This window comes from Hypanus sabinus, chromosome X1 (genome assembly GCF_030144855.1).
Source record: "Hypanus sabinus isolate sHypSab1 chromosome X1, sHypSab1.hap1, whole genome shotgun sequence".
NCBI classification, from domain to species: Eukaryota; Metazoa; Chordata; class Chondrichthyes; order Myliobatiformes; family Dasyatidae; genus Hypanus; species Hypanus sabinus.
The window spans coordinates 44,632,541-44,704,629 of record NC_082738.1 but is presented as its reverse complement, the minus strand read 5'-3'; the positions used below and the strand labels follow the sequence as shown (position 1 = coordinate 44,704,629).

The 72,089-nt window shown below is 40.6% G+C and overlaps 1 protein-coding gene and 1 long non-coding RNA gene across 3 annotated transcripts in view; both read left to right on the top strand.

Moving 5' to 3' along the window:
• The window catches only part of LOC132385006 (breast cancer type 1 susceptibility protein homolog), a 92,333-nt gene extending 66,720 nt beyond the window's left edge, over positions 1–25,613 (top strand). Inside the window, exons 16-20 of the mRNA XM_059956732.1 lie at positions 722–805; positions 2,003–2,060; positions 15,308–15,381; positions 17,983–18,043; positions 22,725–25,613. Of these exons, the coding sequence (XP_059812715.1) occupies positions 722–805; positions 2,003–2,060; positions 15,308–15,381; positions 17,983–18,043; positions 22,725–22,837 (390 nt within the window). The 3' untranslated portion in view covers positions 22,838–25,613. The remainder of the gene's footprint in view (positions 1–721; positions 806–2,002; positions 2,061–15,307; positions 15,382–17,982; positions 18,044–22,724) is intronic.
• A 5,216-nt stretch (positions 25,614–30,829) lies between these two features.
• On the top strand, positions 30,830–69,015 carry LOC132384491 (uncharacterized). 2 transcript variants are annotated; one of them, XR_009508913.1, is made up of 3 exons: positions 30,830–30,938; positions 64,558–64,743; positions 68,792–69,015. It is a non-coding gene; the product is annotated as an uncharacterized LOC132384491 (long non-coding RNA). The 2 variants fall into 2 exon arrangements; XR_009508912.1 differs by lacking the exon at positions 30,830–30,938 and adding an exon at positions 32,251–32,293.
• Positions 69,016–72,089: the final 3,074 nt, after the last annotated feature.

Below are 72,089 nucleotides of genomic sequence, written 5' to 3'. Positions count from 1 at the left end.
AAAAATCTACTGTAATCCACCTTATCTATGCCCCTCATGATTTGGTGAATCTCTCAGGCCACCATTCTCCCTTCTTCTCCTCCTCCCCCACTTCCTTTGCCCCAAGGAAATCAACCCTAGCCTTTTGTAACTCGAGGCTGCCAGTCCCAGAAACATGCTTGTGAATGTCTTATGAACTCCAGCTTAATCACGTTTTTTTATTAGTATGGTGGGTGGTCAGAATGGCACACAATGTTCCAGATGTCCTGTACAGCTGTAACATGGTGTCCCAAGTCTGGTACTCAGTCCTGTCCATTCAAGGTAACAATACCATATGCCTTCACAACTTTTTCTACTTGTGTTGCTGCTTTCAGGGAGCTGGGTACCTGTACCCTCTCTGTTCTACAACAGTCCAGAGAACCCTGTCACTTGGCAAGTAAATGTTATGTTGCCACTGTTTATTTTCCTACTTTGTGATTTCCTTTGGCTATTGGATTCAATCTTGGTCTCAGTTGAGCATAAAACCTTTATACTGCTTCAGTGTCCATTCTCCCCTCGGGAACTCTTACTAAGAGGAAAAAAAACATTGCAATGTAGTGCAGAGGTGGAAACTATTTTCTAAACTACAATACCCACACATGAGTATAGTTTTGTCTCATAGATATTGTAAAGTTAGTGGCTGGATGTGTGTACTATTCTTGAAAATGGGTGTTAAAATTTGAAATTTTCTTAAATTTTGCAGCTTGAGTTTGAGGTGCAAGGTGATGTAATCAATGGAAGAAATCACAATGGTCCAAGAAAAGCAAGAAAAACGTTTGATGGAAAAGTAAGATCACTGACTTGTAATGCCAGCTGCTCTTTTTCTTGTTTCCCCCATCCCAATCCTCTTTCCAGGGAACACATTTTTTTATAACAGGCACGAATTTGCTTTTCCAATTAAAAAAAAAATCTCATTCCCAGGATGACTTGTCTTCGGCTTCTTGTCAATTGATTACTTTAATTTCTACTGATGAAATAGCTGAGCAACTAATTGTCATCTGGAATAATATGAACTGTTCTGCTTGCATTACTGTGAAATGTGTACATAGGGGATTGTAGTTTGGTTGCCATCTTTCAAGTGAGTAAAGAACTCCGTAGGGAATCCTTGTGAGCCTGATGGACCTTGGACATCTGGCATATGGAAGATCATTTCCAATGCTCCAATATAAGCTTAAAAAAATCAAATGTCATTTTAGTAGTTTAATCAGTGACAAAACGACTTGTTGGCATCTAATTGCTAAAGTTCCCTAAAGAGTTTAATTAATGAATAACAATTTTAAATCAGTCTGTGGCTATAAAATGGGTTACTAAGTTATTAGCAAATAACCAGAGAATTTTATTACAGTTTCATGATTAAATTGTATGTTGGTACCACTTATTGCAGGACCATCCTACATTTACTAGAATATTACTATGTCTCTATATAGCAGGCTGCATGATAAAATGTTAACCAATTGATTTAGAAACCTATCGATTACAAGTGCAGATATCCTCATCATCATGCCCATCATGTTTTCACTTCTAAAACTTTCTATCATAACTCAGATACCTGTATTTTGTCTGTGCTAAATCACAGCCACTCACTGCCCATTTTCTCACTGGCTCCCCACTTGCCCAATGTAAGAGATTTAACGCTCCTGGACTCAGCAACACACATTCTATAAGCATTTCACTTCTTTTGCATTACCTTTTCTACCTTTTGCCTTTAAACCTGAGCTTGTATGCCTCTCTCAGAAGAACTAGCTACCTCAGATCTGGTCAGTTATTCCTTTCACAAATCATGTTGTTCATGAGGAAATTCAACTATATGAACAGGTGTGATCTTCCTCCCAATTCCCAGAACAGCCTAGGAGCATTTTGGGTGTCAGTTCTGTAAAATGTCAAATGAAAATACTGTATACAAGTATTATTTATCTTTAATATTGAAACTATTAGTTCTGATCAGTTATGTTTTGGCTAATATTTGTTTTTAATTATTTCTCAGCTACTATTAAATAATTATGAAATTTGCTGCTATGGTTCCTTTACGGGAATGAGTAGAGGTAAGAGCTTTCAATAACCTATCAAACTTTTCTGAGAGCAATGTGGGCAAAACCATTTGATTTCAAAATTTGGATTCAAGCAAGCTTTATAGATTATTATAGTTCTCAAGTAAACATTACATAATCAGATTTATTTACTATATAATGTATATTATCCAGTTCTTTTACACAGATTAACCATAAAATAGTGTTCCACTCATGGTGTAATAAATATGGACTTAATGGATTTGGGTGCTGGCAGGTGTTTCTTGTGATGATGAATATGTATTTGATCAGTGCAGCAAGATTGGGTTTCTGTTTTTCATTGGTTAATGGCTTTACAACAGATAAATTGCTGGTACAGTATTGCTGCTTTTGGTTCAGTATAACTAATACATGAGCATAAGAATTAGGAGCAGGAGTTGGCCATCTGGCCCTTTGAGCATGCTCTGCCATTCATCAAGGTCAGGTCTAATCTTCCACCTCAGCTTCATTGCCTTAATATCCAGCAATCTATTGATTTTTTTTTATGTTGAATGAACTCGGACTGATCCTCAACTGCTAGGAGAAAAACTCTGAAGATTCATTATCCTGTGACTGAAGAAATGTTGTCTTCATCTATAGTCTGAGATAATGGTGCCGTTCCCCCATCCCCACCCTGGCCCTATGCTCCTCAGCTGAGGAAACAATGTTCCTGCATCCATTCTGAGCCCTGGAAGCATTTTGAAAGTTTCAATCTGATCACTCATTCTTTTGAAGTCCAAAAAAATCCTTGGCTTGCTTCGTCTCTCCTCATACAGCAGTAGTACAAGTCTAGAAACCAGTATGATGAATATTTCTTGTATGCCCTCGAGGGCAAAATGCCCTTTGTTAAGAAAAACCAAAGCTACACTATGCCCCATGTTATAAATTTGGATTGCAATAAGATGTAATTAATACTTTAAACAAATTGTCTCATAATAAAGTCAAGCATACTATTTGCCTTACAAATTGCTCTTCCCACATTAGCTTTCAGTGATGTGTATGCAAGAACACTAAACATCAACATTTCCCAATTTGTCATTTGTAACTACTCTGCTTTTCTGTTTTGTGCATTGAAGTAGATAATCTTGCATTTTCCCATGTCAAGTAGGTGAAGTAGTCATGCAGTAGCTATTGTCAGGTTAGTAATGCAGAGATCAGAGTTAATTCTCAGCATGGCACGAGTGTAATTTAAAATGTTAATTATCTGAATTTTGGAGGGGTGTTGAGATACAAACTTGGTGACAAAGACCTTGAAAATGTTGATTGGGTAAATTTTAAAAAATGGTTTGCTAGCATTTGGAAGGAAAGGAAAGCTACCATTCTTGCCCAGACTGCCCTGTAGCTGACTCCTGGCCCATGTAGTTGACAGTTCCTGTAGATGCCTTTTGAAGATGCCACTCATTTGTGCCATCACCGCTGGAGCAGCAGTCAAATTGGACAAACAAGATGGCCTCGGCCTAGAAACCGAATTCAGATGTGACGAAATAGTTTCCTCCCAAATGACCAGCTGAAGTTCCCAAGACATCTGGGACTGTTCCCTAAATTGCAAGCACAGGCCCATAGACTAACCAAAGAACAGCCTTTTATACTCGTACTGATGAATGAAAGTCTTGTAGACAATGTGCCAGACTATCACATTCCCTGAGTGTATCTTGTCTTACCAGCAGGACCAACTAATCTTGGTGGCGACATTGTTTTACACAGGTAGGAGAGAGTAGTCAATGGGGTCGTCTGTGTTGACTCTAGTTCCCATGTATTTTTGTGACGTGATTAGACCAAACACAGGCAAGGAAAACCACCACTGATTACCACTGCTGTTCCTGGAGCTCATGAATCACTGCTGATGGGAGATGATAGGTGGAAGTGACAAAGGGCTAAAGAAGATAGAATCTGACAGGAGAGGATGGTAGACCATGAAATAAAGGGAAGGTGTTGAGGAGGGGAAATGGAGAGCAATGTGGGGGTTATTTGCATATTAGGAGGATGGGGAAGAAGAAAAATGCGGTGATGGAGCCAATGGGATAAGAGCAAAAGGGGTAGGAAGATCAGGGAGTGGTTACTGGAAGGTAGACAAATCAATGTTCAGAAGTGCATGCTGGGACCGGCACCAGGCAGAGTTAAATAAAAATGAGCAGCTTGGTGAACTGCAATGTGGAATGACGTAGTTTTTGCGCTCCCCAGCATTAAAACCAAGTGATCTCATAACCAGGGGATCAGAGCTCTGCATATCTGGCAGAGAAAGGGAAAGGTCATTACACAGCTAACTGCAAGACCATTCCCATCCTTAGTAGTGGTGTGACCCACCATGCGAGTTCTGAGGAAAAACCCAAAATACTTACAATTATGTTCAGCCAGAAGAGCTGAGTAAATTATCCATCTTGGCTTCTGCTTGAGAGCCTTACCATCACAGAAGTCTGTCTCCAAACAATTTGATTCACACCATGTGATATCAAGATATGAGTGAGAGTATTAGATATAGCAAAGACTGTGGGACCAGATAACGGCCCTTTGACAGGACTGAAGACTTCTGCCCAGAACTTGTGGTACTTCAAGCTATGCTGCTCCAGTAAAATTAAAACGCAGGCATCTACCCAACATTGTGGAAAATTGCCTAAGTATGTTGTGTTCTCAAAAATAGAATATTAATACTCTCATTCATTCGCAACGTGATAAAGTTGTTGAATATTCTGTCAAACAGCGCTTCATTGTAATCAGCCTACTCATTTGTGCCTAGTTTGCATTTTGCTAGCACCACACTGCCTTGGCCCCATGTATGGACCAAAGAACTGCGTTTTGGAGAAATGGTGATTGTGACTGACAAAATGTGACATCAAGCACACTGGTAAAGCTGAAGACAGTGGGTATCATAAGAAAAGTTTTCTGTGTTTAGAGCCCTACCTTGTGCAAAAGAAGATGATTGTAGTTGGAATTCATCCATCCTTGTCCAAGGAACAATCTTAACTCCTTCCGTCATAAGGTCAAAGGTGGGGGTGTTGCTGTTGATTGGACAATGTTCAATTACATTCACAATTCCTTTCTTTCTAAATCTTTTTATTAGTAAATTACATTCACAATTCCTTAGCAAATGAAGTAGCACCTGTCTACATGTGGTAAGTCTCAGACTGCATTTGAACATGGGAAAAATTGAAACAAGTGCCATGTGTTGACAGTTTCCAGCAGGTAAGCATCTGAGCATTTGTCCTTGACATTGCACGGCATTATAGCAAAGTCTCCCACTATGAATCTCCAGTTACCAGAAACAGGCCTGGATTTCCCATAAATGCCCCATGCAAGGTACGATCTTGTATCTGCCTAAGGTTTTGGGAAGCTGGTATTGTAAGACATTTTTTGTACATTTTGCTAAAGTTTGATACTTCCCAAGGTCTGTACATCCGCATTATCAGTAATTCAGAATGTTTGTTAGCTATTCAGAACTTGTTTGGTCATTTCATTAAATAATGCTTGATATCTTCGTCAACTGCATGCCTTTTTAAAATTTGTGAAGTCAGAGACAAGTTCTACTTTGTAGACTATTACCTTTGTAGAAAGCATTCCTGATTTTTTTCACCCTTGTGCAAATCGGGGTTCTTGATGAACTCCGAAGTTACTTGGTTCTAAAATTAAGACTACACTTTCCCCACTGGAAAGTGTTTATGTATGACTTTTGGATATTCATAAAACGTAGTTACTGGGGATAGCACCTGCGCCTTGTCCTTCAAAATAGTATCAAAAGATCTTATACCTTTTATAGATTTGTGGTCCCAGTTTAACATTTTATTGGAAAGGCGTCACCTCTGATAATGTAGCACACTCTGGTAGAACATTAGAATATCAATTTAGATTTTTTCCATTCAAATTTCCAGAGAATGTCTTGAACTCATTACCTTCTGCAGCTGCTTCAATTCTCAAGTTTTTTTAAAATCCTGGAGGGTAGGGTGTATCGGGTTCAGCACTCTGTCTGCTTGGGGGGGAGTTGCAGGATTGGATATTAGAGAAGAAAATATTGAAGAGCACTCATAGTTGGTTGTACATTTGATTTTTGTCCATGGTCATGGAGCCCTTGTAATTATGCAGTATACTGCAGTGGGAGGGACAGTGGCTTGAGCTTATAATTATGTGACCTGCACTGTGCTAGAAACAGCAAAGAGAAGACTGACTTCATGGCAAGGGAGGAGGAGAGTGAAATTAAAGGATGTGTTCCTGTGCTGTCCACTGCATTGCAGTCTGTAGCAACTGAGATATGGAGAAACAGTTTCAGTTAATTCAAAAGTGGTGCTGATGGTTTAAAAAAAAACTAGCAATGTCAGTGTTGTAGTGGCAAAGAGAAAAATAAGATGCAATATTTCCTGATTTGTGTAGGAAAAAAAATTAGCCATGAGTAGCTGCCACTTGTTCAAATAAAGTCTTTTATCTACCTTATTATACTACTTTCATGATAGCTAAAAGCAGTTTAAAAATTAATCAAAACAGTTGTGCATCTGGCCTTATCGTCACTGAATTCCAACTGCAACCATGGCAACTACAATTACCTTTAAGCACTCTGGAATGTCACTGCAAAATAAATTCACTAGTGCTATGCAGCTGACCTAAACAAAATCACTTCCACAGCCAATAGCTTACTTTCTACTTGTACTCTTAAGTGAAACAATGCCAACAAATTACTAATTGAAGTTGAAGCATGGCAAGATTGTCATGCTTTCAAACAGCACAAATTCCATAATGATGCCTGTGTCATTATTCTCTGGTGCAGAAATTGAAACAGCTAAGATGTGAAATGAAAGTGAAAATTGGTAGCTCCAGTTGGCTGCCTGTTTGTAGGGTTGTTCACCAAACCTGGAAGTTAGGTTGCAAACTTTTCATCACCAGTCGAGATGACATCATCAGTGCGCAATTGAGTGTTGTTTCTGCCAAGTGCTTGCATTTATATTGATCCAACTTGTTCTGACTGGTTGACTGTCATGCTGGCCCATAACCCTGGTTATCAGCCATTGTGTGTGTTCGTTTCTCGGGTGTCCATGGCTCACCCCTTGGCCCCGATCTTGCAGACGCATAGGTTCATAAATTGCGTCCAGATCAATATGCTTGTTGATCATCTTCTGTTGAATGCCAAATCTGGCAGCTGGCAAAGCAAATAACCGCTCCATCTGTTTTGATCTTGGAAGTCTTGTTTAAAGAATAAACGCTAGAAACTAAACATTAAAAAATGATTTCTCTCTGCACCCAGATACAAACAACATGCAGCACAGAGGCCATTTGACCTGTCATATCCATGATGATCCAAAAAAGAGCTTACACACTTGAGTTTACCTGAGAAGTTTAGAAGTGTAACCCTCTCACCAGGGCTTGTGCACAAACTACTCGTTAGCTAACTCCACTAATAGCCATGTGACTCAGTGGTGAGAAGGCCACCTTTCATAAGCAATATATGTCTAGGGTCAGTATTAATAGGGGTTCAACTAAGCAGGAAAGTGGGAATGTTCCGTGGAGGTACATGCAGGAACAGCAGGCAGTGAAGAAAGCTAATGGCATGCTGACTTTTATAACAAGAGGAATTGAGTATAGGAGTAAAGAGGTCCTTCGGCAGCTGTACAGGGCCCTGGTGAGACTCCACCTTGTGTGCAGTTTTGGTCTCCAAATTTGAGGAAGGGCATTCTTGCTATTGAGGGAGTGCAGCGTAGGTTCACAAGGTTAATTCCCGGAATGGCGGGACTGTCATATGTTGAATGATTGGAGCAACTGGGCTTGTATACACTGGGATTTAGAAGGATGAGAAGGGATCTGATTGAAACATATAAGATTATTAAGGGATTGGACACGCTGGAGGCAGGAAGTATGTTCTCGCTGATGGTTGAGTCCAGAACTAGAGGCCACAGTTTAAGAATAAGGGGTAGGCTATTTAGAACAGAGATGTGGAAAAACTTTTTCACCCAGAGAGTGGTGGATATGTGGAATGCTCTGCCCCAGAAGGCAGTAGAGGCCAAGTCTCTGGATGCATTCAAGAGAGAGTTAGATAGAGCTCTTATAGATAGTGGGGTCAAGGGATATGGGGAGAGGGCAGGAACAGGGTACTGATTGTGTATGATCAGCCATGATCACAGTGAATGGTGGTGCTGGCTAGAAGGGCCGAATGGCCTACTCCTGCACCTACTGTCTATTGACATGCTTTTAAGGTGAGAGGGGGCAGGTTGAAATGAGATACACTGGGCAAGTTTTATTCTCTCTTCCCCCTCCCCCCCCACCCCAGGAATGGTAGGTGCTTGGAATGGACTCCCAAGGGTGGTGGTGGAGGCAAGTACAATAGAGGCTTTCAAGAAGTTCCTAGATGGGCACAGGAATTGGAATAATATGGATATTTTGTAGGCAGAATGGATTAATTAGGCAATTACTAATTTAATTAGATTGGTACAACATTGTGGACTGATTGGTCTGTGCCTATGTTGTACTGTTCAATGTTCTAAATGTAGTGAGGATTTCCGTGGCCCTTTCAGTCAGCAAGTTGCAGAACCTCACTACCCATCAGCTGGTGGGGGGGGGGATGTTTTCCTCATTTCCCATCTAATCCTTTTAGCAGTTACTTTAAAATCATGTTCCCTGTTTTCTGACACCTCTACTGATTCTTTTTAAAAAGTCCTATCTAATCTACATGCGCCTCATAATTTTATACACATTGTTGAATTCTTCCCATTATTTGGAACAGTTGTAACATAGCAAGTTCATTTTATCAATCTATTTGTCTTTACAATTTTACAGTTCTGCAGCATCCATTTTAATCATCGATACACCCTCTGTAATGCAATTGCATATTTGATATAATATGCCATTCTCTAATATATACAGTTCTGGTATAATCATGTTTTTATATTTTTCAACTAAAAAGAACATATCCCGTTTGCCTTTTAATCCACCTTATTCACCTTTGACAAATTATGGATCAAACATTCCAAGGAATTTACTTTTGCTGCGTTGATGTTATTGTTGCCATTTTGTTGCAGCCTTCAAGTAGATTTTGTCATAATTCCCTGGACTGAATTCCGTGTGTGTTAAATGCCAATGAAGAGCGACTTTTGACATTAATGGTGAAAATCTTGCAGGAGCAAGATGTAGGAAGATAACTTCGATCAGCTCACAAGCAAACAATTACAATTTTTTTTCATTGAAGTCAGTGTCAAATTGAAGTGGAGTGGCAATTTTAGACTGTGCAACTAATAATTCTAGTTCTTGCAGAGTATGGGTGTTAGGATGTATTTGTTATAATGAATAAACCTAAAAGAAAAAATTGGTCAAAAATTGTGACCGTCTTTAGGTGTCTGATATGGAAATGGATTTGCTTGGTTTCCCCAATAACTATTGCATGAACTTATCCTTCATTTTTCAGATTGCAGAACATGGCCTAGATTACAACTGGCCCTAGGCTTCTAATATTATAATCAACTTCAGAGCAAGATGACACCCCTCTTTCTGCTCCTCCCCTCCCCCATTTATTCCATAACCCTACTTCACTGTGGCACGTGGCCAAGTAGTTAAGGTGTTGGATTAGCGATCTGAAGGTCATGAGTTCAAGCCCCAGCCAGGGTAGCGTGTTGTGTCCTTGAGCAAGGCACTTAACCACACATTGCTCCAGTCCACCCAGCTGAAAATGGGTACCGGCAAAAATGCTGGGGGTTAACCTCGTGATAGACTGGTGTCCTATCCGGGGGAGAGTGTCATACTCTCAGTCGCTTCACGCCATGGAAACCGGAAATAAGCACCGGCCTGATGAGCCTATATGGCTCGGGACAGACTTTTAACTACTTCACCAGCACACCATAATTTACACTGGCCACTTTATTAGGTACAGGAGTCGAACCTGGTGTCTTCTGCTGTAGCCCATCCATGTACTGTGCAATCGGAGATGCTCTTCTACACACTGATGTTGTAATGTGTGGTTATCTGAGTTGCAGTCACCTTTCTGGCAGCTTGAGCCAGTCTGGCCATTCTCATTAACAAGGTGTTTTTACCCACAGAACTGCTCACCATTCTCTATAAACTCTAGAGAATGAAAATCCCAAGCGATCAACAATTTCTGAGATACTTAAACTAACCGATCGGGCACCAATGATCATTTCAAGGTCAAAGGCACTTAGATCACATTTCTTTCCCATTCTGGTTGGTCTGAACATCAACTAAACCTCTTGACCATGTCTCTGTGCTTTTAGTCATTGATTTGTTGCCACATGATTGGCTGATCAAACATTTGCATTAATGAGCAAACACAAAGTATAATGCAGATGCTGTGGTCAAATCAACGCATACAAACAACCTGGATGAACTCAGCAGGTCGGGCAGTATCTGTTGAAAAATTTAGTTTACCTGAGATGTTTAGAAGTGTAACCCTCTCACCAGGGCTTGTACACAAAATGCTTGTTAGCTAACTCTGCTAATAGCCATGTGACTCAGTGGTGAGAAGGCCACCTTTCATAAGTAATATATGTCTAGGGTCAGTATTAATAGGGGTTCAACTAAGCAGGAAAGTGGGAATGTTCCGTGGAGGAACATTGATTGTCGCTGATTAATTAATTAATTCAATGGCTGCTGCCGGACCTGCTGAGTTCATCCAGCTTGTTACATTGATGAGCAGGTGTATCTAATAAAGTATAAGCTTTCTGACATAACTATACTCTTTTTAGCAGTTATATCATTAAATAACCTGTGCTGCAAGTAGACTTGGTTTGTGTAAATTTTCATGTTCTTATTGAACAGATTTTCTAACAAAGCATTGATAGTAAATGATGAAAATACTTGTCAGTGAAACAATGCAAACAAAGCTCAGTTTGGGAATTTTGGCACAGTCCGTTGTTGCTGCTTCACACAACACAATTCAAGATGGTTACCATAAATTGCAGTTTTAAGTATTATTACATTTCTTTTGAGTTCTGAAAAATTATGCAAAATATTAAATAGATACTTTATTGATCTTGAAGTAAATTACACTGTCACAGTAGCATTACAAGTGCACAGATGTACAAATATTAGAAGAAAAGCTAAAAAGAATTTTTTTTTTATAGTTGCCTCAAACAGACTAACAGGTGGGGGTGATCACTTACACAGGTTTAGATTGACTCATTAAGAGCCTCATGGCCAAGGGAAAGAATAAGCCCATATAGCGCTCTTTGAAGCTGCGCAGTTGTCTTTGGCTATTACTAAAAGGCTCCTCTGTTCAGCTAAGGTGGCATGCAAACATTGTCCAGAATTGCCAGGATTTTCCGTAGAATCATTTGTTCTACCACAGCTTCCAGTGTGTCCAGTTTTTCTAATCAGTTTATTGAGCCTGTTGACATCACCTGTGTTGATGCCATTGCCCCAGCACACCACCACATAGAAGACTGGTGATAACGGACTGGTAGAACATGTGAAGGAGAGGCCTGCGTACTCCAAAAGGACCTCAGTCTCCTCAGGATATAGAGGCAACTCTGGCCTTTCTTTTACACAGCCTCTGTGTTGGTGCTCCACCCAAGTCTGTCATCCAGGTGCAGTCCCAGGTACTTGTAGGTCCTCACCACATCCGTGTCCTCACCATCAAAAGTACCAGGGAGCATTCAAGATTTAGTCATCCTAAAGTCCGTCACCATCACCTTTGTCTTACTGATGTTGAGGTGCAGTTGATTCAGCTTGCACCATTTGATGTTTAGATTAATTTCTTTAAATTAAGGGCTACATCACCAGCTAATGTATTTTAATGTCATTGAAGTTTTCTTTGGGTTTTTTTTCTTCTGCCTTGTATATTAACAAAATTGTGGAGAACATTTACAGGGATGTTGCCAGGACTTGACCTAGGGTATGGGTAAAAGTTAAATAGGTTAGCATTTTATTCCCTCGTGCACAGGAGAATGACAGTTATACAAATTCATGAGGGGTATTTCATTTTTTTTCCTACTGAAGTTGGATGAGACCAGAACTAGATGTCGTGGGTTAATGAAAGGTGAAATATTTAAGGGGACCTTGAGGGGGAGCATCTTCACTCAGTGGTGAAAGTGTGGACCAGGCTGCCAGCGGAAGGTGTTTGTTTGATTTCAACATTTGAGAGAAATTATGGATGGGAGAGTGGTTATGGAGTGCTATGGTCTGGATGCGGTTTGATTGGACTAGATAGATTAATAGTTTGGTACAAACTAAATGACAGAAGGGCCTCTTTCCAGGCTATAGTGATCTATGGCTAATATCTCTAGAGGTTTTCCTAGCAATTTCATAACAGGTTTTACATTTTTTTTAAAAGAAAATAATATTGTTTAGTAGATGTTTCCTAGGTAAAACCTTTTTTTAATAGTCCCCTCCAAAAGTAGTTACTGGTTTTATAAGGTTATGTGTCTTGCCTTGTTCTTTCGACATTTCAAAAGTATACCATGCATGGACAGATCTTTTGGGTATAGCCCTAACCAATCTTCCATATGACTTCAATGTTTCTTTTCTCACCCACGAAAGAACCTAACATTGTGTGCAGATCACACACAAGTGAATGTTGATCTGAGACTGTTTGGGTGTTGTCTTAAACACATGCAAGAGTGAAAGAATTTTAAAAACCGTTAATACATGGGAAGGTACTGGATGTAATGAATAATTTATTTGTTTTTGTACTTTTGTGCTTGAAATTGTTGGTTTTATGCAAAATATTGTAACCTGCATACACAGGGTTCCACTTTTGAAATTCAGTTTCAAAACTGCAATGGAGGAGAATTTAAGCAATGAAGTTCAACATGAATATTTTGATGTATTCCACCTTTAATTTATCCCCTGTAGCATGTGCTATCTACTCGAAGGATACTTGTTTATTGCATGCTGATGAACAGTTGCAAAAACAATTAGTTTTTTTTACTCCTGTGTTTTTCTGGAGAAAATTTTCAACAGGGTTTTACAATTCATTTTGTTTGAATTCCACTAAATATCCAGCTTTAGTCCAATCTTCCTGGCGTTAGCATAGATTTGATCAAAAAGTTTAAAAAAAAATAGATGCTGAGTAAGTGGGGTGGGGGAAATAGAAAATTCTAGAAATATTTAGCAAGTTAGGTAGCAAGAGTTTTTAAAATTGAAAGAAACAGTTTGGGTCACTGACACTTCAGAATGAGTTCAAGTTCTGTCACATGAGTTATAGAATTTAATTTGGTTATTAATCTGAAATTCTATGTATATACAAAGTAGTCATCAGTTATGACCACAAAACTACTTGGATTATTTAAAACCTTGTCTGGTTCACTAAGCTGAGAACAAGAATGGTGCACTCGGCATCCCTCTCTTATTCTCTTCAATAATGCCATGTTTGATCTGGTTGCCACCTCAGCTTGACATTCTTGCTGACTTCCAGTAATCCTTCACATATTGCTACCATTGCTTTAAGAATATTCAAAGATTCTACTTCATCCTTTTGAGGAAGAGAATTCCTAAGATTTGTAAACTTCTGGTGGAGCCTGCTTCATCTCTCAAGTAGGTAATCCCTTATTACTACTACTAATTTCTTCTAAAGGAGATAATATCCTCTCCAAATCCACCTCCAAGCTCTCAGGATCATCTGTGTTTATCTTAAATTTAATGGATGCAAGCCAAGGCTGTCCAGGAAAAAAGACTTTACCAATTCAAACAAAGTTAACGGAATGGAGATTCTTGGTTATGAGTTTTGACATTGGCAACCACTTTTTAATTTTTACAGTTATTTACAAATTGAAAGCTGTTGTGGACTATCATGAGGAATAAAGTTAGAAGTTTTTAATTCCTGGAATGTGGACTTTGCTGGCAAAGCATTTCCCAAGTGTCCCTGAACTATGGAAGCAGTTAAGAAACAATCACATTATAGTTCTATAGAGATCTGAATTGTTATGGCTGTGCACTCACTTCTCTGAAGGGCATCAATAGACCAGACAATTATTTTGTGAGTAATCAATGGGGTAGATATTTATTTATTGAGATAATCAGGGGATTGCTGGGCAGCATGGCTCAAGGGAGGGCCTATTCCACACTCTAATCCTCACCTAATCACTGGACAATTTACAATGACCAATTAATCTACCAACTGGTATGCCTTTGGACTGTGGGAGGAAACCCAAGAGGTCACAGTGAGAACGTACAAACCCCTTACAGGCAATGACGAGAATTGAACCCGAGTTGCTGGTACTGTAAAATGTTGTGCTAACCACTACGCTACAGTGCCGCCCTATCTTGCCATGGCACTTTGTAGAAAGTCAAGACTCCGATGGTACGTTGAGGAGGTTTGGCCCTAAAAGTTCTGACAGCTATTAAAGCCTTACCTTGCTAAGATAGATGTGTACTCTTTTAAATCCCTCTCTTTGGGGACGTCAACAACTATAACATAGAAGTAATTATCTATCAATGCAAGATAATTTTTACCCCAGTATTACCTACCTTCTTTTACCTCATCTATAAGCCTGAAATATGCATTAGCAAGAGTTGGTCTTGTTCCAGATTTTAACTTGCCACAAAATCTAAGTGAGAATAGTTTTCTTTCCTCCAAGTGTAAGGCTGGGGAATCTCAGCAAGTCTGAGCTCTGCTGCTTGACTCCACTTGGCCTGGTATCCTTTGTGAGACTATTTACATTAACGAGCAGGATCAAGCCTTTTAAAAATAAACTGATAAGTATTTGAAAAGGATATGGGGAATTAAAGTTAGGTTTAATGAGACAGCTGAAGATCAACTGAGATTATTGGAACAACCACCTTCAGCTCCTTTATTTTGCTGTAAATTTTGAATTATGGCCAATATATCACCTCCAGTGTATTAAAGTGCTCTATTTTCCTATAGATATAAAGGATAATTTTCTTTTAATTCCCAGTGCAGTATTTAATGTGGTTAGTAAAATTTCAGGTAGACAACCTCTTTTGCTCATTAAAATTAATGGAAAGAAAATTGGAAAGTGTTCATACAGCTTCTAAGAATGACCAATGGGAGAGAACATGCACAAGGAAAGAATAAAGTGCAGATAATTCTACATGTTGTAGTTCAAGCCAGATATTTTACAAAGTTACAAGATTTTGTTTAACCTATAGATGGTTGTTCTCCATGGTGTTGAGGATTAATGGCAATGTTCAATGTCTGCATAAAATCAAATACTCTAGGCATAAAATTTATTCCACAATTATTTTGTGAACAGCTGAGGTTGGGAATTGAACAAATTAATTTTGAATTGTGCTATAAGTTAAAATCTGGTCTTGATATTACTGAAATGTAGATATTACCTGGTGGCTATTGATTTATCTTACAGATCAGCTAGAATGGATGATAGAACTCTGTGGTGCCTCAATAATTAAGGAGCCTTGTTTATTCTCCTATAGCCCTGTAAGTATAAGAAAATATTTCACTCTTATACTTTATATTAAAAAAGAAGAAAAATAGGTTTGTAAAAGAAAGTAACTAAAACTTATTAAGTGTTATATGAATATTTCTCCCCAAGATATAGCCACATTTCCCATCTATTCACACTTGAAGAAACCATTAATGAAAAGTTCCTACTTCAACCCTTGGAAGGGTTATGCAGCACCAACCTCTCCTTGATACTCCCAGAGGTCTGAGGTTCAGTTGCTTCCATCATAATTCTGTGCATGCTAATGTGACAAATAAATCCCATGAGTAGTCAGCAAACATTCACAGATGGAACTTATTAGGACAAAACAGTGGGTTGCCCCAAGTTGATTTTGTTTCTTGTTCTAGTTTTAAATAATTTTCTGTTTGTACACATGTTGGGTGTAAGTTCTGTAAATTAAAACCTGCAATAATCCAGAATTGGGTTTAACGTCACTGGCATAGGTCATGAAATCTGTTTTGTGGCGGTAGTACATTGCAATACATAATTAAAACCAATAAGTTACAATAAGTGTATGAAATAATTCAAATAAGTAGTGCAAAAAGAGCTAAAATAGTGAGGTGGTGTTCATGAATTCATTGTCAGTTCAGAAATTTGATTGCAGAGGAGAAGAAGCAACTCCTAAATCATTGAGACTCTCCAGGCTGCTTCATGGGAGCAAAGAGAAGAGGGTGTGTTCCAGGTGCCCGTAACAATGGATGCTACCTTCTCGAAGCATTGATGCTGGGCTGGCTAGTGCACATGATGGAAGTGGCTTAGTTTACAACTTTCTGCAGCTTTTACCGATCCTGTGCGGTGGCCCCTCCAGGTGGTGATGCAACCAGTTAAAATGCTCTCCAGTTCTCATCCTATTACTACAATGTAGCTGCTGTCATGCCTTCTTTGTAGCTGTATCAATATGTTTGGCCAAGGCTAGATCTACAGAGCTGTAGACACCCAAGAACTTAAAACTGCTCACCCTTTCTACTGCTGATCACTGGTGGACTGGTGTGAGTTTTCTCAACTTTCCCTTTCTGAATACACAATCAATTCCTTCATCTTAATTACATGTTGTGACAGCACTCAACCAGCTGATCTATTTCACTCCTGTATGCCTCACCATCTGAAATTCTACCAACCATAGTTGTGTCATCGGTGAATTTATAGATGACATTTGAGCTGTGCCTAGCCATGCAGCCGTGGGTGTAGAGTAGAGCAATGGGCTAAGCGTGCATTCTTGAGGTGTGTCTGCATTGACTGTCAATGAGGAGATATTATTTCTGATCTGCACTGACTATATTCTGATTAGAATGTCAAGGATCCAGTTGCTGAGGGAGGTACAAAGGCCCAGGTTTTGGAGCTTGTTCATTAGTACTGGTAGGTTGATACTTGGTAGTACTGGAGATTGGTTTGACTGGAGGATTTTCCAGACCAGTGGATATTTGCTCCCCAGCACACTTCTAATTAGTTATTTTTGCAATGTCACACAAATATTACAATAAGTTCTCTATTGAAGTCAGTAAGTTGCAGGGGAGTACAAGAAACCTTGCGTCAGGAGCCAAATGTTGAACCATCAGGATTTCCAAATAGATTACAGAATATTAGATCTCGTAATATTTTAGTATGATTGATAGCACGTTAATTTAAGCATGCTGCTAGTGTCTGTAATAATTGAAGAGAAATTTATTGATACAAAGCTGTTGAGAAATTCATCTTTGATCATGAGCATTGAAGTACACATTCCATTGAAGTCAATGGAATCAAATGTATGCTCAATACAATCGGTTGCTGATGTTCACACATGCAGCTAAAGACTAATTCTTAAAAGTATATACAGTTGGCCCTCCTTATCCACGGGGGATTGGTTCCAGGACTCCCCTTGGATACCAAAAAACACGGATGCTCAAGTCAGTGAACTTTAGGACCCGGCGGAGCTCAGGACCTGCTGCCTGCAGTGTTTCTGTTCCAGAAAACGATCACAATTGAAAATAAAGTGGAAATAATAAAGCAATCTGAAAGAGGTGAAATGCCATCGGTTATTGGAAAAGCGTTAGACTACAATCAGTCAATGATCGGAACAATTTTAAAGGATAAAGTGAGAATAATGGAGCATGTGAAAGGCCCTGCCCCAATGAAAGCTACAATTATTGCTAAGCAATGCAGTGGTTTAATTATTGAAATACATGCGTTTCTTAAGTGTTTTATATGCATAGAAAGGTAAAATATATACTAAAACAAATGTTTGACTAACTGACGCTAAATACCAGATGTACCTCTTCTGACTTGGAGAACTTCAGGTTTTTTTTCGCTTCCTGATCTGCAGTAACCTATACACATCCTCTCATATACTTTAAATCATCTCTAGATTACTTATAATACCTAATACAATGTAAATGTTATGTAAATAGCTGTTATACTGTATTGTTTAGGGAATAATGACAAGAAAAAAAGTCCTTGAGTTCCATTATTGTACTGTTTAAGAAATTTTCCTTAAATTTAAACAGATACTTTATTACTCTTATAAATGAATGAAATCTTTGGGTAATAGTTTTTGTAGCCATTGTATTATATCAACCCATATCTATTATTTCTATTAGAACTGTACCGAAGTGGTGGTAGTGCAGCCTGATGCTAACCCAATAAACACAGACTACAAAGGTGAGTGTCTAGAGTTAAATCCAAGTTATTTCTATCTTTATAGCACTGACAAAAGTTTTTGACTTTTGATAGGTATCCATTAATTGGAGCAAATCTATCCATGTAATGACTACAAATAATGCAAATCAACAATACTCTAGGATTTTTTTCCTGCAGTATCTATGTAACAGTTTCAGACTCTTCTCGGTTTGATATGTTAACAGGCCAGAAGAACTGGATTGATGCTTTGCGGTTAAGAGACATAGTCATAGAGTACAGCGCAGAAGTGGGCCCTTCGGCCCATCTAGTCCATGCTGAAAACATTTAAAATGCCTACTTCCATCAAACTGCACTGGGGCCATAGACCTCTATACCCCTACTTTCCATGTACCGATCCAAACTTCTCTTAAACATTAAAATCGAGTTTGCATGCACCACTTGTGTTGGCAGCTCATTCAACACTGAGTCAAGAAATTTCCCTTTGTGTGCCCCTTAAACTCCTTACCTTTCAGCCTTAATCCATGACCTCTCGTTGTAGTCTCACCCAACCTCAGTGGAAAAAGTCTTCTTTCATTAACCTTATCAATACACATCATAATTTTGTATACCTCTATCAAATCTCCTCTCAAACTTCTACCTTCCAAGGAGTAAAGTCCTAACTTATTTAATCTTTCCTCATAACTCAGGTCTTCCAGACCCAGCAACATCCTTGTAAATTTTCTCTGTACTCTTTCAACCTTATTTACATCTTTCCTGTAGGTAGGTGCCCAAAGTTGTGCTCAATATTCCAATTTAGGCACAACCAATATCTAGTACAACTTCAACATAACGTACCATCTCCTGTACCCAATACACTGATTTATGAAGGCCAATGTGTCGAAAACTTTCTTTATGATCCTATCTACCTGTGCCACTACTTTCAATGAATTATGGACCTGTATCCCCAGTTCCCTTTGTTCTACCACACGTCTCGGTGCGCTACAGTGCATTGTGACCTACCCTGGTTAGTCCTACCAAAATGCAACACTTCACACTCTCTGCATGAAATTCCATCTGTCATTTTTCAGCCTTATTTTTCCAGCTGATGTAGATCCCTCTGCAAACCATGATGGCCTTCCTCGCTGTCCACTACACCCCCAATCTTGGTGTTACCTGCAAATTTGCTGATCCAGTTGACCACATGATCATCCAGATCATTGATATAGATAACAAACAACAAAGGGCCCAGCATAGAACCCTGTGGCACTCCACGAGTCATATGCCTCCAGTCAGCGAGGCAACCCTCTACTACCACTCTTTGGCTTCTCCCACAAAGCCAAAGTCTAATCCAATGTTGTACCTCAGCTTGACTGTCGAATGACTAAACCTTCTTCACCAACCTCCCATGCGAGACCCTATCATGTGCTTTGCTAAAGTCTATGTAGACAACATCCACTGCCTTGCCTTCATCTACTTTCCTGGTATCTTCCTCTATAATGCTGGTTAGACATGACCTAACATGCACAAAGCCATGCTGGCTATCCTTTGTCCGTGTCTACCAAATACCCATATCTGGTCCCTTAGAATGCTTTACAATAACTTTCACACAACTGATGTCAGACTCACCAGGCTATAATTTCCTGGTTTGTGTTTGGAGCCTTTTTTAAACATAGAAAATATAAAGCACAATACAGGCCCTTCAGCCAACAAAACTGTGCTGAACATGTCCTAACCCTAAAACTACCTAGGCTTACCCATAGTCCTCTATTTTTCTGAGCTCCATGTATTCATCCAGGAGTCTCTTATAAGACCCTATCGTTTCAGCCTCCACCACCGCCGCCGGCAGCCCATTCCACGCACTCACCACTCTCTGCGTATTTTTTAAAAAAACAACTTACCCCTGACGTCTCCTCTGTACCTAGTTCCACGCACCTTAAAACTATGCCCTCTCGTGCTAGCCATTTCAGCCCTGGGAAAAAACCTCTGACTATCCACACGATCAATGCCTCTTATTATCTTGTATACCTCTATCAGGTCACCTGTCATTCTCTGTCGCTCCAAGGAGAAAAGGCCGAGTTCACTCAACCTATTCTCATAAGGCATGCTCCCCAATCCAGGCAACATCCTTGTAAATCTCCTCTGCACCCTTTCTATGGTTTCCACGTCCTTCCTGTAGTGAGGCGACCAGAATTGAGCACAGTATTCCAAGTGGGGTCTGACCAGGGTCTTGTATAGCTGCAATATTACCTCTTGGCTCTTGAACTCAATCCCACGATTGATGAAGGCCAATGCACCATATGCCTTCTTAACCACAGAGTCAACCTGTGCAGCAGTTTTGAGTGTCCTATGAACTTGGACCCCAAGATCCCTCTGATCCTCCACACTGCCAAGACATTAATGCTATATTCTGCCATCATATTTGACCTACCAAAATGAACCACCTCACACTTAACTGGGTTGAACTCGATTTGCCACTTCTGAGCCCAGTTTTGCATCCTATCAATGTCCTGCTGTAACCTCTGACAGCCTTCCACACTATCCACAACACCCCCAACCTTTGTGTCATCAGCAAATTTACTAACCTGTCCCCCCACTTCCTCATCCAGGTCATTTATAAAAATCACAAAGAGTAGGGGTCCCAGAACAGATCCCTGAGGCACACCAGTGGTCACTGGCCTCCATGCAGAATATGACCCTTATACAACCACCCTTTGCCTTCTGTGGGCAAGCCAGTTCTGGATCCACAAAGCAATGTCCCCTTGGATTCCATACTTCCTTACTTTCTCAGTAAGCTTTACATGGGGTACCTTATCAAATGCCTTGCTGAAATTCATATACACTAACTACATCTATGACTCTACCTTCATCAATGTGTTTAGTCACATCCTCAAAAAATTCAATCAAGCTCGTAAGGCATGACCTGCCTTTGACAGAGCCATGCTGACTATTTCTAATCATATTATACCTCTCCAAATGTTCATAAATCCTGCTCCTTAGGATTTTCTCCATCAACTTACCAACCACTGAAGAAAGACTCACTGGTCTATAATTTCCTGGGCTATCCTTACTCCCTTCCTTCAATAAGGGAACAACATCTGCAACCCTCCAATCCTCCGGAACCTCTCTCCTCATTGATGATGCAAAGATCATCGCCCAGAGGCTCAGTAGTCTCCCCCCTCGCTTCCCACAGTAGCCTGGTGTATATCCTGTCCAGTCCCAGTGACTTATCCAACCTGATGCTTTTCCAAAGCTCCAGCACATCCTCTTCCTTAATATCTACATACTCAAGCTTTTCAGTCCGCTGTAAGTCATCCCTACAATCACCAAGATCCTTTTTGCTTCAGTATTCACTACAAAAGTATTCATTAAGTACCTCTGCTATCTCCTCCGGTTCCATACACACTTTTCGACTTTCACACTTGATTGCTCCTATTCTTTCACGCCTTATCCTCTTGCTCTTCACATAACGTGTAGAATGCCTTGGGGTTTTCCTTAATCCTGGCTGCCAAGGCCTTCTCATGGCCCCTTCTGGCTCTCCTAATTTCATTCTTAAACTTCTTCCTGCTAGCCTTATAATCTTCTAAATCTCTATCATTACCTATTTTTTTTTTTATCCTTTTTGTAAGCTCTTCTTGATTGGATTTACAACAGCCTTTGTACATCTAGAAACAGCAGAACAAATTAGCTATCCCCCAATCCTTTCGTCCCTGTCTTGTTGCTAAGGATGATTTAAGTATCTCTGCTAGGGCCCTGTCAGTTTCTGCACTTATCTCCTGGTGTCCAAGGGAATGTCTTGTCAAGCCCTGGGGAATTACCCACCCTGATTTGCCTCAGGATAGGAAACAACACCACCTCTAATCGACACAGGGTCCATGAAGTTGATGCTGCTTTGCCTCACTTCTCCTGACTAAATACAGATGCAAAAAATCCTTTTAAGTTCGCCCCATCTCTTCTGGCTCCACATATGGATTACCATTCTGGTCTTTCTGAGGACCAGTTTTGTCCTTTTGCAATAATTTTCTCTTAACATATCTATGGAATCCCTTGGGATTCTCCTTCATCTTATTTGCTGTATAGCAACTTCATGCCTTCTTTTTGCCCTTCTGATTTCTTGAGTATTCTCTTGCATTTTTCTCCTCCATAAGCATCTCATTTATTTCTACCTGCCTATACCTGCTATGGATCACTTTTTTTCTCTCTTAACCGGAGCCTCTATCTCTGGAAAAACCAAGATTTCCTACACTGCCTTACTCCAATTTAGAATCTCAACCTGGGGGCTAGAACTATTTTTTTTGCATATTTACTTACAGACTAATGGTATTGTTCCCCTGCTCATAATTCTGTTACCTGGTCTCTCTCATTCCCTGATAGCAGATCCAGTATCGCACTTGAAGGCCTTTTGGGTGAAAGACTAATCGTTGATTCAAATGTGCAACCCAATTCAAAAACTGTTTGCCTTGTATTGCTCTCTATAACTTTACTAGTCCAGTGGATTGAACTGAACTAGCTTCTCCTGACACGTGCAAAAATTGTTTCCTTGATGCAGAGAAGTGGCATTTGGCTGAATCTGGGTTAGGAAGGCTCCCATTCTGAGCCATTAATAATTAGTTTTTTCAATGAAAGGTTGCTATTACTGTTCTGTAGAGTAATGTTTATTTCATTTTAATAGTTTTAGATTTAATTCCTTGTGCTTAAAAATTAACAATAAGTATAATTGTTGCAGCAATAGAAAGACAGTACAATAGTATTGTGGTCTCCCGGGAATGGATCTTGGACAGTATTGCTTGCTATGAACACCATCAACTGAAAGATTATCAGATCTGCCTTATGGACTGAAAATCAGCACAATCTGGATATGCTGAGGATGTATTTGTTATTTAAATAGAATTTGTATATAATGTAAATAATGGTTATTTAGGTGTAATGTAAATAACTGCTTAAGAACTATTACAGGAGAGTAAAATTCTAGTCATAAATGCATGGCTGAAGGTTGCATTTTCACTTTGGATTCAGTTGCAAATGTTTTGTATTAACACCTTAGTGCTAAATGTTGAGTCACAAAAACGTTTTGATTGTTTAAAAACAAAATTTGTGTTGTATTGCGGGTTCAGAATTTAAGCCTTTATCTATTAGTGCATGTGGTACTGATAAAATTCAGCTTTGGAAGTGAAGGAAAACATTGTGTATTGCCCTTGTAAACACAAAAAATGTTACATTCTATAAAGTGTGTAATCAATTACACAAGTATTTTGTCAGCTGCAGTTTTACTGGCAATAAGATTGCTTTCAGATTGTTTTATCTCTGTATTTATGCATAAATTCACTTTGTTGTACTTCCCAGCTTTGTGTACTGTAGCTGCTGAATTCTTTCATTTGACAAACCTGCAATTACTGTACTATTATGCATCTGTACTTTTGTTCTGCTGTTCCTACCCCTGGTCAAAAAGGTGAAGCACACTGATCTTTTTAACCAGAAGTTTTCCTGTTGGCCTGTCTTAAAAAAAAGTTTTGAATTTAGTCTTCTGGTTTCTGAATCTATCAGTGTTTTGAAGTTCTTGTTGGTTAAATGCATAATTAACTTTACCAAAAAGAGAAATTTAAGACTGTATTAAATATAATACAGGAGAGATTATTTGTTTGTCCAATTTCATTTAAATAGTAAGAATTATTAATTATTTGCTTCCCTGGCATACTATAGCTCCTGGATGCAAATAGTGGCTATTTTTATTGTATTTCCATCCCAGTTTTTTTTCTTAGTTGTTTCTTTTGTAGAACATTTTATTAGTACTAGCCAAAGTTAGACAAGAACTGATTTGTATATAAAGTTAAGGTTGCTGATAATAGTCAAGGAATAACCGACCTAAATACACAGGTTGTAATAAGCTCAGTACTGGATATATTCTTGTAATAGATTTATTTGGCACTACAATCCAAAATATATATTAATATGCTGACTAAATTTTGTGTTCTTTGATCTCAATGATTTCTGTATTCCAAACTTAACTCTGCTTTCTTCCATGGTTAATTGTATTCTAATTACCCAATCAATTTGGGGCTCTTGGGTTTTGAATACAATGGTGACCTTGGGCCTTTACGTTTCTCATGTGTCAGCAATTTAAAGTCGAGTTTGAAAATGTGAGAAAAGTCTGAATGAAAGGCTTAGAGTTGTCTATTCTGTAATTGAAATAATTTGGCAGCAGTTTGATTTTAAATTCTACTGTAATGAGTTTTTGTGCTACAGCAAAATCTCCAAAAGCACGTTGAAGGCATTAATGGCACTGTAACAATCTGTACCCATTGTAACTAAACCAGTGGCAAAATTGACAGAACTGCAAAAAAAAACGACATCCAGGCAATCACTTGCTCTGGTTTATGCTCCTGCCGGCCTTCAGCAGAAATCTTCCATGGGCTGTATTGAATTTTTTCATTTGAGAGCTTCAGTGACTAATTTGTACTGTCAAAAATTCAGTGAAGATGTGTTGAGAGAATACAAATTCCTGGATTATAAACAAAAGAAAAAGTTATTGATTTACTATAAGAAAATTTGTTTTTTTTCCCCCTGAATACATCTGCTGAAGTTCACGGCCCTGGTTCTAAAGTCTGTTTAACTTCAAACACATTGTAGAATATTTGCAATTGATTAAATATCAGAATTGTTCTTGTTGATTTTGTGTGAATTGAAATGCATCACCTTTATTGACCTCTGTCCTCAGAGCAAGTTCTGCAAAGAAACAGCTAGCTTTTTAAAGGTGTGGCTAGAGGAAGAACTATTTTCTGATATTTGCTTCTGTGCTTTGTTTTGAAAGATGCCAGGTTCTGAATCTTTGATATATGATTGAATTTGCGAATACTGGTCAAAGATATTTCAAAGATCTGGGGCAACATTCTGATCCATGACATTAGTTACCTACCAGTTGAAGTTTCAATATAGTGGGAAATACAGTTGTGTTCCTTGTGTATGTTGTGTTCATTCCTGTTGTACTGAAATGTAAAAAACTATCTTTATAATCCTTTGTAAAATGGTAATGCACTTGATAGTAATGATTAAAACAAAATACATTATAGCTGCGCTGCTTTTTTATAAATTTAGATCAAACTAATTTGAATAATACAAAGTTTCACATGGCAAAGTAGCTCAATTATAGTTATTCAAAGATTGTAATTAACTACAGGTAAGTTGTACAAGCAATATAAATTGAACTTTTTATCTGTCTATTTCAATTGTAGTGCATCTTGGTAGGAAAGAAGCTGCTTGAAATAAATTTATGGGGCAGCTATGTAATTAAAGATTAGATTGTGACTGCCTACTAACTTTAAAAGAATACTTTAATGAACATCTGATGTGCATTTTTGGTAAAAGTTGTACAATAACTTAATGCAAGATCATTAATTTGAAGCATTAAGACTCCTTTGTTCTTCACAAATATTGCCTAATTTACAGAGCATTTCTAAGATTTTCAGTTTTGATTTCTGGGATCCACAATATTTTGCATTGCTAAAGTAGAATTTTGCTGGCTTGTTTTGATTCAGATGTTAAAGCAGTTTATTCCATTGTTATTTTCACCAAAGATGTATTTGTTGAGTAAGTTAAATAAAAAAGACTTGGGTCACTATATTGTATCTCAATGATCCTTCTTTCAGGTTGTGCTTTATAAGCACATTGCATTGTGCCAAGGAAAAGCTGACTGTTAAATGGAGACACAAACAGCAGATACTGGAATCTGGTACAGCAAACAGTCTGCTGGTGGAATGCAGTAGATTGGGCAGTGTCTGTGAGGGGAATGGAACAGTCGCAGAAGTGCAGCACAAACAGGCCCTTTGGCCCATCTAGTCTATACCAAAGTCATTTAAACTGCCTACTCGCATCAACCTGCACAGGCCCATCATATCGCTATGAACCATATACCTATCCAAACTTAGATGTTGAAATTGAGCTCACATGAACCACTTGTGTTGGCAAGTAATTTCCACTCTCATGACCATCTGAGTGAATATGTTCCCCTTAAACTCATCACCTTTCACCCTTAAGCAATGACATGTGGTTGTTATCCCACCCAACCTCAGTGGAAAAAGTCTGCTTTACTCTTCATAATTCTGTAAACCTCTGTCCAATCTCCTCATTCTTCTACATTCTAAAGAATGCAATCCTAACCTATTCAATCTTTCCTTATAACTCAGGTCCTTCAGACCCAGCAACATCCTTGAAAGTTTTCTCTGCAGTCTTTAAACCTTGTTTACATCTTTCTGAAGTTGGGTGACCAAAACTGCACACAATTCTCCAAATTAGCCACATCCAGAGTATTGCACAACTTAAGCATAACATACCATCTCCTGTACTCAATACATTGATACAAGATCAGTGCGCCGAAAGCTTTCTTTACAACCCTATCTACATGTGACACAACTTTCAATGAATTGTATGCCTGTGGCCCCAAAAACTTTTGTTCTACCACAATCCGCACTATCATGCACTGTTTAAGACCTATCCTGGTTGGTCCTATCAACATGCAAAACTTCGCACTTGTCTGCATTAAATTCCATTTGCCATTTTTTGAACCGACGCAGCCTTCGCTGTCCAGTACACCCCACCCTTGGTGTTATCTGCAAGTTAGTTAACTACATTATCCAGATCATTGATTATGGATGACAAACAGCAAAAGACCCAGCACCAATTCCTGTGGCACACCACTAGTCACGGGCCTCAAGTCAGAGAGGCAACTATCTACAGGTACTACCATTCTCTGGCTTCTCCCACCAAGCCAAGGTCAAATACAATTTACTACCTCATCCTGAATGCCAAGCAACTGAACCTCGACAAGCCTCCCATGCCTTGCTAAATTCCATGTAGACAACATCCACTGCCTTGCATTCATCAACTTTCCTGGTAACTTCCTCAAAACTGTAAGGTTGGCTAGACATGACCTACCATGCACAAAGCTATGCTGACTATTAATCAGTCAATGTCTATACAAATACAGTATATATCTGGTCCCTTAGAATACCTTCCATTAAGTTTCCCACAACTGATGTTAGACTCACCGGCCTATAATTCCCTGGTTTATGCTTAGTGCTTTTTTTAATCAGCAGAACAACATTAGCTATCCTCCAATTCTCCAGTACCTCTCCTGTTGCTAAGGATGTTTTAAATATCTCTGCTAGGGCGCCAACAATTTCTGCAATTGCATCCCATGGGGTCCAAGGGAATGCCTAGTCAGGCCCTGGGGATTTATCCTTCTTGACTTCCCTCCTCCTCTGTAATCTGTACAGGGTCCTTGAAGTTGCCGCTTGCCTCACTTCTGTAGATTCTGTATCCATCTCTTGAATAAATTCAGATGCAAAGAATGCATTTATTTAAGATCTTATTTCCCCCATCTGTTTTGGCTCCACACATGGGTTACCATTGTGGTCTTCCAGAGGACCAATTTTGTCCCTTGCAATCCTTTTGCTCACACCGTATCTGTAGAATGCCTTGGGATTTTCTTGCTCTTTATCTGCCAGAGCAACTGTATTCCTTCTGTTAGCCTTTCTGATTTCTTACTTGTTCTCTTGAATTTCTTGTACTCCATAAGCACCTCATTTGTTCTATGCACCTTTTTTCTTCTTAACCAGGGCCTCAATATCTCTTGAAAACAAAGGTTCCCTACACTTGCTATTGTTACGAAGGATGAACAACTCTGATGGGCAGAAGGGTGCAGAGTGGCCCATGCCCCCGCTTTTTGGAGAATCGCAAATCGCTATTATTTCAATGCTGCTAACAAGGAAGTAAGAGAGACAAAAGGAAATCTGCCAGGGCAGTTGTTATTGATAACAGCTCATGAAAGTTGATGAGAAAGAGACACAGCTAAGGTGGAAGTAAGTCTCCTACTGACAAAAGCCATTGATTTACTGCTATTGTCTTTTGGAGAAGGATTGTTTACTTGGTACTGTTCTATTCATCGAAACCCCTCGGGGCAACCAGAGTGGGCTGGTTTGATGGGTTACATCATCCCAACCTGATTGACACCTGAGACCCCTTGAGTGGGAATAAAAGTGAGGTCAGGGGTAACACCCCTCAGACACACCAGGAGAAACGCTAGTGAGCATCAGACCCCCCCCCCCCCCCCCCCGAGACAGAGTGGGAGACCGGAGACCGAACGAAGGGTCGGTAAATTTTAACATTCAGTGTTTTGTAGCGAGACCGGTGGGGGCTTGTGTGTGTGTCCACCCTTGCCTGGGTGATGAGTCCACCACAGAAGAACGGTCTAGCTAAAGGACGGAGGGGTCATACGTGAATGGCCACAACAACAACGCATCGACAGATCAAAATCGTAAAGGAAGGTTGGCAAGATAATCACTGTTACTGTTCACACGTTCCTCCTCCTCGTCCTCCTCCTCCTCCTCCTCTTCTCCTCCCCCCAACAATTGCAACGCATTGACAAACAACTACCACAGCCAGCATGAACTGAACTGAACTATATATTTCCATCTGACAATTCATTATCCCCTAGACGACTATAGAGCTTGTTTCATTAATGATTATTATTATACCCACACTTTTAGGTTTAGTATTGCTAACGTATATTCTCTGTATATTCGCATTGATATTATTTTGTATATTTTTGCTAATAAATATTGTTGAAAATAATATCACCAGACTCCAACAGACACTTCTATCTTTGCTGGTAAGACACCCAGTTACGGGGTACGTAACACTATCTTTACTTTTTATTCTGACAGGCACATACAAGCTTTGTACTCTCAATTTTGGTTTTGAAGGCCTATCACTTTCCAAGTACACCTTTGCCAGAAAACAGCTTGTCCCAATCCAGACTTGCCAAATCATTTCTGATCCCATCAAAATTGGCCTTTCTCCAATTTGGAATCTCAACCTGCTGACCAGATGTATCTTTTTGCATATTTACTTTGAACTAAAGTTGTAGTTACTGGATGCAAAGTGTTCCACGACATAAACTTCTGTGACCTGCCCTGTCTCATTCCCTAATAGATCCAGTATAACATGCCCTCTTATTGGGATTTCTGCATATTGATGAAGGAAACTCTATCCCTTCTAGTTCTTTAACAGTATGGGAGTCCCAATCAATCTGTGCAAAGTAAAATCACTTACTATAACAACCTTGTGTTTCTTGCAACAGTCTGCAATCTCTTTACAAATTTGTTCCTCAAAATCCCTAGAACTTTTGGGTGGTCTGTAATATAATCCCATTAACATGGTCATAATTATTTCTCAGTTTCACCAATGAAGCCTCACTAGATAAGTTCTCCACTCTGTCATGAGCACTGCCATGACATTTTCCCTGACTAGTAATGCCACTCCTCCCCCCTTAATCCCTCCTGTTTTGTCACGTATAAAGCAATGGAACCCCAGAATATTTAGCTGCTATTCCTGTTACTCCTACAACCAAGTCTCACTAATGGCTACAATGTCATAATTCCAGGTGTTGATACCTGCCCTGAGCTCATCCGTCTTTTCTACGATATTGCTTGCATTGAAATATATGCAGCTCAGTACACAATGCTCAACCTTTTGATTCCTGACTTTGAGGTCTTACCAACATCTGCCTCCACAACCTCTCAGTTAACTGCTCTGGCACTCTGGTTCTCATCCGCCTGCAACTCTAGTTTAAACCCCGCCATGCAGCATTAAAACTTCCTGCTAGGATATTAGACACCTTCTAGTTCAGATGCAAATAGTTCTTCTGTACTGGTCCCACCTTTCTTGAAGAGAGCCCAATGATCCAAAGATGTTATGCCCTCCTTCCTACACCAACTCCTTAGCCACATATTAAATTGTATAATCTTCCTTGTTCTGATCTCGCTAGCATGTGGCACGGGTAGCAATCCTGAGATCACAACCCTGGAGGTCCTGCCCTTTAACTTAGTAACTAACTCCCGGAACTCCCTTTGCCTAACTTTCTCATCAATTGTCCTACCTGTGTCATTGGTACCTACATGGACCACGACCTCTGTGGCTATTCACTTTCCCATTTAAGAATGCTGAGGACTTGATCCAAGATGTCCCAGACCCTGACACCAGGGAGGCAACATGCCATTTGGGAATCTCGTTCTCGCCAACAGAACCTACTATCCATTCCCTTAATTAATGAATGCCCTATCACTGCAGCGTGTTCTTCTCCCCCTTCCCTTCTGAGTCACAGTGCCAGAGGTCCGACCACTGTGACTTTCCTCTGTTAAGTTATTCTTTCCCCCCACCCCAAACAGTATCTAAAGTGATAAACCTATTGTTGAGGGGGATGGCCTCAGGGGTACTTTGCACTAGCTCCATAACCCCTTTCCCCTTCCAGCTCCTCACCCAGTTTGTGTGTCCAGTACCTTGGGTGTAACTACCTCTCCATATGTTCTATCTATCACCCTTTCAGCCTCCTGAATAATCCGGAGTTCATCCAGTTTCAGCTCCAACTCAATGTGGATTGTTAGAAGCTGCAGCTGGATGCACTTCTTGCAGTTGTAGTTGTCGGGGACACCGGAGGTCTCTCTGCCTTCCTACATCTTATAGGAGGAGCAGTCCACTATTCTGCCTGGCATTTCCACTGTCTTAACTAAGCAGATATAAGAAGCTGCCATTTCAGGTCAACATAATGCAGGATTTCAATCGAAAATGTGGGCAATTCCCTTCCCCAATAGGTGCTACTCAACCTGATGAGTTCCTCCAGCAGTTTGTTGCTCCATCTATTAAATCGTCACTCTGTTCAAAGATTAAATTAGCTGGAAATTGTTTGTCTTTTCCATTCTCTTGAATATTGGCTGCTAGGCAACTTTCTGTGATGAAAGTACAAGGTGATTTATCGTGAAAGCACAAGTTAAAATAGTTAGTCATACAGGACGGAAACGGGCTCTTCAGCTCAGTTTGTCCATACTGACCAAAATGTCTATTTGAGTTTGTCCCATTTGCTTGTGTTTGGCCCAAAATGGAGACCAAGGTAAGATAAAACTTTATTTATTCTGAAGGAAGTTATTGTTACGTGGTTCAAATATATATTTTAAAATACAAAACGTAAGCACTGAGGTACAAAAAAAATACAAAACGTGCATTAAAAAGTAATAGTGCTAAATACAGATGAGCAATGAAACCATGTACTTGTACAAGTGAGGAGGAGTTGTGGAGTCTTATAGCCACTGGGAGAAGGATCTCCTGTGGTGTTCTGTGGTTCACCTCGGTGGAATCAGTCTGTTACTAAAGGTGCTCCTCTGTTTGTCCAGAATGTCATGGAGGGGATGAGAGGGATTGTCCATAATGCTCTGTAGCTTCTGCAGCATTCTCCTCTCAGACACAACCACCGGGGAATCCAGTTCCACCCCCAGAACAGAACCAGACTTCCTGACGGGCTTATTGATCTTCTTGGCACCAGCTGCTCTCACCCTGCTGCCCTGGCAGACTACAGCGTAGAATAGAATGCTGGCCATTACTGAGTCGTTGAACATCTGCAGCATAGTTCTGTAGACACTGAATGTGATTGGAGCTTCATCGGGAAGTACAGTCAGCTCTGTCCCTTCTTGTACACAGCCCCTGTGTTTTCAGTCCTGTCCAGGTGAGTTCCCAGGTGCTTGTAGTCCTGGACGGCTTCCACATCCATTCCCTTGATGGAGATGAGAATGCAGGATGTTTTCACCTTCCTGAAATCCACCACCAACTCCTTTGTCTTAGTGATGTTGAGCTGCAGGTGATTCAGCCACACTACTCAACCAAGTTGTCCACCACTCTTCTGTACTCAGCCTCTTGACCCTGGCTGATACAGCCCACAACTGCCGACTCATCCCAAGACCTCGGCAGCTGGCAGGACTCTGAGTTGTATCTGAAGTCGGTGGTGTAGATGGTGAACAGGCTGGGGGCACAGGACAGTCCCCTGAGGTGCCCCTGTGCTTCTAACCATAGTATCTGATACACAGCTCTGCGGTCTCACATACTGTGGCCATCTGGACAGGTAGTCTGTAAACCAGGACACAGCATCTCTGGCACCCACCTGCATCTCCATGAGCTTACTCCCCAGTAAAGCAGGTCGTATGGTGTTAAAGGCACTGGAGAAATTAAAGTACATGTTTCTCACAGTGCTGCCTGGCTCATCCAGATCGGTGTGAGCCCGTTGAAGCAGGAAGATAATGGTGTTCTCAACTCCAATATGTAAGCAAACTGCAATGGGTCCAGTGATAGGTTGACTATGGTCTGGAGGTGTGTCAGGGCTAGTCTTTCTAATGATTTCATAACACGTGATATCAGTGCCACTGGTCTGTAGTCACTGGGCGTGCTGGGACATGTCTACATGGGTACTGGAATTAGGTAAGATGTTCTTCACAGCACAGGGGCCCTCTCCAGGCTCAGGCTCAGATTAAAGACGCATTGAAAAACTGCACCCAGCTGAGTAGCACACACCTCGAGTACCCTTGGGCTTATGCGGTCTGGGCCCACAGCCTTGCGTGGGGAAGTCTGCCTAGCTCTCTCACCTGCTCAGCAGTGACAGTCCGTGTGTCTGTGGTCACTGGAGAGAGATGGAGTGCAAGGGGAGGAGCTGGAGGGTGAATGAGATGTAGAGGGGTAAACGGAAGCCTTCTCATCAAACCTGTTGAAAAAAAACAGTTTACCTTGTTGGCCCTGTCCTGGTCCCCTTCAATCACCTGGTCTCTGGTCTTTTTGTAGTCTGTGATCGTTTTCATACCACTCCACACAACCTTTGTGTTGTTCTGCTGTAGTTTCCTCTCCGCCTGTAGCAGTCCCTGCCCTGGGCGATCTTCTCCCTCAACTCCCTCTGAACCAGCCTCATCTCCTCCCTGTCTCCACCTCTGAATGCCCTCCTCTTCCTATCCAATATGGCTTTGATGACACAAGGTTTATTATTTGGGAAACAGCGTACAGTCCTGGTTGGAACGGTATTATCTACACAGAAGCTCATGTACCATGCAATGCAGTCAGCCCATCAATGTCCTCTCCATATGGACTACAGAGCACGTCCCTTCAAAGCAGCCTTGCAGGGCCTCACTGGCCTCCTGTGACCATTTCCTAACAGACTTCTTGATCACAGGTTACCGCTGGACCAGAAGCTTATAAAGGGCTGAAGGTTACGATCTGATTTGCCAAGGGGGTGGTGGGGAGAGAAGGGCTATGGCACTATATGTGTCCTTAAGTTGGGAATTGTTACAAGACATGACCAGTAGGTTTAAGGAGGACAATAAGAGAGGTGGAATTTTGAGGTAGACCTGACTAGCCCAGGTAAAAGTATTGCCACCAGTGCAGGGATGAAATCCAATTAGAGGGTTTTGGTAGGGGCAGTAGAGAGGCAGTCAGTAGGGCTGGAAGAAAGTAACAATTGTTGAAGAGCATTTATTGAATTGCAATAATTAAAACCTTTAACTTTTAAATATTGGGGATTACAGAGGCAAGTGTGGCTACTTGTGCACAAAATTTGACCTCAGACAACAAAGTTGTTCATTATTTAAAGGATGGGTGGCTAGACAGGAGATCATTAGAGTCAATTGAGTGTAAATGATAAAGGCTATGATTTAAGAGCTCTGGGGTATTTTTATCCACTGTTGGTCTGTAATTAAATGTTACGATACAAATATTCAAGGATATTTGCATCAAGGCAATGTTCAGATGCAGTTCATCAATAAGCCAGCTGTTTGTTCTGTTTGACATCCCCAAGTTTCGAGTAAGAATGTAAAGCATAAGTAATAAAAAGATTTAGCTTAGGTTTGGTCATACTTGACATGATGTTGACGTGAAGAGATGTGAAGTTGGCACAGTTACCATTGTTGTAGAGCTTCAAGATTAAAATGTTCTCAATTAGCTAAACAGGTGGTGTTCAAGTGTGATTGTTAGCTAATTGCGAAAGTAGAGGCAAGAGAAATGCTTATATAGAGGAGTTAGAACACAGAATTACCAGCTATCGACTGTTGAAATTAGAGGGATGAAATGAAGGAACTTGTATAGATGGCTGCTGTTATTAAGGAAGTGGTAGCAGGACATATAGGATTGGGCAAAGGCAATATGAAACTATGAAATAAAACTATGAAATATAAAATGAAATAAAACTATGAAATAAAACTATGAAATATAACTATGAAATATAAACTATGAAATAAAACTATGAAATATAAAACTATGAAATAAGTTTTATTTGAAAACATTTGAGGTTGTACTATCAATGTAATGGCATGGATTGAAGATTGGGATATTTGGCAGAAATCACAACAATAAGTGGTTCATTTATCAGGTTGAGACTGACCAAGGAAATGATACAGGAATTAGTGCTAGAGTGGCAGAGATTGAGGAGATCAACTGCAATATTTCCAAGTTTGCTAATGAGGCAAAGCTGGTTGCACTGTGGCAGATGGAAAACAAATGCGGTTTGTCAAAAAACTAAATCTTTTCATTGGAAAAACAAAAAAAAAGTGAGGAATGGAAACTTAAACTTTAAGAAATTTGGGTGTCCTTGTACATTACTCTTAAATTTAATGTGCATGTTCAAGTTCAGCAAGCAAATTCAGAAGGCAGACTTAGTTTGAGAGGATTTGAGTGCAGGAGTGAAAATGTCTTGCTGCAATTATACGCTGCATCTAGAATATTGGTCACAACATTGATATCCATACCTAAAATAAAAGATGTACATGCCACAGTACAGTGAAGGTTCTTCAATCTGGTAATGGGATGGCAGGTTTGTCATATGTGGATGGATTTTGCATGCATGACCTTTACTCTGTAAAAGAAAAACAACTGCAGAAATATCCAGCATGTCAGACAGCATCTGTGAAATGAGAAATATTTGGTGTTTCAAGTCAGAGACCCTTCATCACAAGCAAGTTAACTCTTTCTACTGATAAGTCTGTCCTGCTGAGTGTTTCTGGTGTTTTCTGTTGACCTTCACATTTGTTTGGAGAAGAATGAGAGATGCTGTCATTGAAATGTAGAAAATTGTTCAAGCTTGACAAGGCAGATGTGATGTTAATGTTTCCCCAGCTGATTATCCGGGCCACTGTCTGCAAATATGTTGGCCATTCAGGGCAGAGATGAGTAATTTTTTTTCATGCATTGGGCTGTGGAGGCTCAGTCATTGTGTACATTTAGGGAATATATATATATTTTTAGATTTTATTACAAGAATGAGATTATTACTCAAGGGAATTGCTGAGAGGCCAAATAGCTTAATCCTGTTTTTAAGTCATGTTTAATTAGTTGATGGCTGGACAAAGACCATGTCTTATTGTCTAGTAATTAAGAGAAAATTTAGTTTATTTAACTCCATGTTGGATTAGAAGAGCCATATTTAGAATTAAGATGTGTACGCTTCAGCATGATCATCAAAGTGACAATTTTGAGAATATTATTTCATTTAAACCAACTCTCAGATGACTGAAGAATGGGGCTTGGCTGAACTGAAGTCGAATGCAACAGTGGTGATAAAGAACCCGAGTCTGGCACCAGAGAAATTGCAGGGTTTTTTTTGTCCTAAAATGAAGCTACTTAGTTAATGACACAATCCAGAAATGTGTTGCAATATACGTAATTGCTTGTGATGTAATTGCAATAAAGGGGAAATTGTTTTATCCTTTATGGTCAACTGGTTATGGAATGAAATTATCCCTGCATGATTAGAATCTGTGTGATAAACACTAATGCTGCATTATGGCAATGGTGCTATTAAGTATGCCGACTTCAAGCATCTGGGGCTACAATTTGACATATCTTAACATCTGTACAATTCATTAACTTCCCATAGAACTCCAAGTAAGTATCTTATTAATGTGTTTTCTCTAGTCTGGTGCCATCATAGCAAATTTAAAATGCAATTTATTTCATTATGCCAGTTTTTACTTTTGGTTATACTATGCCAATTTATTCCATCAGAGGTTCCAAGCTGCTTGTTTTATGTCCTGGGGAGATATTCTGCATTATACAAAGATCAGCATTTACTTTCTATGATCTTTTCATTGCATCTGTAGTGGAGAACTCTGACTTTAGTTTTATTGCATATCTCTGTGTTTACCACTGTAACCTTCTATCTCGTAACTAAATAAATGTTTAGTTATTAGAGGACACCATTAATAAACATCATTTGTAGTTGAGTTCTGAGTCTTTTCTCCAATCTGATGAGCAAGAAATAGTAATCTTTTTCTTGATTCCTAGTCTATTCATTTTCACTAGGCTGTTTTTCATTCTTCAGTTCTGTACTGCAGTGCCCAAACCTGTTTTGAAAACCTGTGTATCTTGTTTTATTTTTGTCAATAATTTGAGATTTAAACCCCAGTAATACTCCAGTTTTCTCCTTTCATTTAGCATCAAATTTGGTGTATATTTGGAGTAGTTTTATTTGAGACAAATTGATGTATTTGTGATTGTAATCATTGCTTTCTGTTTTTAAGCTCTGAACAACAAAGGATTTTTAACTTTTCTCCACAGAATCGCTCTGACATTAAATATTGCTGGCATTTTTGATGGAATTTTCCAGTTGGACTGAAGTCTGCCTTTCAAATTTATTACCTTGATTTCTCCAAACTACCCACAAATATACAAGCTTCACCATAGAAACACTTATCTTAAAAACATTTGTGAATTAATATTTGTAGTCTGCAAGCGTAAATGCGTGAACATTAACCGGTTTTGACAATTTATCTAGATTATTGCTGATCCTTCCATGTAGTCATAGTTTTGCAGACTCATTTACCATTTATCAAGTTTAGTAGCTGCATTAAATTCCATAAAAACTCATCAAATCAAGGCATCTTGCATTTAAAGAATATTGTCACTATGGATTTACATAATATTCCATTTAATTATTAAATGCTACTACTTCCAGAGTACAAGGTACAGCACTCCAGTGCCTGTTCTATAAATGCTACATAGTTGGTGCTTGTTTGGTATCTGAGTATAATTTTAGAGCTTGTTTTAGTTTGAAATTTTGACTGGAAATTGCAAGAAATCATTGCCTGTCTGGCTTTTCTTTTGATGGGTTGATTGGAGAGGAAAGGCATATGGAGCTGTGAGCAGTGTAGCAGCTGTTACACAGCCCTCTTCCTAATTTCACTGATAAACTAGAATAAAGCAAATAAAATTAATTGACTGTTGGACGGCTACAGACAAGACTGTATAAATTTTTCTGGCAAATGACCAAGACTGTTTTTTCACTGTTACTTTTTAAAAATAGCTTCTTATTTTAAATTCAGCCACAAGAAATAAGGTCATGTTTCCTAGTTCCAGGTACTTACTGCTGCACTCTAATCAGAAACTAGTAGGAATTTGTTATGTGGCCCTTTATAATGTTTCTTTGTCATTTATAAAAATAAATTGTGATCGAAAACAATTTGGGTATTTAAATTTGATGACATTAGGAGCGGTGTGTGAAACCATGCAGGAAAGCTAAAATTGATTCATAGAAATTCAATTTGCTTAAAGATTTTATTTGAGGGCAAAGCACAGAACCTGTGCCTTTCCCCCCTCCCTTGCCACCTTTTGCCCCACCCCAAACTCAAATCCTAGTGCATTGCCAAAACCCATGATTTTGTTCCTTCATTTCTATAACACCAATATATTACAAGCCCAGAACAAAGAAGCCTCAGGTTGATATTCTAAACCAAAATGTAGTTTCAAATCTTGACATATGAATAGTTATTACACTATACAAATAATTGAATAACTGGGGCAATCAAACATGTACAGAGAGGGCAACAAGAGATATGGTGTTCAGTGTTAGGAATCATGTTTGGTCGGTCATTAGGGGTACTGATGCTGATTTGGAACCTATTTTTCAACTATAACCTTGAACTGACAGGTTCCGCTTTTGTGGCCGGTGCTTTTAATTATGCAAATTTTCTTCATACATTATGGTAGTTGAGGCAAAAGGCATGACTCCTGCAAAGTAGAACATTTTCCACCTGAGGATGGTCATCACAGCTGGAGTTTCATGAAATGATAAATGTAACTTCCTGTAATGTTTCTCAACAATACATTGCAATTTCAGTCTTAAGATCTCACCTTAATGTGCGAAATATGTACAATGGGCTCAATCATTTGAAACAAATAACTCTAACTTTTTTTATATATATAATATCAGATTCTCTGAAATCCTGGCCAATCAGTTGTGTGTTTCTCAAGTGTTTCTTTCAAATATCCAGAAATTTGTTTTCACCTTTTTAAGTGTCCAACATGATTAGGATCCCTTATTGAAATATTTTGTTGCTCACTGCAGATTGATGTGCCATTCAGCTTTTGCAAGTTCACTTATCTCGTAATTAAAGCAGGATCTCCCAGTGGCAACACATTTTAATTCCATGTCCCATTCCCATTCTGATATGTCTATCCATGGCCTCCTCTACTGTCAAGATGAAGCCACACTCAGGTTGGAGGAACAACACCTTATATTCCATCTGGGTAGCCTCCAACCTGATGGCATGAACATTGATCTCCCTAACTTCCGTTAATGCCCCCCCCCCATCCCTTATTTATTTAGTTCCTTTTTTCTCTTTTCTCTCTCTGCCCCTCTTACAATCGCTCCTTGCCTGCTCTCCATCTCCCTCTGGTGCTCCCCTCCCCCTTTCTTTCTCCCTAGGCCTCCCATCCCATGATGCTCTCTCTTCTCCAGTTCTGGATCCCTTTTGCCAATCAACTTTCCAGCTCTTAGCTTCATCCCTCCCCCTCCTTTCTTCTCCTATTATTTTGGATCTCCCCTCCCCCTCCCACCTTCAAATCTCTTACTGTCTCTTCTTTCAGTTAGTCCTGACGAAGGGTCTCGGCCCGAAACATCGACTGTACTTCTTCCTATAGATGCTGCCTGACCTGCTGTGTTCCAACAGCATTTTGTGTGTGTTGTTGTTTCCAGCATCTGCAGATTTCCTCATGTTTGCGTTATCTCGTAATGTGCTTGTTTTCCCTGTGGATCTTAAAAGAGTTTTATAGCACTTAGCCTCTGAATACACTTGGACTTTGAGTTTCCAACAGGTTTACCTTAGTAACCAAAACCCTCAGATCACCTGCCTTCAATGTCAAAATACACTGAGCCAATGCTTCAAATGTGTGAAATAGGGAAGCCGTGTTATAAGCTCATTGTGGTCTTGCCCTAAAAATGACAGAAGGTCCTTATTTGCCTTAGATTTTGGAGGATTTCCATAATGCACATCTTACAACTCTGATTTAACCTTCAGAATTCAACCCCTGAGAATCATGCTTCCTTTCAAATCAACAGAAAAAGTGGCCCTGTATTCTTAAAAAGCAGTAACCTCTCCCAAACCCACGCTTCAAGTACTATCATAAAGGTATCACATGTCAATTTATAATTAGCAACCAAATGACAACCCAACAATTAAGCAAAGACTTCTTTTTAAATAAATCTGAATTTTGCAAAAACACAATCAAGAATTGATTGTAACCAGAATTCAATGAATATATAATTAGTAAAATGCTGCTGTTACTGCTTTCTCCTGTAATGGTTTTATTTTCTCATCATACATATGTTGTATATTAAGAAGATAGGTCTCCAGAGATCTGCAGGCAATCCCTACACTCTGGGCTGGACTTGATAATTACACTTCTCTTCAGATTACTTAATATTGTAACCTAGTAGTGTGCAGTCGGATAAACCCACCTACCTTTAGCAGTGTACTTTGACTGAGAAGTAATTTAAGTGTCTCTGCCACTAAGAGTTATTGAGATTCACTGCTAAAAAAAGGGCTCAATGAGAGTGGAATTTTGTGAAACATGTTTTGTGAAATGCTTTTCACCAAGACTGCTGTTGAAATTTCTTGCTGATTCTGACATGATGCTCATTCACAATTAGCAGTGAGCACTTTCATGTGACTGATGTGACTTGAAAATAAGTGCAACAGACAAGGGAACATTTTATATTAAATAAATGATGCATGAATTCTCAATATTAGGCACAAACTCAATCCAAATAAATAATAATAAATCAGTCAGTGGGTTCCATGATACCTACTACTATTCTCCAAGTAATCCAATGAGTTTTTATAAACAATCGGCTCACAATAATCTACCAGCTACAGTCTGCCCAAAGCACTCTTACTTATTGGAGTACTGTTACTGTTGTGGGGTTTGTGGCAGCCAATTTCTGCAAAGTCTGACCAAAAATGAAGGCTGTGTTTTCATGATTATTGTGGCAATTTCATTAGCCACATCTTTTCCTCCATTTCCAATTGGGTAGGTGGAGGGTCTTGAAGTCTCATCTCAAAGACAATTCTATTCACAAATGCAGCATGGCCCAGGGTTATTTGCTTTCATCCTGCTGTGGGATGACCCTTTGCCAGAAATCAAGGTGTCACACTGTAGGTAGAATTAGAATAGAATAGAATTTATTTAAATCTTATATCCATCTCACAATGTGAGGGAGTAAAAATCTTTGTGTTTTGACTCTGTTGCAATGTACAGATATGTGAATTTATAAGTCTAATGGCTTGTAGAAAGAAGCTGTCCTGTAGCCTGTTGGTCCTGGTTTTGATTCTGGGGTACCATTTGCCAGACGGATGCAGCTGAAGCACTTTATGGTTGGGGTGACTGGTGTCCCCAATGATCTTCCGGGCCTTCTTTTTGCACCTGCTGCTGTAAATGTCCCCAGTGGAGAGATGTTCACATCCACAGATCCGTACCACGCTCTGCAGTTCCCATACCAGGCAGTGATACAGCCAGTCAGGATGCTCTCAATGGTTCCCTTTTAGAAGGTTTTGAGGATCTGGGGGCTCATGCTGAACATCTTTAGTTGCCTGACATAGAAGAGACACTATTCTCCTTTTCTTGCCACTGTGTATAGTCCAGGTGAGATCATCGGTGATGTGTATACCAAGGAACTTGAAACTACTCACCCTCTCATCTACAGACCCATTGATGTTGATCGGGGCGAGCCTGTCTCCATTCCTCCTGTAATCCACAATCAGCTGTTTTGGAAGTCCTGCCATTCCATGTGGTAGTAGGGTGTTAGTGAGTAGGAGATAACAGGACAGCAGATGTTTCAGTTCAGGTAATTGTCTAGTAAGTTTAAAATCAATGAAAAACACATCATCTCTACCTGAGTGACTCCAACATACGTTATCTTTGTAACAATACCATTAGGAAATGTGTTTACTTATGAAATTGTGTGTGTGTGTGTGTATGTAAGGCCTTTGGAGGTAATTATTTTCCTTTTGGTCTACTTTGTTCTCCAATTGATGGCCACCCAGGTCAACAAAGCTAATATTAACCCTTCTCCAACAAGCATCTGCCACAAAATCCTCAAGCAGGATATCAAGGGTTTTCCTTGTATATCAAACATTCAGTGGTTGCGAAGACTGTCCTGGTTCTACTCCACTTTTCATTTTCAATTAAGTTATAAGCAGAGTAAAAGAAGAGGAACTACAAAGGTACAATGCCCCAGAATGAATTTGTTCTGACCTTTTGCAGGCACATTTGCTTTGGTTACATTTTAAGTAGAAGCCATTTTGTCGGGACAGAGGCAACCATAAAGATTGTTGCACCTGAGATTACTGCAGCAAACCTCCTTTAATTTCTATCGAAAAGCTCTGCTGGCGTGGATTTGAGGGAAAACTAACAAAATAAAGTTTTAAAGGTGAACTAATGTAAAAATGAGCACATTAGTAATGCAAGGTAACACTTTCTCAATATTTATAGTATTTAAGGATGATAATAGGTGTTTATTGGAGGTAGAGTAGCTGACCTTTGCTTTATTTGGCATTTTTATTAATAGCATTGGGCACTCAGTCCTAATTTTCTGTGAGCTATGTTGGCTGTGTAAAATGCTGCTAGCACTCGGGGGGAAAGAACTTGCTAGTATATTTTTTCAGATGTATAGCATGCCAGCGAGTTGGCAAATGTAGAATAGAATTGCACATTCATCCTCTTTAGCAGGGCTGTCCTTGGAGGGACATTCAATGATCTTAAACATTCCAAAGATTCAAATACTACGGCTCATGCCCACACAATATCCAAAAGGATAATTTTGTGTGTTCACTAATTAAAAGATTTGACAACTGCATTTTTTGAGCATGTGGCCTAAATGCGTGTCCTGCTTACAAATCCTCTAAACAGAATTTCGAGAATGCTCCGCAATAGTTGTTGCTTTTAAAAAAAAATTAACGTGCTGCTTCACTTCATGTCACGGGCATCTTCAAACTTGAGCCAGATCTGTAGTGACTCATTTGGTATTATATTCCCAGCCTTTCAGCAGACCTGTGATTGTCATTAATCTTAATCTCTGTTGATTGATTCAAATTAATAGTGTAATGGAAGATGTTTGACTTGGTAGCTGCAATTTAGGAAGCAATCTCACACTAGATATGCTCTGCTGTTCCCCTTTTTCTTCCTGCGGAAGTGAGCAGTGCAGGTGAGACTCCAGAATGCATAATATTTGGCCTCATCATTTGCTGTATAAAGGGTGTCTATGGTAATTGGAGGAACATCTTACCATGTCAGTGTTCTACAGATGAGTTATCAGATCAGATATTAGGTGGACAGACAAGAATCACTTTCCTCGCTCCTGAAGCGGAGATAATAACCCTCTGAACATATTGGATTAATGTTTAAATGCAAATTAACTAATGCGAGGGTATCACCAATGAGATCTGGATAAAAGAACATAAATTATGTGAAACCATCTTTTCTGGGTGGTCTCTTCTCTAATAGATCTTCAAATGGCTTCACAGAATAATTATACTGAAAATCCAGTTAAAGCAAGACTACTGTGGATAAAAATTGTGTTAAATAATTGCTCTGTTGTAATACACAACATGATATATTGGAATATCGCTCTTCAGGTTACTTAATGCTATTAGATCTTAAAATTTTAAAACATAGTTTAGCAGAGATAGAAATTTAATTTTGGTGATTTAAATTGAATATTTTACTTTTATTTTTCAGTTTATGGGTGCATTTTTCAAATTTTATTACAATTCTTCAAAATCAGTTAATATTGAATATTAAAAACAGACAATGTGATGAATCCAGTTTTGATTCCTTTTGGTCTGTTTAAAAGTTCAACTAACTTGAAACAATGAAATTGAATGGAGATTTAATATCTCCAAACCTGTTTTTTTGCAAATTACGTGCATAATCCCTGCCACTTGATAGATCTGTGAGTAGGACTGTCCTTAACTCTATTTCTTAGAAGAAGCAGTGGAGGTTTCCATTTGTGCTATGCTATACTCGTATATACATTAGAGATTAAGAAAGTTATTTTAGCAGATTGCAAAGAAATAGGATTACTTTTGCTAAAACCTGTTACCAGTGTTATTAGTGTTTGTTTGAATACTGGAGAGTACCAACAAAATTTCTTCTAGTGTAGGAAATCCCGTGACTGAACAATTTCTGCAAAGTCTTCATTTTCTTTCACATTGCATACCCCCTTTGGTTTTATACAGCATTTCTGCACATGCTTTTCCCATTTTTCACCATCATTACATCGTTAACCAGTATATGCAATTGGCCACGATTTGAAAAGCAACATAAAAATTCTGCATGGTTTCTACTTATTATTGGGATATTATACTAGTGAACCCCTCCCCCCCAGCCCCCGGATGTTTCCTGGCACGCTGTTTGGGGCTGTTTAATTGGTTACTCTAAAGAAATTAACAACTGAGAGAAAAAAAATCGACCATTAAAACTAGCTAGGGATTTACTTATGATATTGAAACAATTTGAAAAATAACAGTTTGTATTTCAAATTGCTACCATATGTATTTTTAAACCATAGTTTAATTGGCAATTTGAACAGTTACTGCGTTGGTCTGCAGCAGCATCTATTCTTAGCTTGAAAGACCTATACAATCCTACGTGGAATTACCCTTCTGATTGCTCTACTGCCTCCCTTCCTGACAGAAGGATTAAAAGAAAGTTAAAGGAAAATTAATCCAGAAGAAAGTTCTGGATTAGCCTTTGGAATGTTCTGCTGGCCGTGAGAGGCCCTCTCTTGGTCGGGGTCAGCCATGGATACTATGTCCTAGTCTATGTGACAATATGATATTGGAGAGCAAGCTGTTGTCCATGCAGTAAGCTCCCCCTCTCCACACAGCTGAAGAATCCAAAGGAATGGCAGAGACCAATACAGTTTTGTACCAGTGGCGTTGCAAGATTTGCCAGTCAGCATTGAACTCAACGTAAGACTCAAGTTCTAGATTTTTCCTCGGGGTTTACTCCTGAAGCCTTCCCCATGCGTGGGTACAGCCACAGGACAGCGGAGATTTCAGATCAGAGTTTTCCTTCTCCTACATGAGCTGCCAACCACGGCTGACGAGCCCTGTCTGCCCAAAGCAACTGGTTTTAAGGCCACCTTCACCCCTTCTCCTGTCAGTAGAAATGGCTCTGCTGGGCTTAGTAGCTAAACCACACGTGAAGGCAAGGAGCTGGTCTTGCTTGTCAGAAGCTATTTGAGATGCATGCCACTGGGGGCATTTAATAGGTAGTGGGAGCTTACCTCCACTACCTCCTCCAGCTATGACAACCTTAAGGAACTGGCAGTAACACTAAGTATTTAAGAAGTACCTGCATGAGCTCTACACTGTGGGACTACAGAGAGCCAAGAAGTAGAATTTCTCATTTGCTGAGTTACAGAAGATGGGCAGAGTGGTCTCTTCAGCGATTTTTATTGTACGTAATTAATGTGGGTCACTTCAATTCTGTGTGGTAATTTAAAGTAAGTATTGGTATTATTATTATTGTCACATGTACCAAGATACAGTGAAAAGCTTGTCTTGCAGGCTATTTGTACAGATCAAATTATTACACAGTGCATTGAGCTAGAATAAGGTAAAGCAATAACAATACAGAATAAAGTGTAAAAGCTACAGTGCAGGTGAAATACAAGATCATAACAAGGTAGATCGTGAGGCCAAGTCTAGTCGTTTTACAAGAGGTCCATTCAAGAGTCCAGTAGGATAGAAATGGCCTTTGAACCTGGAGGTACTTGCTTTGAGGCTTCTGTATTATCTGCCTGATGAGAGGGGGAGAAGAGAGGATGCCTGGGGTAGATGAGGTCTTTAATTTAGCTGGCTGCTTTACTGAGGCAGCAAAAGAAGTACAGGCAGAGTCCTTCAAAGGGAGGCTGGTTCCTGTGATGTGCTGAGCTGTTTTCACAACTCTCTGCAGGTCCTTAGACCAAACGACCTAGCAGTGCAATTGGGCCATTCAGCCCATCAAGTCTATACCCAATGACCTAGCCTCCACAGCCACCTGTGGCAATAGATTCCACAGATTTACCACTTTTTGGCTAGAGAAATTCTTCCTCACTTCTGCTGTAAAGGATCATCCTTCTTTTCTGAGGCTATGGCCTCGGATTCTAGACTCCCCCACTATAGGAAACATCCTCTCTATCTAGGATTTTCAATATTTGATAGATTTCTGTGAGATTATTCTCATTCACTAACCTTTAGTGAATACAGGCCCATCAGCCATCAACTACCCTTAACCCTTTCATTAACCCTTTCATTCCCAGGATCATAGTTGTGAACCACCTCTGGACCCTCTCCAATGTCAGCACATCTTTTCTTAGATAAGGGGCCCAAAACTGCTCACAATACTACAAGTGTGGTCTGACCAATATCTTATAAAGCATCACATCCTTGTTTTTATATTCTAGTTCTCTTGAAATGAATGCTAACATTGCATTTGCCTTCCTTACCACTGACTCAACCTGCAAATTAACCTTTAGGCAATCCTGCACAAGGACTCCCAAGTCCCTTTGCACCTCTGAATTTTGAATTTTCTCCCTGTTTAGAGATTGGTCTCCCTCTTTATTCCTTCTACCAAAGTGAATGACCATACACTTCCCTACACTGTATTCCTTCTCCCACTTCTTTGCTCATTCTTCTAATCTAAGTCCTTTTGCTCCTTGCTTTCTCAACACAACCTGCCCTTCCACCTATCTTCATATCATCAAATTCTTGAGGTCACATGCTCAGCAGTTGCTGTACCAATCCATTATGCATCATTTTTTTCATCTGAGGTGAAAGAGACGCTGTTGTGCCTTTTTCACCACACAGCTGGTGTGTACAGACCATGTGAGATCCTCGGTGATGTTTATGCCGAGGAACTTAAAGCTGTTCACCCTCTCAACCTCAGATCTTTTTAAATATTTCAATGAGCTCCCCTTCTCATTTTTTCTAAACTCCGGTCAACCCAATCTCTCCCTATCAACTTAGGAATCAGTCTTGTGAACCTGTGCTACAAACCCTCTGTGCTTTGCCCTACATTTAACAGGTATGGTCTCACTAAGTTGTGTATAATTGTAGCGAAGCCTCCTTTCTTCTGTACTCAAAAATCTTGAAACATAGGCCAACGTTGCCTTCTTGACTGCTTGCTTCACTTGGATGTTTGCTTTTACTGACAGGTATATTTACTACCCGTTATGCCACTAGCGTTTAGGGCAGCAACGAAGGTCCTCCATCTCTGTCTGTCCATACAGTCACACACAGATATAGAAGAATTCTTCATTGTTGTTAGCCCTGACCTGAACCCCTGAAACTGGAGGACCGGTTGACCACTCTGAGTCTGGCCTCTACCCTTAGACCTATTTGGCATCGGTGACATGACCAAGAGCCACAGCACAAGGCCCAGATTCCAGCCAGCGTAGCTCTCCCATTCCAATTATAGCCTCCAATAGATCTACCAGATAAAATACTTTACATAAGGCCAGACTGACTTAGTCTCATCTTGTTGAAATGTTCTAAGTCCCCTGTAAAAATACTATTATAAACTCCAGCATTTTCAATGTTACTGATAATAGGTTAATCTGTAACCTACGTTCCCTCTTTTATTCTTTTCATCTTCTTTTATAAGTGGTGGGATGACATTTGCTTCCTTCCAGTTTGGAAGATGACAATAGGTCCACTATTTCCAATGCTACCTCTATAAGCATTCTGAGATGCAGATAGTCAGGTCCTGTGGTTTTCAGCACCACTTTGATTACTTATATAACCATATAACAATCACAGCACGGAAACAGGCCATCTCGGCCCTCCTAGTCCGTGCCGAACTCTTAATCTCACCTAGTCCTACCTACCCGCACTCAGCCCATAACCCTCCACTCCTTTCCTGTCCATATACCTATCCAATTTTACCTTAAATGACACAGCTGAACTGGCCTCTACTACTTCTACAGGAAGCTCATTCCACACAGCTATCACTCTCTGAGTAAAGAAATACCCCCTCGTGTTTCCCTTAAACTTCTCCCCCCAACTCTCAAATCATGTCCTCTCGTTTGAATCTCCCCTACTCTCAATGGAAAGAGCCTATTCACTTCAACTCTATCTATCCCTCTCAAAATTTTAAATACCTCGATCAAATCCCCCCTCAACCTTCTACGCTCGAGTGAATAGAGACCTAATTTGTTCAACCTTTCTCTGTAACTTAAGTGCTGAAACCCAGGTAACATCCTAGTAAATCGTCTCTGCACTCTCTCTAATTTATTGATATCTTTCCTATAATTCGGTGACCAGAACTGTACACAATATTCCAAATTTGGACTTACCAATGCCTTGTACAATTTTAACATTACATCCCAACTTCTGTACTCAATGCTCTGATTTATAAAAGCCAGCGTTCCAAAAGCCTTCTTCACCACCCTATCTACATGAGACTCCACCTTCAGGGAACTATGCCCTGTTATTCCTAGGTCTCTCTGGTCCACTGCATTCCTCAATGCCCTACCATTTACCCTGTATGTTCTATTTGGATTATTCCTGCCAAAATGTAGAACCTCACACTTCTCAGCATTAAATTCCATCTGCCAATTTGCTAGTACTAATTGTCTTTGATTCCTCCTTTTCATGAGACCCCCAGTTCTAAGCATTTTTTGGGAAATTATTTGCTTCCTCCTCTGTGAAGATGGAACAAAAGCATTTCTTTAATTGCCCTTTTATTTATTTATTCCCCCCATTATAAGTTTACTATAATAGACCTCTTTTTCACATTCTTGTTAAAAGATTTTATTGTGTATTTTACATACCTTGCAAGTTTACTCAGATATCTATTTTTTCTTTTTTTAATCAAAGTAGTCTTGGTCCACTTTTATTGAATTCTAAACTGTCCCAATGCTCAGGCCTGCAACTTCTTCTGGCAATTTTATTTGTCCCCTATTTTCCTCTGTTGATCTAATGCTACCTTTAACTTCTGCAAGCCAAGGTTTTAGTCACATTTCCTTTAGTGTTTTTGCTGCAGAAAAGTTGCAGCCAATCATAAAGCTGTTGCAGTTTCTGCATTCAGTCCCGAAATGTTAACCTTTACGTATCTACTGTTATGCCTTTTGATGAAGCACCTCAATCTATCACAGCCAAACCAGTCCCAATTTTGTCAATTCCTTTGTTTACATTTAAGGCTATTATCCTGGATTAAACTAGTTAATTTTACATCTTAATTAAAAATTCTATCATGTTATCATCTTCCCTAAATGACCCCGTAGAACAAAATTGTTAGATAACCCACTCTAATCGCATAGTACTCAATTTATCATCACTTTCTCCCTCATTAGTCATTAGCCTACTTGTGTAAAGGCCATCTTGTACACACACACCAGCAATGGATTCCTCATGCCATTATGGCACATTTGGTTTGGCCAACCTAAATATATTGTAGGTGAAAGTTGCCCATGACTTTCATGGTACCATTTCCTGCATCTCCTGTTTGACATGATGCCCTACATCACTAGTGCTGTTTAAGAGCCTATTGAAAGCTGCCACCAATGCAGTATTTTAGATCCAGTCAGGCTGATTGTACATCTTACTTTCCAGTGTCAGTATCCTTTCACACTGTTGATCCACTTTTATCTTTTACTTTCCTTTTTTTTACTTCCTTGACCTTCTTAAATATTGTCTATCCAGACATTTACATTTCCTAGCCTTATTTATCTTGTAGCTACCTTTCTGTATTGGCAATCATATCTGTTTGCATCTACTTGCACCGTTAATTCATCTACCTTATGCTTTTGTGTTCAGATAAATGCAGCACTTTTAACTTTATATTTTTGACATCTTAACATGATTTTGTACCAAGTACAGTTTTTGCACTGGAAAACCAGCAGGTCAAAAGGCATCTGTCACTGAGTTTCTAATCTTTCTTTGGTAATTGAAGCTTTTCTCAGTGTTTCTCCCTGGGAATAGCGCAAATTCCTGCGTTATGATGCCTTATCAGAAGAACCTTGATAAAGGACTTTACTTCCCTTTGTTGACATTACTGGCAGACTGTGAAGACAATATACTCATTCCCATTACAACTGCCTTGAGGACAGTATGCAGGGCAATGAAACATTGGCTGCGTACCAAGAATCTGACAGGGCTCTTCTCACCACCAACCACATGAGGTCTTGTTCTTTGAAAGTCCTGGTAAGGAGCCATTCTGACAAGTGACTTTGGCATTCTGCTGGGTAGCATCCAACAGAGGCTTCTTTCCCCACAGAGCCTAAGGACATTCTATGCCAACCACTGCCTGATTGAAGAGGTCAAAGTCATTCTTCTACCCAAGTATTTCCACAAATGAGAACTTGTATCGTATCCTCGAGCTCAATGGTATGCTCCAAAGCAATATGGCCAGGCCTATACGTCACTACACCAGGGACACCTTTGGGAGGTGGTGACAGTTGGTGTTTGCATAACAAGGGCTCTACACATAGCTTGATGCAGCCAAACACAATGATAAGGACTAAATTGGGCACAACTTTCCCTTTTTCTCTGGAGATTTGTGTATCAGGTCTCTGTGGAACTGTTGTTTTAATCTCCAGATGACTGCTGTAGTGGAGCAGCAGGATATGTGCCACACCTGCACCATGCACAACAACACCAAGAGCACATTGTAGCCAGCGACCCAGTTGTGCCAACTACCCCAATTTCTACTTCGTGATGCCTATGCTTTTCACCCTGTTCTTGGTGTTTCACTCAGTTCACTGAATCATAGTCCCTTCCCTTCTGGACTGAATGGTGAAGAGAACAAAGGATTGGTCAGACCATTTGCTAAAGAATACATTCCTTACTATTTCTATGAGCCACTCTACGCGCCCGAGTCTGGCTTGGGGCAGATATTCATTAATCTGTGGATCTGAACAGCAGATGGTGACCCCCATCCATGCACAGAAAAGCTTCAACCAATGTGTCCGTAGTGACTGAGAATGTCAATGGTGCCTTCGTTCCAACAGTGCATGCAGTAGTCTTGGGCTCCTTTCTGTTAAACTGAGAGGTGTGACCCTATGTGTTCTTACGAAAATAGGACAATAAGAAAATTAACTTTCCGGTTTACAGTTTTTACAGAAGAATAGCCGGGGAAACGTACCGAAAAAATGTGACAAATGTTCAGGGGATATTTGCGTGGGGTTCTGAGTAGGTACGTTTCAATGAGACATGGAAAGGATGGTAGGGTACAAAATCTGTGGTGCAGAAAGGCTGTTGTAAATCCAATCAAGAAGAAAAGAAGAGCTTACAAAAGGTTCAAAAAACTAGGTAATGATATGAATCTAGAAGACTATAAGGCTAGCAGGAAGCGGCTTAAGAATGAAATTAGGAGAGCCAGAAGGGGCCATGAGAAGGCCTTGGCGAACAGGATTAAGGAAAACCCTACAAGTATGTGAAGAGCAAGAGGATAAGATAGGAGAGAATAGGACCAATCAAGTGTGACAGTGGAAAAGTGTGTATGGAACTGGAGGAAATAGCAGAGGAACTTAATGAATACTTTGCTTCAGTATTCACTACGGAAAAGGATCTTGGCGATTGTAGGGATGACTTGCAGTGGACTGAAAAGCTTGAGCATGTAGATATTAAGGAAGAGGATGTGCTGAGCTTTTGGAAAGCATCAAGTTGGATAAGTCACTGGGCAAGACAGGTTGTACCCCAGGCTACTGTGGGAAGCGAGGGAGGAGATTGCTGAGCCTCTGGAAATGATCTTTGCATCATCACTGAGGACTGGAGAGGTTCCGGAGGATTGGAGGGTTGTGAATGTTGTGTCCCTTATTCAAGGAAGGGAGTAGAGATAGCCCAGGAACTTATAGGTCATTGAGTCTTACTTCAGTGGTTGGTAAGTTGATGGAGAAGATCCTGAGAGTCAGGATTTATGAACATTTGGAGAGGCATAAATGGTTAGGAATAGTCAGCATGGCTTTGTCAAAGGCAGGTCATGCCTTACAAGCCTGATTGAATTTTTAGAGGATGTGACTAAACACATAGATGAAGGTAGAGCAGTAGATGTAGTGTATATGGATTTCAGCAAGGCATTTGATAAGGTACCCCATTCAAGGCTTATTAAGAAAGTAAGGAGACATGGGACATTGCTTTGTGGATCCAGAACTGGCTTGCCCACAGAAGGCAAAGAGTGGTTGTAGACGGGTCATATTCTGCATGGAGGTCGGTGACCAGTGGTGTGCCTCAGGGATCTGTTCTGGGACCCCTACTCTTTGTGATTTTTATAAATGACCTGGATGAGGAAGTGGAGGGATGGGTTAGTAAATTTGCTGATGACACAAAGGTTGGGAGTGTTGTGGATAGTGTGGAGGGCTGTCAGAGGTTACAGCAGGACATTGAAAAGATGCAAAACTGGGCTGAGAAGTGGCAGATGGAGTTCAACCCAGTTAAGTGTGAGGTGGTTCATTTTGGTAGGTCAAATATGATGACAGAATATAGCATTAATGGTAAGACTCTTGGCAGTGTGGAGGATCAGAGGGATCTTGGGTCTGAATCCATAGGACACTCAAAGCTGCTACACAGGTTGACTCTGTGGTTAAGAAGACATATAGTACATTGGCCTTCATCAATCATGGGATTAAATTTAAAAGCCGAGAGGTAATATTGCAGCTATATTGGACCCTGCTCAGACCCCTCTTGGAGTACAGTGCTCAATTCTGATCGCCTCACTACAGGAAGGATGTGGAATCCATAGAAAGGGTGCAGAGGAGATTTACAAGGATATTGTCTGGACTGGGGACCATGCCTTATGAGAATAGGTTGAATGAACTTGGCCTTTTCTCCTTGGAGCGACAGAGGATGAGAGGTGACTTAATAGAGATGTACAAGATAATGAGAGGCATTGATCGTGTGGATAGTCAGAGGCTTTTCCCCAGGGCTGAAATGGCTAGCACGAGAGGACACAGTTTTAAGGTGCTGGGGAGTAGGTACAGAGGAGATGTCAGGGGTAAGTTTTTTACGCAGAGAGTGGTGAGTGCGTGGAATGGGCTGCCGGCAGCGGCGGTGGTGGTGGTGGTGGGAATGATAACGTCTTTTAAGAGACTCCTGGATGGTTACATGGAGCTTAGAAAAATAGAGGGCTATGGGTAAAGCCTAGGTCGGGGGTCGGCAACCTGCGGCTCCCGAGCCATTTGTGGCTCTTTCACCTCTGTGCTGCGGCTCCCTGTGGCTTTGGGAAATAATTGGTCAGTATTTAATTAAAATGTATTTTATGTTAGTTTGTTAGCTTTTGAAATGTAATTCTAAATTTGAAGATTATGGTGATCTTGTACAATCTAAGTGTGGCGACACATTTCCTGCCACATCCGAAACGGCTCACAATTAGCCAGCATTCCGGCTAAGGGAGATAGCCTACGGGGGTTTGTGAGTACGCGTCTTTTGCAGCATCTGCGTCCATGGGGGCTGGGTTGAGGGAGGCTTAAAAGCAAGGCTGTTTAGTTCGAATAAAGCTATCTTTGACTGCAGTTTACTGACACCGCTACAACGTGTTTTTATCGCTGGCTGTCCAGACGAAAGGTGCTGAAACGCTTTGTCGCATGTCTGGAAGAAGTGAAAACTTTCCTGGGCAGCAAAGGGCTCACCTTTCCTGAGCTGGAACAGCCAGAGTGGCTGGAAAAGCTACACTTCATGGTAGACATGACAGCGCACCTGAACACGCTGAACACAGCTCTTCAGGGGTAAGGACGTACAGCCCTACACATGTTGGAGGATGTTTTGGCATTCGAGCGCAAGTTGACAGTGCTTGCCAGAGATTTACAGAAAGGCACTTTGTCTCACTTCCCCAATTTGAGAGAGTTCAAACAAGGTCACGACATGATAATTTCGGAGTATTTACATTCTGCAATCATCGCAATGCAAACATCGTTTGGGAAACGCTTCTGTGAGTTCAGAGAGGAAAAAAACACATTATCCTTCCCGGTCACTCCCTTAAGCATCGATCCTTCCCTACTGAATACGACTGCATTGGCAGGTGTGAGTCAACCTGATCTTGAGATGGAACTGGCCGACATAGCCGACAAAGACATATGGGTGTCCAAGTTTAGACGCTTGACAGCAGACCTTGAAGATGTTGCCCGTCAGAAGGCCGTTCTTGCTCAGAAACACAAATGGAGTGATATTGAAAACCTTCTAAAACCGGACAAACTTGTGTTCGAAACATGGAATGCTATGCCCGACATTTATGTAAACATTAAAAAGTATGCGCTTTGAGTCCTGTCGATCTTTGGATCCACATATGTAAGTGAGCAGGTGTTCTCCAACATGAACTTTATTAAAAACAAACATCGCGCACGCCTCACAGATGACAGCTTGCGATCCTGTGTAAAGATGAAGGTGACGTCATACAGCCCTGATGTGCAGACGCTGTGCGCTGAGGTCCAGGAGCAGAAATCCCATTAACCAAGTATGATAAATATTTTAATTGCCTATTATTTTATGTATATTCATATTTTTTCATTGTTCAGTGAAATAGTCCTTTTATTTTTCAGGCTGACAGCTGGCTGATGTTATTTTTGGTTTGCTGCTGGCGGAAAATTTAAGTTCGGCGTTTTTCATAAATACAAGAAGGACTCAAATAGACGTTGAGTATTTTACTTAAAAGTAACTTTCAACCCAACGTCTTTTTTTCGGAGTTCAAAATGTTTTTGTTGCATGCAGAAATGTAATTTCGTTTTCTCTGCAGGAGTTCATCAATTTCATAAATGCAACACATTATAGTTTGTTTATACATAGCATAAAGGCAAAAAAAAACCGTTGTATGCAGTGTTATTTCATTTTAAATGTCAAACGGGTTTTGCGGCTCCCAGTGTTTTCTTTTCTGTGGGAAACGGGTCCAAGTGGCTCTTTCAGTGGTAAAGGTTGCTGACCCCTGGCCTAGGTAGTTCTAAGGTAGGGACATGTTCGGCAAAGCTTTGTGGGCCGAAGGGCCTGTATTGTGCAGTATGTTTTTTCTATTTTTTCTAATAGCCTGTCTGTCTGGGTCTCTATTTATTCAGGATAGAAGCTCTCTGAATACATAATAACTTCTCTTCTGATTTCATCTATATGCGAGGCACACCTTTTGTTTTTCCTGTAACTATCCCTTCCACTGTACTTTACACACTGAAGATTCATGTTTGCAGATTGAATCAAAATTAACTTCAGAATGAGGCTGCAAATTTGCTACATTTAGATTTTACCATACAGTACATAAAGCTCTTTTATAAGTCTGAATTGTTCAACCAGTTTATTTAAATTCATTTTATTATCTCTCTGAGATGTGATCTGAATAAGTAGTATGTTTCATGGAATGCAAAATCTCCATCCATATCCAATTTGTGTGGTTAGGTTTAGCCTTGATTTCCTCAACTGTTCTCCCCGTTTCTCTCACTTGTCCTCTTCCCCAGACTCTTCCCTCACACAATCTGCTGTTATTCACACTTCCTATTCCCCAGGAACAAACTTTTGTCTCATTTCAGCCATTTCTTTGTTACTTTATTGATTTCTTTTAATACTGTATCTCTCTGACTTCCTTTTTATCCGTTCCATTCTTTGGAGATGTTGATTGCTTATTATGTGTTCTTCGCTCTGTTGTCTATATAATTCTACTGGGAGACACAGAGCAGAACATTGAATGTGTCTTGCACATCCTTGCATATTCGCAGTTGATCCAAAACAAACTGCTGGCAATATAGATCGTTAAAACTTGCCTTTTATCATCACAGTCCAACTTGAGCAGCCAGTATATTTTACCTCTACATATGTAAACGCCTCTGAAGAAGACATCGACAGATCAGCAGTCACTTTGAATTCTTCGTCTTGTTTGTTCAATCTCTCAAGGGACCTATTACTACAGCGTGTAATGTGACTTGATATATCACGAGTCACAGGCTAGAATATCATTCATTCAGTTGGTGAAATTGTTTGTTCACATTCTAATAATTGATGTTGTCTCTATTGTCTTAAACACAACTCATTCCTAATTTTCAGGTAAATGTCTTCTAGTCAGAACATGACAAGTCTAAATTTAAACATGATACATCTGTCTATGCTTCTGACAAGACTTACTGTGCATCACTATAGTCTGTTCTGGTATAAATATTTATGATTCACACCTCAGTTGCTTATTTGCATATATTAAAAATGCCACTTAGATTTCCATGAACTATTTTTAACTTGTACAATTCAGGGAATTCAAAATGTCGCTCCTCACATTCCCTCTCTGGCGTATCCTGTGTCTGTCCCCTGTGGTTTCACTTCTGTAGGTTGATATTTGTTACTTTACCTTGGAAATGGGATACCTAGCATGTTACAGCAGGAACTGGGATTCTTGTCAATACAATTGAAACGTATATACATAGCAAAAAGAATCTGCACTGTACATCAGCACAACAGAACTTAACTGCCTCCATACAGCCACATATGCTTTTGTTCTTCAGTCCTATCCCAGTTGTGGTCTACTACTCATCTCTCACACTTGCATCAGCGTTGTTTCCTTCCTTCGCTGATCTCTGCCTCTGTTGTCTTTGTGATCTGCCAGCACCATCATATCTGGTAGTGGTGAATTGCTTCTTAATTCTTGGAAACTTTGGCAGTGACAAGCTTTCAAAGGATGACACGGAGTTTTACCCCGGTTCTTCCTCTGGATATGTTTATGATGATTAATTATGGCCAATGTTTGGATTTTTATATTTCAGTTCATGATGTCAGCAGACTGCACTCTTACCTAAGGAGGTAGTGGGTTTAAGTCATGTACCAGAGACTTGAGTGCAAGCACGAGACTGGTGGACCAGAAATATACTGAAGGATGATTGTGCAGTCCACATGTCAATTTTTTGGATTATACAGCCATCTACACTCACTGATGTAAATAACTACATGGGCCTCGCATACAGTAAGATTGTGAGCCCGAATCATCCGTCTCATTACTATTTTCCACTTTATTGTTTACCTGTATTGTACTTTTTTGGTAGCTTTTACAATTTATTCTGCATTGTTATTGTGTTACCGTATTCTAGCTCAATTCACTGTGTAATGGGTTAATCTATATGAACAGTTTGTAAAACAAGCTTTTCGCTGCATCTTGGTACATGTGACAATAATAAACCAATATCAATACATGGCACTATTTGGAAGAAGAGTATTTTCCAACAGTGTCTAAGGCAATATGTACTTCATGATCAACATTGTTTTTTATGGGACATTGATGTGTGTAAATTGGCAGTTTCATTTCTCATACTACACTAAGACTTCAGAAGTAGATCGTGAGATACTTTGTTGTGAGATTCTGAAAGACATGATATAAATTTAAAATAAAGACAGAAAAATACTCAGCATGTCTTCATAAAGAGAAAGAAAATTAATATGAACTCTGTTCAGCAGCTGCCTTTCCAACATTTCCTGGTTTTTATTTCAGATTTCCAGGAACTGTTTTTTTTTAAATTTCCTGCTAAAAGCATGTCACTCTTTCTTTCAATAGTCTAATCAAACAAAAATGTCGCCTAAGGACTGTCAACCTCAGGAAGTGACGTATTACAGAGAGTGGAATCTCTCCTATGATTGTCTTCTGCAGATCCAGTCACACTGAAAATGGCCGCAAAGCCATATTGAAGAATATTCGGAGCTGTATCTGAAAATCAAGCCAAATCAACAGCTGAAGAGAGGCTGGTTTGGAAAGACTCTGTCCATGGCATGTGATTGGAGAGGTTATTTGACTTAATAAGAAAGCTAAGTGCAAATGTTTGGCAACATAAGTATTTACAGAGCAACTCCATTAACCTAGCATGCTCAGGTTGTTTAGGGTTTTGGTGCTACTGGACTGGCCACTGGTTCCAGACTATTGGATGTAGTTTCAGTTAACATTCCCAACATCTTTGTTATTTAAATGTTAGACAGTGCAACAAGATAGTAAATTTTCAGTGGACCTGTTAGCTTCAAAGGAGCAAACAAACTCAGATGAGTTTCAAGGAAGCCCAGAGAGGTTTAAAGGGGGTGTATGAACTGGGGCCCCAATGAGTATAAAGGGAGTGTGGAAACCAGAAACCCAATGTGTTAGGGGAAGATCGGACACCATGGGCCCCTGTTTGTTACTGGAGGCATGGGATGTATGAGGGTGAGAGGTGTGTGTATGTATATAAAATTGTTAGACATTCTATTTTTAATATTGTGCGTTAAAACTGGGTGTTTCTGGCAATATTTTTTTCTGTTTTATTATGGATTTTTTAAATCACTCAGCCTCACTCCAGCTTTCAAAACACAATCTAATTAGCCTAATTTTCTTGCTATCCCCTCTTGTTCTTTACCAATATGCTTTCGTAACCATTTCCATAACGCTTGCACCTGCACAAGATAATGACGGACTGTTATCATTCAATAGGTCATTGGTAGTCAGTAGAAATATTCCTAATAGTAACACACACAAAATGCTGGAGGAACTCAGCAGGTCAGGCAGCATCTATGGAAAGGAATAAAGAGTTGATGTTTCAGGCTTTGTGGTTACTAAGGTCTATCAAGATAAATGAAAGATTATGAACAAATCATGAGTAGAAACCATGGCCCTCACAGCTTTTCTTGATATTGCAGTTATGTCAAACATGCTATAGTAGAACAAAGTTAAAAGTGTTCTTTGAATGAACTGATTGCTACGTTTCTTATTATGTAGAGTAATTTAAGCTACAGACATAGTTTCAACTCAGAATCAAAAATGTCATGTCCTAAAATATCGTAACTCACAGGTTGCTACAAATGGAAGTTAGAGAATGTTTCTTCGCACTCCCCCCCCCCCCCCCCACCATGCCTAACTAAGACATGATAATACTCACCACAGCTGGATGCAGACAAGACATTATGAACATCCTCACCATATCTTGCTGCCTAGCAACGTATTTATTCCACATATAAACCTACTACATCTCAGTGCAGTCGCGACATTATCTGCTGCTGTTCGTGCGGCTGCAGCATGTTCTTGTTATTAGCAGTAGTTCTAATTTATTGCTACATTTTAATGCAGATGCACAGACGCAGGCAGAGTGGATATACAGTAATTCAGAAGATAAATGGAAAAACTCTGTGACAAAGATTACTGACTAAAGTGCACAAGAAAGTCTTGCAGATTTAATTTCTTTTATTTTGAGTTACGGAGAAAAACTGGGACCTTGCAGCAATATTTTAATTTTTAGCAGTGTTTTAAATTGGATGTGTTTGCATCTCCCAGCCGATCTAAGGCAATTGGCAATGCACACCCCACCCTACAAAACATTTGCAGAGCTAAGAGTTCAGGGGCAATTGCTCATAAGGTTAATTGTCTGTAAAAGCAGCTGTGGAGCAAGAACATGTCAGTGCTTATAAACTTGATTCTGATTCTGATCCTGCAGTTCTACATAGGCATCAAGGCACTTTAAAAGCACCCATCAAATAAAAATCCCCTCTATTAAGAAACTGGGATGCCAGGTGGAAATAGGAGGTATCCTGAGATGTTATGCTGATACATCCTTCAAAAGGCACTCATCAACTAAGTGACTCAGACATCCTCTGTAATCTTGCATCGAAAGAACTGATGATTTTTATTACCTATGGGGCATTGAGACAATTTTCCCCAAGGAGGATTACAAACCAGCAATCATTACAAGATGCCCAAATGAAAGATGATTTTTAGCATTCTCTTTTTCTTCTGCTTCTCATTTTAAACATTTCAATATCTTCTAGATATTGCTCGCCAACCAACAAAATGAACAGTCACAAGGAAATCTGCAGATGCTGGAAATTCAAGCCACACACACAAAATGCTGGTGGAACTCAGCAGGTCAGGCAGCATCTATAAGGAGAAATACAGTCGACGTTTCAGGCCAAGACCCTTCGTCAGGACTATCTGAAAGAAGAGATAGTAAGAGATTTGAAAATGGGAGAGGGAGGGGGAGGTCCGAAATGATAGGAGAAGACAGGAGGAGGAGGGATGAAGCTAAGAGCTGGAAAGGTGATTGGCAAAAGGGATCCAGAGCTGGAGAAGGGAGAGGATCATGGGGCGGGAGGCCTAGGGAGAAAGAGGGGGGGTAGGGGAAGCACCAGAGGGAGATGGAGAACAGGCAAGGAGCGATTGTGAGAGGGGAAAAAAAAGAGAGATAAAAAAGGATGGGGTAAGAAGGGGAGGAAGGGCATTAACAGAAGTTAGAGAAGTCAATGTTCATGCCATCAGGTTGGAGGCTACCCAGACGGAATATAAGGTGTTGTTCCTCCAACCTGAGTGTGCCTTCATCTTGAAATGAATAGGCATTCTATTTCAATGGGATCAAATTTAGGAGGCAGAGAGTTGTGTAGGGCATGTTTGGTACTACTGACCAAGGTGAGTTCCTCAGCATTAGTCTTTCCATCTCAAACTGTGAGGTTCGGCTTTTGGACCTCTTCCCATACACCTGCTATCTGGTTTATTGGTGAGGGTCCCTTCCAATTTAGTCTATCTCATTTTGTGCCCCATCAGACTTCAGGATCTTTTCTTGCACCAAGAGCAAGAAAACAGACTTGTAAAAAAGGTTATGGTCACTTCAGCTCCTGAGGAATGCAAAGCATTCAGTGAAAGTCAGTACTGGATAAATGTGAGGTGTGTGTGTGGGGGGGGGGGGGGGGGGGACAATAGCGGTGGATGCAGACAGAAAGGAAATCAAGTGAGGGTTGTATAAAGCTCACACGTGTGGTGAACAAATGCTTGTCAAGTCAGTGAAAGAGATGGTGGGTTTATAGGAACACAAGATATAGGAGCAGGATTAGTCTAACTTACCGCTCATGTCTGCTCACTGTTTAATATACTCATGGTTGATCTCTCCTCTGTGCCAGTTCCCCATTGCCCTGAATTCCCCTGTATTCAGTTCCTCTTTAACTACCTCCAGTGAGCCAGCCTCATCAACCCCAGTGGGTTGTGATAAGGTGATACTAATGCTATTTTAACTACAGAGAGAGGTAGAGAAAGTCATTAAAAGGGAGCACAATACCCTCGCTGTTAAACCATCTTCAATGTGCTTTCTTAAAGGCAGCAGGTTTCTTTCCCTCAATGTACCCGATAGTACAGGTGCTCCCTGGGTTCTGAGCGCCCAACTTATAGATGCTAATTACATATGAATGAATGCCCACAAGTATTATAAATTCAAATGGGAACCAGACTTAGAAAACAAAACATTTTTGCATGTAACCTCTCCTCAGTAATCAGACACCATTGTTTTTTGAGACCACAGGTTGGCAGTTTCGCCACGGGAGGCCATTTAAACGATTTGTTTTGGAAATTAACAAGCAATCTCTTCTATTGCTACTTGTGCAGTGATACTCTTTTGAACAATGTAACAGCAACTGATACTTCAAGCGCATTGAAACCAGCCATTGACTGCAGGGTATCCTGATTTTGTAACTAGGCTGGAAAGATGATATATAAATATTCATATTAATTGGCATTCAGCAACACCGTTCTTTCCAATATGTGTACAATATGGACAAAATAAATTTACAGACAGACTTTATCCAGTGGTAACTTGTAATCCAGAGAAGCACAAATAAACGAGGATGCCATACTTGCTAGTTGTCCATCTATCCCAACCCTCCACGCTCACTTCTCTCATTCCACCACCATCTTCTTCAAAGTTAGCTTTGCATTGGCTCTTCACAGTAAAACTCTGATAATCCAACAAGTTTGAGATTTGGCCATCCCAGACCAGCAGATTTTCCAGACTATTGGATGTTAAGTCTATTTATACCCCAACACAGTTTCAGATGCTGCAGTCTGGTGGAACTCAGCAGGTTTGACAGCTTTTTGGAGGAAAATGGGCAGTGGATGTTTTAGGTTGAGACCCTTCACCTGGACGGAAAGGAAATAGAAATTACCAGCATGAGAAGGTGGAGGGAAGGGGTGGAGCAATAACTGCTGGGTAAATAGGAGCGAAGAGAGTGGGAATGACGTTAGAGAAGAAGGGGGTAAGCAACAAAGAACTGAAAATGATGGAATCTGATAGAGGGGGAGGGGTAGAAAGAAGGACAGGTCGAGAGGGTAGGAGAAGGGACAGCAATCTAGTGATTGGCCATGGCTAGAATCAATTCCTGCTTAAGCAAGGATTTGGACCCATTGCAATTTGCCTATCGTCACAGTAGGTCTACAGTGGATTCAATCTGTACCTCCCTCTGCAACTGGAATCTTGACTTCCTCGTTGGGAGACCACAGTCTGTTGCAGATCAGAAATAACATCTTCTCCTCACTGGCAGTCAACACTGGTGCACCTCAAGGATGCATGCTCAGCCCACTGCTCTACTCTCTCTACACCCATGACTGTGTGACTAAGCACAGCTCAAGCACCATCTATAAATCTGCCGAAGACCCAACTATTCTTGGCAGAAAATCAGATGGTGTGGAAGAGGCATACAGGATCAAGAAAGATCAGTTGGTTGAGTGATGTCTGTAAGTAAGTCAGTAAGACCAAACAATTAATTGTGGACTTCAGGAAGGGTAAGACAAGGGAAAACACACTAGTCCTCATCGAGGAATCAGAAGTGGAAAAGGTGAGTAGTTTCAAGTTCCTGGGTATCAACATCTCTGAGGATCTATGGTACAAGAATCACCCCATGAAATAATGATCAGTGAATCACAGAGAATCTGTAGTTATCAACTAAAATGCACATGGGTTCACAAACTATCTACCTGTGTGCACCCTACTAGAATCCCTGACCCTCCATGAACAGTCAATGAAGAGAAAAGGTATTACCCAGGAACGGAGTCTACGTTGGCTGGGCTTTCCTCGTGGTCCCAATCTCCAGGTGTCCGTGGGGTCCTCCTTGTCCGTGATGACTGGTCTCTGGTTACTGGAGAGATATCGCCCCTGTGTATTTGCAGCTTCTGAGACTTATACAGTTCCTCATCAATTGAACCATTGGATCTCCATCCCGTTGGCTCAAGGTCACCTGACCTACCTGGGTCACCTTCTTACTGGTCATTGTACAGGGCTACAGCCAACATTGTTTCATGGTTCTGCCCACCCCAGCCTTGTGTATTTGAGTCTTTCAACTCTGACTGGTCCAAACTAGGTAAATGAGGCAACCCAGAAAGAGATTACAGATCGCTTCTTTGGTGGGTCTGGCAGTTTACATAATAAGTAGCTACTCCACTGAGAATGAAGTTCCTTGTGTCCACATTCAATTGCTTTGATTAGATTGCCCCAGAGCAAGGATCAGTTCAGAGTCCGTTCCCTTGTTTGAGAATGGTCTCAGGTTTAACAGGTCATTATCTGAAGCTTCTTGTGTCTGCATTCAGTTGCTCTGATTAGATTATCCAAGAGCAAGAATCAGTTAAGCATCCACAAAATGAGGGAAACAAAGACAACTGGTTTGTCTGCATCCCCTGTCCTTGATCAGACTGTAGTTTCTTCTGGCTAACACTATGCTGGGGCCAACATTTCGATGCAGCTACAAAGAAGACATGGCAGCCTCTGTTTTGCATTAGGAGTCTGAGGAGACTTGGTATGTCACCAAAGACTCCAGAAAATTTCTACAGATGTACATTGGAGAGCATCCTAACTGGTTGCATCAGTGTCTGGTATGGAGGGCCCACTGCACAGGATCAGAAAAAGCTGAATAAAGTTGTAAACTCAGCCAGCTCTGTCATGGGCACTCGCCTCACCAGCATCGAGGACTCCTTCAAAAGGTGGCATCCATCATTAAGGACCCACATCACCCAGGTCATGCCCTCTTCTCATTGCTACCATCAGAGAGGAGGTTCAGGAGCCTGAAGACACACACCCAAAGATTCAGGAACAACTGCCTCTACTCTACCATCGGTTTTCTGAATGCACAATGAACTCAGTACTTCTTTCCCCCTCTCTTTGCACTACTTGTTGTTATATATACTTCTTATTATAATTTGTAGTTTTTATTACTATGTATTACTATCTACTGTTGTGGCAAAACAACAGAGTTCACAATGTATGCTGGTGATATTAAACCTGATTCTGACTCTGATGGGGCCAGGAGGAGAGACAGAAAAAAGAGAAAAGGGGGGATAAAGGGCAGAGAGGGAACAGTCAGCAGAAGGTTCAGAATTTGAAGTTCATGCCAACAAGTTGGAGACTGCCTAGTTGGAATACTGTTCCTCCTGTTTGTATACAGCCTCAACCTGGCAGTGGAGTAGGCCAAGGACAGACAGTGTGGGAATGGGGAGTGGAATTAAAATAGCTGGCCACACTTTTAATCCAGTTCTTTTATTTGATGTTACATGGTACTATATTAATATTTTTGAAAAGCAGTTAAGTTTGAAGCGAAGCATGAGCAGTGGCACCCAGCTGAGTGCAAATGAAGCACAGGAACTCGAGTCCACTTTCTGGAGTATGTTCTGCACAGCAAGCACCCTGCAAAACCTCTGCATGACACCTCTATAGGCTCGCATCCTGTTCAGCACAGACATAGTGGGCTGAAGGGCCTGTTCTTGTGATGTAATGTTCTATGTTCTATCATGTGATGACCAGATGCCAAACCACTGGGATTTCTGAATTGTCGGAATGATTGATGTTTTACCATATTACTTTATATTGGTGTGTGTCTACCCAGTTGGAGATGGGAATATTGAAAAATAAAATTTAATGCTTCATTCAAGCTGAATCTGTAAAACCTGCCACACCGACTTAACTTTCCTGTTTTCTGCATGACACCCCAGCATCATCGCACTACCCCCACACTGCCTTGCCCCCAACTCGCAATTCACGTTCACACTAAGACCAGGGACTTACTGACTGATCTGAAAATCAAACAAGCAGAAAAGCTGTCAATTAATTGTTATTCTCTGAGTGGTTGAAAAGAGATTGTGGCGTTTTTGCCTGCTGTGGGTCAGATTTGGTGTCACTGTTGCTGCGATTAGACACAGTATAATCCAATTTCCTTTCTGAATGGGCTGGGTGGCCCAATGTGTTGGAACAGCCTTTTCACCTCAGGGGGCCCAGGTTCAAATCCAACTCAGACAGATGGATGGATAATGGTTTCCTCTTGCAGTGCGAGGCACTTAGGTACTTAGAAGCCAGTTTCTACCGTGCAAAGCAGCCTGTACATTTGGCACTAACTAATAGTAATACAGCTGTGCTCCAACAAATGGGAGGAGAGTAAGAATCAATAAACCAGAGGCACCCGGCTGATTCTGCAGCTGAGGCACTTCACTGGGCTGATTTAGACACACGTGCTTTCGGTTCCATCCAGATCAAACACAATGAGATAACACTGAAACATTTTGCACTTCCTTCCAGTTCCACCGTCCATCACTTTCAGCACACGAAGAGGCTAAGTGTCTGCACTGACTGTGGACCTGTTTTCTCATGTCTTCAACCCCAATACATCCAAACAGACAATAACTCTGTTCATTTCTATTAATAGAGTGCTTGTTTATTTATTTATCCCTCTGTGTAAATTATGCCACAGATCAGCCTGGCAAGTGATGGACACACAGAAGCACCTCGACGATGAGTGCTTAAGCCCACCGCTCTACTCTCTCTACACTCATGATGGTGTGGCTAGGCACAGCTCAAGGCACCATCTATAAATTTGCCAACGACGCCAACTGTTGGCAGGATCTCCGATGGTGACAAGGAGGCGCAGTGGAGTGAGGTAGGTGGGCTGGTTGAGTGGTGCCACAATGACAACCTCACACTCATTGTCAGCAAGATTGAGAAACTGATTGTCAGCTTCAGGTAGGGGGAGTCAGGGGAACACACGCCAGCCCTTACCAAGGGGTCAGCAGTGGGAAGGGCGAGCAGCTTCAAATTCCTGGGGATCAACGTCTCAGAGGATCTACCCTGGGCCCAACTCATTGATCCAGTGGTCATACGTCATTAGCAGTTAGAGGAGATTTGATATGTCACCAAAGACTTATACATATTTCTTTAAAATTACAATTTAAAGTGTTCAGACTGGTTGCATCACAGGATCTGAAGAGGCTGCAGATGGTCATAGACTCAACCATCTGCACCATGGGCACAATGCTCCCCACCATCAAGACACCTTTAAATCATGGTGCCTCAAGAAGTTAGCATCTATCATTGAGGACCCACACCACCCAGGCCATCCCCTCTTCTCATTCCTACCATCAGGAAGAAGGTACAAGAATCTGAAGACCCACACTCAATGTTTTAGGAACAGCCTCTTCTTCTCTGCCATCAGATTTCTGAATGGTCCATGAACACTACCTCTTTTGCATTATACGTTTATTTATTGTCATTTATAGTCATTTTTGTGTCTTGCGCTGCACTGCTGCCACAAATAACACGTTTCACAACATATGTCATTGACAATAAACTGATTCTGACACCTTGGTTCTGGCCCCTGCCAACACTGCAGTTTAACCAGCTGCCAGCAGGCATGTGTGCCGAGAGCGGAGAGTCGAGAGCCGGGAGAACAGAGTCTGAGTGCATCAGTGGAAATGTGTGTAAAGCACGTGGAAAACTAACGTCAAGGAGATTTTTTTTTCTTATGAGAAATGTTCGGAAGTATCTTCAAGGTAGAGATGTAAAGGCAAAAATCACAAGGATATTTAAAAGACAATTTGGATATACTTTAGAACATAGAACAGTTCAGCAGAGTATAGGCCCTTTGGCCCACAATATTGTGCCTTTCTCCAAGATCTATCTCATGCATCCCTCCCCATAGCCCTCCATTGTTCATTCATCCATGTGCCTATCTAAAAACCTCTTAAATCTCCCACCACCAGCCCTGGCAGTGCATTCCTCACACCCACAACTCTGAGCAAAAACCTACTTCTGTCACCACCCCCCCCCCCCCCCCAATTACTTTCTTCCAATCGCCTTAAAATTATGCTCTCTCATGTTATCCATTTCTGCCCTGGGGGGAAAAAAAGTTTTGGTAGTTATACAACAAAGCAATGAACTTGTCAACCCAATTCGCCCTTAACAGCCAAGATGTCTATCTGAGCCAGTCCTATTTGCTTGCATTTGGCCCATAATCCTCTAATCCACAAGTGGTACCTGCCTTTACAGCTTCCTCTGGCAGCTCATGTCATCTGCACATCACTTCCTGAGGGGAAAAAGCTGCCCAACAAGTCCATTTTAAATACTTCCCTTCTCTCCTGAAATCTACATAGACTCCTTACCCTGGGGAAAAGACTGTGGCCATTCACCTTATCTGGGATTGGAATTGGCTGATGATTCTGTCATGTACCAAGGTACAGAGAAAAGCTTGTCTTGCATACTGCTCATATAGATCAGTATATGCTGCTCATATTGCTCATATAGATCAGTGGATTGAGGTAGGACAAGGTGAAACAACAACAATACACTATAAAGTGTAACAGTTACAGAGAAAGTGCAGCACAGATAGACAATAAAGTGCAAGGTTCTAACAAGTTAGATTGTGAGCTCAAGAATCTATCTTTTACTGGTGGTGTAGTGTGGTGGCTAGTGCAATTCTTTACATCATCAGCTGTAAGACTAGGTTCAATTCCTGCTACTCTCTGTAAGGAGTTTGTACATTGTCCCCGTGAATGAGATTTCCTCCATCTGATCCAGTTTCCTCTCGCATTCGAAAGTCATACAAATTAGAGTTAGTAAATTGTGGGCATAGTATGTTGCCTTGCAAAACATGGCATCAATTGCGGGCTGGCCTAGTACATCTCGGGCTGTGCTGGTTGCTGGTGCAACCAGCTGTATGTTGCTGTATGCTTCAGTGCACGTGTAATGAATAAAGCTAATCGTTAGGGAACAATTCAAACATCTTATAACAGTGGGATAGGAACTTACCTTGAGTCTGGTAGTATGTGCTTTCAGGCGTTTGAATCATCTGTCTGATGGGAGAGGGAGAAGAAAGAATGTCCGGGGGGGGGGGGATGAGCTCTTTGATTATGCTGGATGCTTTCCTGAGGTAGCAAGAAGAATAGACTCTAGAGGCAAGGTTAGCTTCCATGATGTGCTGTACTTTCTTGCAGTCTTCTCTCTTAGTAGCTTTACGAGGGGTGATTGATAAGTTCTTAGCCTAATGTGCAAGGAGACAATTTTAGAAAACCGAGCACATTTATTTTTCAACATAGTCCCCTCCTACATTTACACACTTAGTCCAGCGGTCGTGGAGCATACGGATCCCTTCTTTGTAGAAGTGATCCACAGATGGGTGATCGATATGTTTGTGGCCTAAGGTAGAAGGAGATGAGTTATACAGCTCTCGTTACATGCACATGCAGTTCAACTCTTTGAGTGAAAATGCAGAAAGTTTGAAGTTAATAACTCATCTCCTTCTACCTTAGGCCACTAACTTATCAATCTCCCCTGATGTGGCCCACTTCTGGAGGTCCAAGATGCCAACTTCTACAAAGAAGGGATCCGTATGCTCCACAACCGCTGGACTCAGTGTGTAAATGTAGGAAAAATAAATGTGCTAGGTTTTCTAAAATTGACTCCTTCCACCTTAGGCCATGAACTTATCAATCACCCCCTGTATATATTTCTTTAAGGTCACCCCATCATTCAGAAAATTGCAAACTTTGTGTTAAGTTCCATTTGCCTTCTTACTTTTTGAACAAATCACTTAAGTTCTCAGTAGTTTCCTTCATTCTCAGAGCTACATCTTTTAGTTTTTGAATCCTAATTGGTATGGATGTGAATGATTGGCAGTCCTGACACCAATTTTTGGGACTCCCCCATTGAAAGAAACTGTTGCAGTGAGTATCTGAGGTCTACCAGCCTCCATTCATATTGTCATCCATGTTAAGGTTTACCATGAGTTTCTACAGCTTTCATATTAATAAACTGCATTTGCTGTGGTACTTTGTTCAAAATTAGCACCTTGTAGGGATTTCTACAACGCATTTCCTGAAAGAAGTTTCGTACAGAATCTTCCGTTCTGAATAGACATTGTCTGTTTGTCATACGTGTACTTGTGTAGAGTTTGAGTATAATTGAGGGCTTTGACTTCCTTTGGTGCAGTGAAAAGGAGAGGACACGTGGATTGATGGATTGTATTACAGCACTTTTGTGACCTCTTTTGAAAATTAGTCTGATTGCAATCTATTAATATCTCCCTAGTGCCCTGTGACCCTTCATAATAATTCTTAACAGCTCTGCTAATGGCTCACAAATCTACTCCCTACATCTCTCAGCACTTTAGGATAAATACTGGCTTACCCAGGGGATTTATTTATTTTTGTGAGTACATTTAACTTTGCTGGGACTTCCATCTCACTTATCTCAATGTGGTTAAATTCTCTGATCAGGAATGAATTGTTCCCAGTGAATACACCATGGAATAATCACTTATTACATCAACTACCTTTATTTTTTAGCCTGGTTTGAATAATTTAGACTCTTACCCTTTCTTCAGCTGTTGTCTTCCTACTAAAGTATTGAGAGAATTTATTCCTGGTGATGCTTCCCCTGGGTCTCTTTGCCTCTTCAAAGGTTCAAAGGTTCATTTTATTATCAAAGTACGTATGCAGAATACAGCTCTGAGATTTGTCTTCTCCACAAAGCCAGTAAATACTTGTAACACCCTAGGAAAGGTTTCACTGCCAATGTAATGGTCTTTCTGTAGAGGCAGTGTTTGGGTTATGCTTAGAGATAACGGGGCTTTGGAATTCCGCCGTCCAATGAGGAGAGTGTTTTCTCTGGCTGGGTGTCTGACACTGAGGTGATCTGGGTCTTTTGTTCGGCAGGAGATGGAGAGAGAAGATGCCAGAAAGGAGAAGTCATAGACACCAGAAAGGAATGGACTTGGAGTGGGGCCGGGAGTCGATGAAGCCTGGGGAAATCGATGGAGGACCAATGAAGGGGAAACCGTGAGCGCCAACTTGTGCACGTTAGACTGTTTCATTAAAATGGGCCCTTTTCTGTTTGTTTTACTTTAGTCACATTAAGAATTATAAAGCTAAATCATTTAATTGCATATGGTGTACTGTCTGTTATTTCATGGTACTGATGTGTAACAGGGGAAAAATATCACACAGCATCCACACAAACACAGAAGTTTTGCACTTCGAATTCCACAAGCTTGGCAGGGCCAGAGATTGTCGTCCCGAGACTTACGTCGCTGACCAAACCTCAGGGTTACATACAGAAAACCATAGAAGTAGTTAGAAGAAAGACATCACCCCCTCCCCAACCCACACGAAAAGGAAAATAAACCAAAATTCGCAAACCCCAATCTTCCCAACCCCTCCCTCACACAAAAAATTAACAGATCACCCACATGGAGGAGCCACAACAAGAACGTCAAACCCTAAACCGCAGCCCACAAATCGGCAACAGGAACGAACGGGCAAGCACAAAAAAAAACATAGAACTGAGAGAGGCCAATATAAATTATAGTCCAATCCATAAATCTCAGAATTTTGATAACATCTCTGAGAGCATCGGGACCATTGGCCCCTCCGAGTGCAATGATTTGAACCAGCGGCCTATTTCCCTCCAAGGGAAGTGACATGAACCAGCAGCTTTTACTAGGACAACAACACAAACCCAGTGGCCTCTCCGAGAACTGTTCGCTCTCCTCTGCATTTTTAATCTTCTTTGATGCTTTAATCAGCGAGAAATGTAGTCGATCATGCTCCCTCGTCTCACCTCTGAGCTTCTCCTCATGGTAGTTCGTGCTCGTATTTCTCTCCTGGAGTTTTCTCAGGTACAGCAGAGCGCTAGCTCACTGGATCGAACTACAGGCTGTAAGTCACAGGCTCCAACAGTTTCAAAAACAAAATTAAGATAAAAAGGGTACGTAGAAGACATAGAAAAACTGAAACAATTGACTATCTGGAAGATGTTGCCTGAGGAATCGTTGTTCACTGGCACCATCTTGACCAGAAGTACTTATCCAAAATCTTTTGATCTCCTTTACCTTCTGTTTCCTCATGTTATTATAATTCTTTCACCCTTTATCCCTAAGGATTTGTAAAGGACGCTTTCCCTTTTTAATTTTGTTTTTGACCAGCTTATTAATTTACTGAGGGTCAGCCTTATTGTGAGAGCAGCTGACTTCTGCCTACAATTCTGGAAGACTTTTAGACTGCCTCTCAGACAGACCACCACTCTGTATTGTGTAGTTGATGGAAAACAATCACTCTACTGTGTTAAGGAGCAGTCTTCTCAATCCATTATTAAGGACGAGGTTTTAGGGTACTTGGAGGCACGTGATAAAATAAAGTGAAATCAGCATGGTTTCCTTGAAGGAAAATCTCGCTTGATAAATATTTTGGAATTCTTTGAGGAAGTAACAGGCAGAATAGACTAAATAGAGTCAGTGGATATTATTTACTTGGATTTTAAGAAGACCTTTGACAAGGTGCCACACATAAGGCTGCTAAGCAAGATAGGAGCCCACGATACTAGCATGGACAGGAGATTGGCTGACTGGCAGAAGGCAAAGAGTGGGAATGAAGGAGGCCTTTTCGGGTTGCCTGCCCGTGACTCATGGTGTTCTGCAGGCCTCGCTCTTGGGCCTGCTCCTTTTCATATTACATGTTAATGACCTGGATGATGGAATCCATGGGTTTGTAGACAAATTTGCAGATGATAGGTGCTGGAGCAAGTAGTGTTGAGGAAGCAGGGAGGTTGCAGAAGGACTTGGACAGACTGGGAGGATGGGCAAAGAAGTGGCAGATGGAATACAGTGTAGGTAAGTGCATTGCCATGCAGTTTGGAAGAAAAAATAAAGATAGAGGCTATTTTAGAAACAAGGATCAAATGTAGAAATTGGAGGTGCAAAGGGACTTGGATTCCTTTTTTACACTTGTTTTGAAGTAGTTAACACTGACCCCCAAGGAAAGCTGCTGACATGACCTGCACCTTGGTCATTTCCGAGGCTGAGGTACGTAGGCCATTTCAATGCATCAACAACCGCAAGTCAGCGGAGCCGGATGTATGCGACACAACTGGCTGGCGTGTTCACAGGCATTTTAAATCTTTCCCTCTCCCAGTGTGTAGTGCCCTCCTGCTTCAAAGCATCCACCATTGTCCCGGTACCAAAGAAAACCAATCTAAACGATTGGTGCCCTGTCGCACTCACCTCAATAATAAGCAAATTCTTTGAGAGGTTGGTCTGCAGCTTGCTATCACCCACACTGGAACCCCCTACAATTCACCTACCGACACAACTGACCGACAGACGACACAATAGCCACAGCTCTACACACTGTCCTCACTCACCTGGAGAAGAGGGATGCTTATGTGAGAATGCTGTTCTTGGACTACAGTTCAGCATTCAACACCATAATTCCCCTGGCTTGACAGGAAGCTCAGCGATCTTGGCCTGCACCCTTCCTTGTGCAGCTGAATCCTGGACTTATAACCATATAACGATTACAGCATGGAAACAGGCCATCTTGGCCCTTCTAGTCCGTGCTGAACGCTTACTCTCACCTAATCCCACCTACCTGCACTCAGCCCATAATCCTCCATTCCTTTCCTGTCCATATACCTATCCAATTTTTTTTTAAATGACAAAATCGAACCTGCCTCTACCACTTCTACTGGAAGCTCGTTCCACACAGCTACCACTCTCTGAGTGAAGAAGCTCCCCCTTGTGTTACCCTTAAACTTTTGCTCCTTAACTCTCAACTCATGTCTTCTTGTTTGAATCTCCCCTACTCTCAATGGAAAAAGCCTATCCACGTCAACTCTATCAACCTTCTACACTCCAAAGAATAAAGACCTAACTTGTTCAGCCTTTCCCTGTAACTTAGGTGCTGAAACCCAGGTAACATTCTAGTAAATCTCCTCTGTACTCTCTCTAATTTGTTGACATCTTTCCTATAATTCGGTGACCAGAACTGTACACAATACTCCAAATTTGGCCTCACCAAAGCCTTGTACAATTTTAACATTACATCCCAACTCTTATACTCAATGCTCTGATTTATAAAGGCCAGCATACCAAAAGCTTTCTTCACCACCCTATCCACATGAGATTCCACTTTCAGGGAACTATGCACCATTATTCCTAGATCACTCTGTTCTACTGCA